This window comes from Dreissena polymorpha, chromosome 4, assembly GCF_020536995.1.
Source record: "Dreissena polymorpha isolate Duluth1 chromosome 4, UMN_Dpol_1.0, whole genome shotgun sequence".
Classification (NCBI taxonomy): Eukaryota; Metazoa; Mollusca; class Bivalvia; order Myida; family Dreissenidae; genus Dreissena; species Dreissena polymorpha.
Window position 1 is genome coordinate 144973732 of NC_068358.1, and position 72089 is coordinate 145045820.

At 35.6% G+C, this 72089-nt stretch overlaps 2 protein-coding genes across 2 annotated transcripts; one reads left to right on the plus strand and one right to left on the minus strand.

Moving 5' to 3' along the window:
- Positions 1–550: 550 nt before the first annotated feature.
- LOC127879064 (L-aminoadipate-semialdehyde dehydrogenase-phosphopantetheinyl transferase-like) lies at positions 551–18868 on the minus strand. The gene is given in 7 exon segments (XM_052425656.1): positions 551–3178; positions 3726–3932; positions 3934–3969; positions 5475–5599; positions 10475–10700; positions 11664–11836; positions 18800–18868. Coding segments are annotated over 6 exon segments (894 nt in total). The 5' UTR covers positions 11829–11836; positions 18800–18868; the 3' UTR covers positions 551–3043.
- A 14731-nt stretch (positions 18869–33599) lies between these two features.
- Positions 33600–47789, plus strand: LOC127877282 (heart- and neural crest derivatives-expressed protein 2-like). Its single transcript, XM_052422971.1, has 2 exons — positions 33600–34333; positions 46789–47789. Exons 1-2 carry the CDS (start codon positions 33782–33784, stop codon positions 46894–46896), a joined length of 660 nt encoding a protein of 219 aa, XP_052278931.1. The 5' UTR covers positions 33600–33781; the 3' UTR covers positions 46897–47789.
- Positions 47790–72089: the final 24300 nt, after the last annotated feature.

The window sequence follows — 72089 nt, forward strand, 5'->3', positions numbered from 1 at the left end:
CGTTATTGCAAATGTTAAAGTTGGCGCAAACAAACCAACAGACAGGGCAAAAACAATATGTCCCCCACTACTATAGTGGGGGACATAACAAAAAATGTGGCCTCTAGAGTATTTACAAGTTTTCTCTATAGCCAAATAAGGAAAACTGCCCCGCCCACTGGTGGCCATGTTTTTCAACAGACCGGAACAACTTTTGAACTCAACCAACATAATTATTATCATTAAGAAAAACATTTTGACAAAGTTACATGAAGATTGGGCATGAAATGTGACTTCTACAGTGTTTACAAGGTTGATCTTTTTTTTACCTAGTGACCTTGTTTTTGACCCAGCATGACCCAGTTTCGATCTTGATCGAGGTATCATTGGGACAAATCTTCTGACCAAGTTTCAAGAAGATCAGACAAAAATGTGGCCTCTAGAGTGTTTACGAACAAATGTGGACGGACAGACGACCGATCACAAAAGCTCACCTGAGCAATCAGGTGAGCTAAAAAGGCTACAAAAACAATTATTATTTTGCTTCATGAATTTCAAATAAAACACAAAATAAAGTTATAATTTTGTTTATTCACCTGTTCTTTAGCAATAACAAATGACTAGAAAATCTTAACAATATCAAATAATAACACTGTTAAGTAAGAACAACCCTAACTTGTAGTTGGAAAGATCTAGTCGCAACATCAAAATTCAATGAAGGATAAATCTCCAGTTGCCAAAAAACAAGAGGGCCAAGATGGCCCTAGATCGCTCACCTTTTTTTACAGGGCCTTGTTCATTGCTTACCGTTAGTTGAAAATTCAGTACTCTAGAGCATATTAGATTGGTTCTCTTCTGTTTACTTTTGCAGTGTCAGCATATGATTAATTATGATTGAGTACTGTCTATTTGCATGGGTTTTTTGCATGCAAACATTTGCAAGTAATGCTAATTCTACATGTGTTTACAAGGTTTTTTTTAGGATTTGGACCTCCTGACCAAGATTTTGACCCCACATGACCCAATGTCAAACTTTGCATAGATATCATCAAGAAAAACATCCTGGTCAAGTATCATTATTATTGGACCAAAACAATGGCCTCAAGTGTGTTTACAAGGTATCATTGGGACAAATCTTCTGACCAAGATTCATAGAGATTGGACAAGAAATGTGCCCTCTAGAGTGTTTACAAGGTTTCTCTTTAGCCAAATAAGGAAAACTGCCCAGCCCACTGGCGACCATGTTTTTCAACGGACTGGATTGGAACCACTTTTGAACTCAACCAAGATATCATTAAGACAACCATTTTTACAAAGTTACATGAAGATTGGGCATGAAATGTGAATTCTCCAGTGTTTATAAATTTTTTTTGTTTTTTTACCTAATGACCTAGTTTTCGACCCAGCATGACCCAGTTTCGAACTAGATCGAGGTATCATTGGGACAAATCTTCTGACTAAGTTTCATGATGATCGGACAAGAAATGTGGCCTCTAAAGTGTTTACAAGCTTTCTCAATAGCCAAATAAGGAAAACTGCTCCCCCCACTGGCCCCATGTTTTTCAACGGACCAGAACCACTTTTGAACTCAACCAAGATATCATTAAGACAAGCATTTTAACAAAGTTACATTAAGATTGGGCATGAAATGTGACTTCTACAGTGTTTACAAGGTTTTTCTTTTTTTTGACCTGGTGACCTAGTTTTTGACCCGTCACCATCCAGTTTCGAACTCGAACGAGATTTCATTGGGACAAAGCTTCTGACCAAGTTTCATGAAGATCGGATTCAGCATTTACAAGGGTTTCCTTTTTTTGACCTAGTGACCTAGTTTTTGACCCGGCATGACCCAGTTTCGAACTCGACTAAGATATCATTGGGAAAAAGCTTCTGACCAAGTTTCATGAAGATCGGACAAAAAAATGTGGCCTCTAGAGTATTTACAAGGTTTCTCAATAGCCAAATAAGGAAAACTGCCCCGCCCACTGGCCGCCATGTTTTTCAACAGACTGGAACCACTTTTGAAATCAACCAAGATATCATAAAGACAACCATTCTGAAAAAGTTACATGAAGATTGGGCATGAAATATGACTTCTACAGTGTTTACAAGGTTTTTCTTTTTTTTGACCTGGTGACCTAGTTTTTGACCCGTCACGATCCAGTTTCGAACTCGAACGAAATTCATTGGGACAAAGCTTCTGACCAAGTTTCATGAAGATCGGACAAGAAATGTGGCCTCTAGAGTGTTAACGAACAAATGTGAACGGACAGACGACGGACAAAGACCGGTCACAAAAGCTCACCTGAGCTAAAAATCAAATGCGAAACTACATATTGTTTAGGAATGATAACTTCAAGTTATCATGATTTTAAGTCACTGACAGTTGATGAAATATTATCAATAACAATAGTGAAAACATCTTCAAAGTATATCAAAATGTTATGCAAAGTTTCGGATGTAAAGTAATTCCGTGAAGTAACTCAAAATGTTTAGAAAATCTGCAATGCTATAAGAACCTATGTTTTGCAAGTCCTATAACTATCTGATCAGTTGTTATCAAGAATGTAACCACTCTTATACAGATGTACAAAGCAATTGTTAGATATAAACTAAACAAAAAAAGTAACACCGTTAGATTATTACAATATTGAATTTTTTCAAGTGCATACCAAGAGAATGTTAGCTAATAGAATTTTTCCTCCATATAAAATTTTCGCTAGCAAATTTATATGCCAAAGATTATTAAGATAATTTAAGGATAAACTTTCTTCAATTCACAGAATTTTCATTTGTGACAGTCTTATCAATATCTCTTTATGTATTATTTAAAGTTTAAAATGATTTTAACCAGTAAATATTGCTTACGCTTGTTTTAAAGCTTTGTGGAAAACAAAATTGCATGATGACACATTAAAAAAAAAAATCACATAGTGTAATTATTGTTTGAAAGTTACGAAGGTGTTTAGGGATTACTGTCCCAACATACTCTTTGATAAAACACCAGTTCATTAACAACAAACAAACTTCAAAAGAGCTTTTTAAATTATAATTGCTCTATTTATCATGTTGACCAAGGATTTTTCTTCTTACTGATGAATATATTGCCATAGAGTTCATCAGGCTCACTTAGGGGTACACTGCCTTCTAGGAGCTCTTCAAATGTCAAGTTTTGAAATGTGCTCACATTATGGAGGCGCTGAAAAATACATTGTACATGGATTTTGTATTAGTATAAGAATATATACCGCCCTCTTTACATTTTGTGCAGAGGAGTTATTTAAATATAACCATCTAACAAAAATATAGTTTCTGAGATAGTTTATACATTGTTAAGTCATTGAATTCAACTCAATTCCATTCAAAGTAATATAAACATGTACATTTTGCTGATGAAAACTTTTATGGTTTCTAGACTTTAAATTTAACCCTTTACCACTTAGATACGTATTTTGATGCATTTGAAGTCCCTCAGACAGTTAAATTTTATTGAAGATCTCTCTGTCTAGATTCAAGTTTTAAAAAGCTTCATTTCCAACCCTTAGATACTGATGAGCAGTAAACAGCATAAAACCTGAACATAATGTGAGTTATTCACAGGCTGTTCTGGTTTTATGCTGTTTGCACATACCGCCATTTTCACTTTGCCTGTGAGTGGAAAAGGGTATAATGGAAGTTTAAACTTTCTGTTAGTATTATTGCCATTTAAGCAACAAATAACGTATACAACAAAAACAATATCTAACCTCCTCTTTAGAAAGAAAAGACTTCACATCCCCGCCTAGTTTCCTAGCGACAGCAATACAATGATCCTCGATCAAGGTTTCAGAGAACTCCCAGCCAAGGGCGGGTGAACCGTCCACTGCTAGTACCGTGCTGTGTACATTGCCCCCCTCTGCAGTTAGGGAATCTCGCAGAGTGAAACTTAGCCTCTTCACCTCAAAGCCGATCCCCCACCCCTAGTGTTTTGACATAGCTCTCTTTTAGGCACTGAAACATGATTTATGTATATGAGCCTCGTTCTGGGAAAACTGGGCTTAATGCATATTTGTTAACCCTTTGCATGCTGGGAAATTTGTCGTCTGCTAAAATGTCTTCTGCTGAATTTTTAAAATTAGCATTTTCTTCGATTTTTTTTCAAAGAATACTATCAGAATAGCAAACAGTTTGGATCCTGATGAGACGCCATGTTCTGTGGCGTCTCATCTGGATCCAAACTGTTTGCAAAGGCCTTAAAAAATCGGTTCCCGCACTGAAAGGGTTAAGTGTCTTCCCAGATTAGCCTGTGCGGACTCTACAGGCTAACCTAGGACGACACTTAACGCACATGCATTAAGCCGTTTTTGCAAGAAAACAACTTATATACATTAAAGTATTTTTTCAGTCAGATCATAGAGGTATCATTGAACAATGGGCAATCATAGATACATGGTTATACTAGAATTAGATTAGTAAACTAACATTTTCACCACAAGTACCCACCTTTGTTCTTTCCATACTTCTTGTATAGAGGACATCAGAGGTGAGAGATTAACAAGAAATTTCACAGGTCATGGGCTACAGCATATTTATTACCCTTTAATAAGTAAATTTATTGGATATTATGAATGTATACATTAATATTGACAAATTTATAACCATGATAGGGCGAAGATGGCCCAATGCCACTTATCTAGAGTGTTAACAAGGTTTTACTATAGCCATATAAGGAAAAATGCCCCACCCCCTGGCAACAATGTTTTTCAACCAACAAGGCCATTTTGAACTCGTCCAAGATATCATTGAGACAAATGTCCTGACCAATTCTCATGAAGATTGGGCAATAAATGTGGCCTCTAGAGTGTTAAAAAGGTGTTACCAAAGCCATTTAAGAAAAAATGACCCGCCCCCTGGGGGCAATGTTTTTCAAGCAACTGGAATCATTTTTTACTCATCCAAGATATCATTGGCACAAATCTTCTGACCAAGCTTCATGAAGATTGGACAATAAATGTTGCCTCTAGAGTGTTAAAAAGGTTTTACCAAAGCCATATAAGGAAAAATGCACCGCCCCTGGCAGCCATGTTTTTCAACAGACCAGAACCATTTTCGAATTCATCCAACATGTCATCAAAAGAAATGTTCTGACCTAGTTTTATGAAGATTGGACAATAAATGTGGCCTCTAGAGTGTTAACAAGGTTTAACCATAGCCATATAAGAAAAAATACTCGGCCCCCATTGCAGCCATATTTTTAACTAACCAGAACTATTTTCTAAACTCGTCCAAGATATAATTGGGACAAATCTTCTGACCAAATTTCATCAATATAATAAATAAATGTGGCCTCTAGAGTGTTAACAAGGCAAATGTTGATGAAGCACACCGCACAAAAGACAAAAGCTGATCACAAAAGCTCACAATTTAGCACGTTGTGCTCAGGTGAGCTAAAAATGGGCAACTAAATAAATTCCCCTCCTAAACCTTTTCTTTTGTAATATTATAAAGAAGATAACCCAGAGTCTGTAGAAGGTATTGAGTTGCTCCCTGTCATCTGTCCCTTGTCGGATACATGCCCACTCTTCTGCTGTAAACTGACGTCGCATAGTGTGGAAAAAGTCCTGCACTGTCTGTGCTCCAACTGGAAGAGAAGTGACAGTTTAGGTTATTTCATACCATCATTAGGCATGCATTGAAGAAGTTAATTATTAAACATTGACAAGCATAATTCATGAAGTAGAATAACGCAAACATGTGTTTAGTAATGAAAATATCTATATAAAAAAATACCAAATCACATGCAATTTGTAGGTTTTGTATTTCTAAATTAACAACTGATCTTTCTGGAACACAAAACCCAAGTATTTTTGATAAATTATCAAACCTTATTAGGTAGAAGAAGTTCAATACAAGTCCAGCTTATTAATAGTTTATTCCTTTTGTTTGTTTGTTTTCCATAAATATTGTATAAATAGATATCAAGTGCTATTAAACTTCTCTATAGTTTATGTATTAAAACATTCAAGTATGCTTATCAGTGCATACCACTTTCTGTTTTCAAGAAAAGAAAGACTTGTTTGTGTACCCAAGTAATTTTGTTCTCAAGAAGGAATGACTTTAGAACTTTCAAGAACTGTGACAAAAATATCATACATGTATATTGTGATAGTCTTCTGATCAGTTGTAAATCTTTGCTAAATATATTACAACACTCTCTAAATACCATCCAAAAAAGGGATAAATGAATTAATACAACTGTGGGAGTTTGTGAAATAAAATGAAAACAAATCTTTCTAACTTTCCGTATTTATATCAATTTTTCTGTGTCTCAGATACAAGAGCATGTTTCCTCTTAATTCAATGTCGCCATACAATGAATGAATGCAACTTTAGAAATTTCTTTTTTTACTTAACATCTGAAATTTTAATGTTGTTGATTGTTGAATATTCCCCTTTAACAAATAACAATATTTTTTCTCTTGACACAAAAAAACACTTAATACCACCACAGCAAGGGATGAATGAATGCAGCTACTAAAACGCAATTAAGCCAATAAGATAGCCAGATTCTCATTGAGTTTTCATCCCTGTTTCCAGAGTTCCCAACCATGCACATGCCACATTAGAATCTGCCCCAGAGGTCAGGCTATATGGGAGGCCCTGGGTTGTAGCAACTGTTAAATGAGCATATAAACCTCTGACTATCTCTGGCAGGCTAATTTACTAATCAGCCAGTGCCATCATTTGAACTGGTATATCCTGTCGAATTTGCCAAATTACAGAATTACCGATAATCTGCTGGTCTTGAATTGTTAAACAAAAGACTTTGTTAAAAAAAATCCGTTGACCTTGAAAATTAGAAGTTTGAATGTGGTATTTGTGCCATTTCAATTCAAGTTATTTGGGGCAATTAATGCAGTGATGTTTGTTTTTTCTCAATGATTTCTTTTAAATCAGAAGACCAAGTCATTAAATGGTCAATTAGTGCTAGGTTAAAAAGATAAATTGACCAACAAGGTGTGTGGCATATTAAGCAGAGTCAAAATATAAGAATTTCACTTAATAAAATGCTTAATTTTTTAGTCTGTTGAGTGCAGCATTTTATATGATTCAGCTAACGTTCATATTTGGAAAAAAAATTGTGGGAGAAGGATTAAATTGCAGTTAGATTTTGTAAGTTTTTTTTAGTTTTTTTATTATTGTCATAACATAGTATCTATTCATATTTGATGAAATAATATAAATATTTTTTAATCTGACAATGAAATGTTCAGTCATTAATTTTGTTCACAACAACACCAACAGACATAAAAGTTAAAATAGATCAATCTTCAGAGGTATCATCTCATACACAAATTTTACTCCTCTCAATAAATTACCCAAAACTGTTCAAAAACTGAAATTTATATGTGCCTCTTTTAAGTGTTGGCACTCACATAATATTTCAAGTCAACTTAGATTTCTCCTTATCTTGGCTGCTATCTAGGTGTACAGACATATCTTTCCTTTACAAATGTATTGTCTTTCTATGTCCAAAGATTTCATATTAAATGCCTAATTTGACATGGGATCCATTAATATTCCACACTTGAGATAATCATCAGTTTTTTAGGAAACTTCAATCAAGCATATCTTTGGGCTCTTGATTTGTGAAACCCATTTCTTCAGGTAATCTTGTTCCTTTTGATATCCGACTGAACTCTGCTCGAGACAGCATAAAAATCGTGTGTTTATGGTCAATCTAGATACACTAATAACTGTAGAACCCAATCAAACTCAATAAGCCATAGCAAAGGGGGAGGATAATTTCCATGGGAAATGTCTAAGAGAACGTGGTTCATTTTGTACTATACAACAATTATATTATAAACACAAGGCAAACTTAAGTATACATTTTTTATAACCCAATCTAGTTGCATACTTACAAAACAATCAGACCAAATTGACGATAACATGATGCAAAATAATAGTCTCAAGAAAAAGCAAGTACCCGCGCGCGGTACACATTTTAAAATCCAGTTCAAGTTATCTCTGATTCAACTTCAATATGTCAACATGTTATACCATCAATTTCTCACTAATTTGGAAATTAAAAATTATATTGCATTTGAAACAGAAAGAAATTGCCGTAGAATATACTTGTATTTCAAGTAATAACTTCAAAATATTTTTGTATTATTTTCTGTAATAAAAATCATAATTACAATTCAGTAAGAAAAAGCATTTTGACAGCAGGTAACCTCAACATTGGTTTTCAATTCTGATTTCTTAAAACTTTTTCTCACACACACATATGTTATTCATGTATTTTTGTAACGGGCAAAAGAATTAGATTAAAAATAATAAATATATATACTCATTGTTTTCAAAAGTCAAATTCTTAGAAAAAATTTAATGGCATACACCATAAATTTGGAGAATGTAACCTTATCTTTAGTTAGGGTGAACCAATGATATTTAAACGTTTGAGAAATAAAGCATTATAAACGTCAAGCTAATCTATCTGCAGCATAGATCGCTAATTTAATACCAGGTGCAGCTAAAACATCGTCATGGTTACTTGACAACCAACAAACCATGCTGGCTGATTATCAATTGTGTCATACATGCACTCAAATTCAGGCAATCTTGGTGTATTTTGTAGCAATCAAGCCTAGAGAAAAACGGGCAAGATAGCCCCAAATTCTGAAATAAGGAAGTGGTTAGTTTCAAACAATAAGCAGTGGTTGTATGGTGTTTGTTACATTGTCTTTAAAAAACTGAAGACCTTCAATTACATCAAATTTAGAATTCTTTGAATAATAAGAGATGTGCCAAGACGACCTGCTCAAAATTAATGTTCTTCTGCTTGGATGTTTTTATGTACATTTTTGTCTGTCACCTGCTATAAATAACCACATAGACATGGTTGAAGTTGAATATCTGCAGTATCTTTACTTTGTATGCAAACATAATTATGTAGAAGCTATATTCTGTATGCAAACATGAAGCTGAAAATGCATCAATTAAAACAAGCAAAATTGCCAAATTGATATCCCACGCCAAAAATAAATTTTGTGACCAATGGACGGATGGACAGATTGACGGACGGACTGACGGAGGGACAACCAAAGTTCAATATTCCTCCGCTTTTGGTGGGGGATAACAAGCAAAATGTGACCATGCCATAAAGGTAGATTTTTAAATTTAGTTTGATTTCAATATCCGTTGTAAATATAGAGATATGGAGTACGGTAGTTGTGGACAAACGTTAACCAGAATTTTTTAAGTACAAAAAAGGCATTTAAGGCAAACATTAACACTTGATCAGCAGTATAGCTCGGACCATTATGTGAATAGTGGAACTTAAACACATTTTCCTGCAAAAAGTAGCTAAAATAGTACCTGATAAAATACCTAAATTGTGTACCTAAATATGCTTATCAATGTTTAATTTGTTATAAGAAATAAAATTCATCTATCACTAAAAAAAACAGACTTAACAAATAATATGTATTAACAAGTAATCGTAAAATAAAAACAGCACTCTAGGATAATCCAACAAACTGAACAAACTAAAAGGTTACCAAAAAGTTGTGTAACCAAGCATCTACAATTGTGTTGATTTATCTGTATAAAATAAAACAAACAAGCAAATTCGTTTAATTGATATCCCCCGCCAAAATTCTTCAAGACACAAACATTTCTGGACGGATGGACAACGCCAACATCATTCTCTTATCCATTTATATTCTCATACTAAGTTTCAATGAAATCCATCAAAGCACTTCCAAGATATGGCTCCGGACACACAAAAAAAGCATTTTTTCAAGATACAAAGGGCCATAACCCCGTTATTATCCAATGGTGTACAATGTCATTTGGCATGCATCATCCTATTATCCATATATATACTCATACCAAGTTTCAACGAAATCCGCTAAAGCACTTCCAAGATATGGCTCCGGACACAAAAAAGCATTTTTTCAAGATACAAAGGGCCATAACTCCGTTATTAACAGATGGTGTACAATGCCATTTGGCGTGCATCATCCTCTTATCTATATATACTCATACCAAGTTTCAATAAAATCCGCCATAGCACTTCCAAGATATGGCTCCGGACACAAAAAAAGCATTTTTTCAAGATACAAAGGGCCATAACTCCGTTATTAACAGATGGTGTACAATGTCATTTGGCGTGCATCATCCTCTTATCCATATATATACTCATACCAAGTTTCAATAAAATCCGCCAAAGCACTTCCAAGATATGGCTCCGGACACACAAAAAATCATTTTTTGAAGATACAAAGGGCCATAACTCCGTTATTAACAGATGGTGTACAATGCCATTTGGTGTGCATCATCCTCTTATCCATATATATACTCATACCAAGTTTTAATGAAATCTGCCAAAGCACTTCCAAGATATGGCTCCGGACACAAAAGTGCCGGACGGACGGAAAGAGGGACGGAAGGAAGGGCGGACAAGGCCAAAACAATATCCCTCCGCCTATGGCGGGGGATAACTAACCTGGTGTCTCCAGTTTCATGACATCTATGCCAACATCGCAGGCCAGTTCTCCAGCAAGCACCACCAGGTCACCGTGGTGACTCACGTTGAAACTCAGACCTACAAGGTCAGGGGGCAATTCGTTTGTCAGATACGGCTTGCCTTTCTCTGTGCGAGCCAATCGAATGTCTGCGTAGGGAATCTTGGTCAGTCTGTGAAGCATTCTCCTAAGCATCAGTCTGCCAATCTTAAACAGAAAATTGGCACATTCAATATATTAAGATTTATATTAAGAGATTAAAACCCATTTATGCCTAGTGAACTCTCCCATCCTAAATTGGATCAATTTATTTCCCAAATTAAGGATGTCTAGTATATTTATTTCTATATTTAGAATATTTCTTACAGAAATTCCTTACAGCAAACAGCGCAGACCCAGATGAGACGCCGCATCATGCAGCGTCTCATCTGGGTCTATGTTGTTTGCCAAGACCTTTTTTCTAGATGCTAAGCATAAATGGGTTAATTTGCATCACACTAAAAAAATCAAATAATAAACCCATCACTATTATTTTTTTTAAGATATGTGTGTGTACATTTTTTATGATAGCACTTGAGGGCTGCTGATTAAATTCATTAGTTTTTGCATTTGTTTTTTAATTGTGGGTTTGGCATCAATTTAAAACATAGAGTTTATGGATGGATGGACAATAAGAAAAACAAGAGCACCGCATAACGGGTGCCACGAAAGCTTGTCAGATTTTTTTTTTTAGAGGTCACAGTGACCTTGACCTTTGACCTAGTGACCCAACAATGGGTGTGGCATGTAGAACTCATCTAAGGTGCATCTACATGTTAAGTTTCAAAGTTGTAGGTGGAAGCACTTTGATTTTAGAGACAAATTTCAAGGTTTTAGCACGACGCGGACGGCGGACGGCAGATGGCGGACGTCAGACGGCGGACATCAGACGGCGGACAGTGGACGACGAGCTGGTTATGACAATACCTCAGGTTTTCTTAAAAAACAGCCGAGCTAAAAATTAGTTTATGGTTGTGTTGAACAAAAAGAGAAAACCTACACTTAAGTTTCTGAATGAATTGAACAATGGTTTATGTAAAGGTTCAGGAATTGGATAAAATCCATGTTTAAAGGCATGCTGGGCATCTCCTGTAATATCCAAAACACAGGTTTAATCAGAACTTTACTCACCATAGAAGATTTTGCATCCTTCTTGAATACAAACTTGCCAATCCTGTCTTTCTCCTCTGGTTGAACCCTTTGTGCTGCCCGGACCCAGTCGGCAGCGCTGGGATTCCACTTGCCACTGTTGAAATACCAACGGATGCTGGTCATAATGTGCTTGGTGACACTCATGCACTTGTCTGAGAAATCAAGTATAAGATTAAAATTATATTTTGAATGACATTTAAAATTGCAGTGACAAAACATCCAATATCTGAAGATGTATCTTTGACAGGAAAGCATGGGTGACAAGAAAACAAGAGCCGTGTTCATGAAACACAATGCCCCCCTGCTGCGCCACTTTCAAGCCATATATTTGACCTTTGATGTTGACGGATAACCTTGACCTTTCACCACTCAAAATGTGCAGCTCTATGAGATACGCATGCATGCCAAATATTGAGTTGCTATCTTCAATTTTGCAAAATTTGACCTTGACCTTTAACCTTGATGGATGACCTTGACCTTTCACCACTCAAAATGTGCAGCTCAATGAGATACGCATGCATGCAAAAAATCGAGTTGCTATCTTCAATATTGCAAAATTTGACCTTTGACGTTGACTTCTAACCTTGAAGGATGGCCTTGATCTTTCACCACTCAATGTTCAGCTCCATGAGATACGCATGCATGCCAAATATCAAGTTGCTATCTTCAATATTGCAAAATTTTACCTTTGACCTTGACCTTTTACATTGTAGGATGACCTTGACCTTTCACCACTCAAAATGTGCAACTCCATGAGATAGGCATGCATGCCAAATATCGAATTGCTATCTTCAATATTGCAAAATTTGACCTTGACCTTGAAGGATGACCTTGACCTTTCAGCACTCAAAATGTGCAGCTCCATGAGATATGCATGCATGCCAAATATCGAGTTGCTATCTTCAATATTGCAAATTTTTATCTTTGGCCTATACCATTGACCTTGATGGATGACCTTGACCGTTCACCACTCAAAATGTGCAGCTCCATGAGATACACATGTATGCCAAATGTCCAGTTGCTATCATCAATATTGCAAAATTTGAACTTGACTTTTGATCTTGAAGGATGAGCTTGACCTTTCACCATTCAAAATGTGCAGCTCCATGAGATACACATGCATGCCAAATATCAAGTTGCTATCTTCAATATTGCAAAGTTATGACCAATGTTAAAGTTTTCGGACAGACGGACAGACGCCATATATTTGACCTTTGACCTTGAAGGACGACCTTGACCTTTCACCACTCAAAATGTGCAGCTCCATGAGATACACATGCATGCCAAATATAAAGTTGCTATCTTCAATCTTGCAAATGTTATGACCAATGTTTAAGTTTTCGGACAGACGCACAGACTGACGGACAGTTCAACTTCTAAGGGAAAAAATATATAAAAATTTGGGGGGGGGGATTCTGGGGTGGGGCGTGGAGAATGGTTTGGGTGGAGTCCATTGTGGTATGTCAGGTAAGTACTGTTTTGTCAAAGTATGAATCAAATCTGATTCTAAATAAAGAAGTTATGGCAATTTAAGCCAAATTTATTTATTTTATTTCTGAGAATCAAGGTCATCAAAGGTCAAGGTCAAATTCAACTATCCAGGTACAGTACCCTCATGATAGTTAGAAAATTTTGAAATTTTAAAGCAATAGCCTTGATACTTTAGAAGTAAAGTGCAAGTAAACACAAAATTTAACAAAATATTTAAAGTCAACAAAGGGCCATTATTCCGTCAAAATGCCAACAAGAATTATGCAACTTGCCCTGTACAGTCCCCTTATGATAGTTAGCGAGCGTTCCAAGTCTGAAAGCGATAGCTATGATACTTTAGGAGTAAAATGGACCCAAACAAAACTTTACCAAATTTTCAATATTCTAAGTATAAAAGGGGCCATAATTCTGTCAAATTGCCAGTCAGTCGAGTTACATAACTTTGCCTGCACAGTCCCCTTATGATAGTTAGTAAGTGCTGCAAGCATGAAAGCAATAGCTTTGATACTTTAGGAATTAAGTGGACCTTAACACACAAAAAATCAATTTTCTTAGTTTAAAGGGGCATAACTCTAAAAATAATGCTGACAGAGTTATGCACCTTGACCTACAAAATTGTCTTGTTGCCATAAAAAAGTATTCCAAGTTTGAGTTAATTATCTTTGATAGTGTTAAAGTTATTTCACTTATTTGACTTAATAAAAAACTTTAACCAACGGCAACGCTGACGCCGGGACGAGTAGTATAGCACTCATTTTTCTTCCAAAAGTTGAGCTAAAAATCACTTCCAATATAACAAAATGCTTGGTTTACCAGATTTTTTAATCTGTTGTATTATCCTTTTTCTCCGCCTCAAAATAACCCTCGCATACTCATTCAATAACACTCTATCTATGGTGCTTGTGTTGTTAAGGTATAGTAGTATTGATTGACACTTTTTTCAACAATTATGTAATTCACATTAACAGTCAGTAACTGCCTCCATCTCTGCAGTCACTTCAAAGACTTTTGTTCATACCAGCATCACAGCAAAAACTTGCAGATTTTTTAGTTAGCAGTTAAATCATGGTATCATGCATTCATCTCATACATGCAGCATGTGCTGTTTTCAATAATTGCGTTGTAACAAATAATATTGTTCATTTATATTGGAAATTTGTTTCCATGGTAATACAAATGTTTTTCATAGAACAATAAAATAGCTGTTTGTAAAACACGCATGCCCCCCCAAATGGGCTGTCAGTTGATGTAGCAGCCATTGTGTGGATAAGTTAGAGTATGATTGGCAATTTTAAATCCAAACCCTAAGCATTCGTGAGTTATCATCTGGAAACAATTTTACTGTTTCAAGTCACTGTGACCTTGACCTTTGACCTGAAGTACTGAAAATCATTATGGGTCATCTGTCGTTCATGACCAATGTCCCTATGAATTTTTCTGATCCCAAGTTTAAGCGTTCTTGAGTTATTATCCTGAAACCATTTTACCGCTTCAAGCCACTGTGACCTTGAACTTTGACCTAGTGACCTGAAAATCAATAGGGGTCATCTGTAAGTCATGACCAATGTCCCTATGAATTTTTCTGATCCCAGGCTTAAGCGTTCTTGAGTTATCATCCAGAAACCATTTTACTGCTTCGAGTCACTGTGACCTTGAACTTTGACCTAGTGACCTGAAAATCAATAGGGGTCATCTGTAAGTCATGACCAATGTCCATATGAACTTTCCGGATCCCAGACTTAAGCCTTCTTGAGGTATCATCTGGAAACCATTTTACTGCTTCAGGCCACTGTGACCTTGAACTTTGACCTAGTGACCTGAAAATCAATAGGGGTCTTCTGCCGGTCATGACCAATGTCCATAAGAACTTTTCTGATACCAGGCCTAAGCATTCTTGAGTTATCATCCGGAAACCATTTTACTGCTTCAGGTCACTGTGACCTTGAACTTTGACCAAGGGTCCATAAAAATCAATAAGGGTCATCTGTTGGTCAAGACCTATGTCCCCATGAACTTTCCTGATCCCAACCCTATGTATTCGTGAGATATCATCCCGAAACAATTTTACTGTTTCAAGTCACTGTGACCTTGACCTTTGACCTAGAGTACTGAAAATCATTAGGGGTCATCTGTCAGTCATGACCAATGTTTCTATGAACTTTCCTGATGCCAGGCTTAAGCGTTTTTGAGTTATCATTTCGAAACCATTTTAATATTTCGAGTCACTGTGACCTTGACCTTTGTTGATTGTTTACAAACAGCAAAAAAATAACAGCTACATGCCTGAAAAGGACTGCTACCCAAGTATACCAATTGTTTATAAAAACAAGTTTAACTGCTTTTAAAAGTTTATATTAAACAAGATGTGTTTGTGAAACACAATGTCCCCCTATATGACGTTTGACCTTGAAGGATGACCTTGACCCTTCACCACTCAAAATGTGCAGCTCCATGAGATAAACATGCATGTCAAATATAAAATTGCTAGCTTCAATATTGCAGAAGTTACATTATATGAGCAATTTTGACCCATATATTTGACCTAGAAGGATGACCTTGACCTTGACCTTTTACCACTCAAAATGTACAGCTCCATGAGATACACATGCATGCCAAATATCAAGTTGCTATCTTCAATATTGCAAAAGTATTCATAAAATGGGCGATTTTGGCCACATATATTTGACCTCTGACCTTGAAGGATGACCTTGACCTTTCACCACTCAAAATGTGCAGCTCCATGAGATACACATGCATGCCAAATATCAAGTTGCTATATTCAATATAGCAAAAGTTTTTGCAAAACGTTAAAGTTGGCGCAAACCCACCAACAGACCAACCAACCAACAGACAGGGCAAAAACAATATGTCCCCCACTACTATAGTGGGGGACAAAAAACGTGCTAGTGAATGAAATTGCTGTATAATAAACTAAATAAACCAATTATTGAGATTATTGGAAAAGTTTGGCATATTTTTTGGTGAAATTTTGGTTAGATTTGGAAAAATTGTACATTTTGCCATTGGGAAACTGTCTGTAAGAGGCTGTAATTTGGGGGAAATCTAACTGATCATGTACTTACTATAAGCTTCTGTAATTTGAATTCAAATGTTTCCCACACAAAAGCAACAAAATTATGCCAAAATACAATGTCATCTTTGACAGTCAAGTCTTGATAGTTATTGTAGTATTTGTCAACAGTAAAATAAGCACCTGTTCAATACTGAGCAAACTTAAAACACATACGAGAATAAAACAGAAGTTTACTGTAAAAGCCCAGTCAGGCCAATATATATACAAAAATGTATACAATATTAATGAGTACATATGTACAGCTCAAAGTTCTTCCTGGAAAAGGCCATAACCATTAAAAAAATAATATGCCTCACGTATGTCGATAAAAACAAGAATATCAGTGAAACTGATGGATGCTCCCCGATGATGCGCTTTGTCAATCTATGTGTTAATAACCACCTAAAAGAATCTATTATCAGCCTCTGTGACCTTGACCTTGACCCCAGTGACCTCAAACCTCATCAAAAGGTAGAGGTTTATGCAAGGTACGTACATGCCATATATGTAAGAATTCGGTAAAATAGTGAAGGCGCTATGAGAAACGGTAGCAAAAGTGTGCCTCGGTGACCTTGACCCCAGTGACCTCAAACCTCATCAAAAGGTAGAGGTCCATGAAAGGTACCTACATGCAAAATATGAAAGCGATTAGTAAAGTATTGAAGGTGCTATGAGAAACGGTAGCAAAAGTGTGACAGGAGGATGTGTATTATTAGCCTCGGTGACCTTGACCCCAGTGACCTCAAACCTCATCAAAAGGTAGAGGGCCATGCAAAGTACCTACATGCCAAATATGAAAGCGATTGGTAAAGTATTGAATGCGCTATGAGAAACGGTAGCAAAAGTGTGACGGAAGTAAGGAAGGAATAACGGAACTACAAACTGGCAACTATATGCTCCACCGAAATATTTTTGGGGAGCATAATAAAGTTAAATCAACTTTTGACAATAATTTGCGTGTCTTTTGCTGAGAAGTGCTCAAATAAAAAACTTGATAAAAAACCATTATCAAACCTAAAGCCAAAGTTTTGAATTGATTATTTGATTTTCTTACAGAAAGTCCAGAGATAAACAAGGTATCACGATTGATTGATTTGATACGAGATCTATCTTACGGGGGATTCCAGAGATAGTGCATTCATAATTTCACATTCTGAATACTCGCGTTGTCAATTGTAGACATTTACACATTTTCATGAACCGTTGACATGTTTGAAAGTCAGATTAATATCTTTCTTCTGCTAGCACACCATATTATGTTAGTTGTTTTAATGTTTGCATTAGAGATTTATTTATGAGCTGTTTGTGTATTTATGTCAGAAAACTGATTATGTTGCTCATATATCCATTTCAAGTGCACATTTTACATGAAAAAGCTTTTTCCAGTCAGCGATATAGATAATTTTTGACCCATGTGGGTAAATACCCCCACTTTCCAAAGCATGGGGGTAAATGGTCAGATTTTGCCTTGCTTGAAGGGTAATTTGCGAAATGTAAAACAAGAATATAGCCGTGGTACAGACACGCTACTTTAATGATGTTAAACAGTGTTTTTTGTTTTTTAACTGTCCTTGGTTTATAGGCTTCCACCACCTTTAGCCACAGAAAACTTTTTTTTCCAACTTTCAACAGTTGTTTTACTAGCGTTTAAGTGTGTCCTTTTTGATTTGAAATCAGGAAATCAAATAATTCAGTATAGGCAGTACAATGTTTTTACTCGATACAACTTTTGACGTATAAAAAGAATCAATTTTACTTTGAGATTAGATATTTGTTTTGGCTTCTAAGAAGCCATGCTGACCTCTTCATGTAATTTAATGAACACAGTAGCGCTTGACTGTCGGTTAAAAAAATTAATACTAAATTTACCATGCGTCTATATGATACAGAGTATACATACCAACTGGCTAACTATTTCTACAATCCAGCACACAAATTAGCTTTAATTTTTACGATAACCAGTCTCATATTTTGGCGAAAGACAATCAGCTGTGTAAATTTTTTGTTAAGTTGTACGCAGAGAATTTACATCATTTGCGTAAGTCCAGATTGGCTTGCTTAAATGTACGCGTGGAAATGATAAATTGGGCGTATCTTGATATTTCTAATGTGTATTTTACGCTGATACGCAGCTTATATAGAACGCTGCCAGTTGCAACTCCCAGCAACCTGTAGGGTAAATAGCTGGGAGTAACAGTTGGATTATTGCAACTAGGGTAAATAATATATGCAACATCAATAAATCTCGGAGTATTTCTATTAGCTTTGTGATTCTAAGTAAGTTATATATGTTTTAAATCAAATTTAAATAAGTTTAAATATATTTTATAATAAATCACTTAAAATTAGAAACACTGAACCTTAACACACCAAAATTAATCGGTTGCATTAACAACATCCGAATACTATGTCCGATTTAACTATTCAAGTGGTCCGAAGGCATTTCACTTACAAAGACAAAATGCCACGAAAAATTGTAAATATGTTTTTACATAGCCTGTTTAACATCAAACAAAATAAATCAAATTATAATAAACCGCTGTACACTTACTTTCTAAATCTAATTTCTAGTTTTGACAGTTTCAGACCATGTTTATACAAAATAACCCTAACGGAAAAATTGCATAAAAGATCGGCTACATTATACCAATATCGCAAATGCCATCATTTTCAAGTCGAATAATTAGATCTAGTCCCGTTCAGATGATATTGTTTATAAGCCATACCCTATAAAATCAAGTCGGTCTGTGGACGTTATGAACAAAATACTATAAACATAAATTTAAAATAATGGTATATTCTTGAAATTAGTTTACAGTGAACTGTGTTATTATTATCATAAGATTATATCGAACGCGTTTCAATTCCAGTAAAGTTGAGTACAAAAACTTGGTACATAATCAAAGCGGCGTTGATCGCATCATGCAACATCTAAACTGTAATTTTATCGACAAAGGGTTTGGTCGACAAAGTTTAGGCTCTCTAGCAGCAATACTTTTAAACATACGCGCGACACAAGTGAAAAAAACATTGGTGTTTTGTTAAAAAGAGGCCATTACTCTTATTCTTCCGATACAGCACTCCTTCTAAATAAAAGATCTTGTGCCGGCGCCATGGGTTAAGGGTTGAAAACTGTACAAAGGTGCCAAGTTGGCTGTTAATTTAAAATTATTTACATAGTAAGTGTTTACATGTGGATAAGGGGGACAATGGCAGCCACATGGGTACGGGTTTTGAAAACGTCTACTGTGGATGCCTCATGTAAATGAGGAGGTAGTGAGTTCCATTAGATAAATGTTCTTTGATAAAATGAGAATTTAAAGCAGTCTTTTGTGGTTTGTATGTCTCGAAAGCAATGGTTACTGCTGAGACTGGGTCGGCGGTCTACAGGAACAAGGAGATTCTCAGGATGAGTGATGGCAACTACATGGTGGATAATTTTATATAGCATGATGAGACATTTGTTATTTCTGCGTGTTTCAAGAGTGGACAAATGCAGGGTGTCTATCCTATTAGTTATAAGCTTGTTTTGTGATATCTGTTTGTTACGAATCTGGCTGCACGTCTTTGTCCATTTTCCAGTTGATTTATTTGAGCTTTGTATGTGGGTTCCAGACAGAGAAAGAGTATTCTAATTTAGGCTATTTTGACAGAGGGGGTAATCACGTGATAGTCAAGATGGCGACGTCAATGCCGAGACAGTTATTTTTTCGCCGTTTTGTACCCTTTATTACTTTCGTTTATTTTTTAAATGACGCTCACTTTCCAGCCATATCAGTAACACGGTTATTAGCGTTTATTTCGTTTTTAAATTCGCTTGATATCTCGACTTTACTCCCCGCAAATTTTCTTAGTTGAGCCCTAAATAGGTCATCCCGCTCAGAAATTTCGCAACGAGTAAAGTCGAGATATAGAGCGAATATTAATGTTCACTAAACTCCAGTAACTTTCTTGCTAATATGGCTGGACAGTGAGCTGAATTAAAAATAATAAAACAAGTAATAAAGGGTACCGTATAAAACGGCGAAAAATACCTGATTCGGCACGGAAGTCGCCATCTTGATAATCACGTGATTACCCCCTCTGATTGTAAGCGTGACCTTTAACTTTTGATGAACTTATTTTAAAGTTGCGGTAGACAAATCCTAGTGCCTGATTTTCATTATTAGTTATTGAGTTCATAATTTAATCCCATTTGAGGTTACTTTGGAGCGTAAAACCTAGATAATTGGCGTGATTTAATTTTTTAAATGATGTGATCATGTAGTTTATATGAGAAGATGAGTTATGCTGGGGATGTTGCATTTTTTCCAGAGTGGAATTTCATTTACCAGTCCTGCTCCCATCGACCAACAGCTTCAATTTCTAGCTGAAGGTTATGGGCGTCGGAAAGTTTGTTGATATTTTTGTAGATGATGCTATCAATCATCTACCAGTATATCAGAAATAAGATGGGCCCCAAGACAGTGCCCCGTTGGACTTCGAAGGTTACAGGTTTCTTGTCTGACATGGTTTCCTCCAGGACAACAGTCTGGGTTCTGTTTGTTAAGAAGAAAGCATTTGAATTAATTCCATAGTATTTTAGTGTGTATAAGATGTGCTGGTGGGGTACTTTATTGAATGATTTAGCGAAAATCCATAATGATGATGTAAGTTTGTATACCTTGATTACTGATTGGGTAAGTTTTTGGATGAATGAAATCAGTTGTGTTTCGCAAGAACGGGAAGGTCTAAACACTTAATTGTCGGTGGTCATATAAAATGTTATTTGTATCCAGGTGAGACTTGATAGAGCTAGCGATGAAATGTTCAAGTATTTTACAGCAAATGCATGTAAGTGATATTTGCATGTAATTTATAGCATTATGTTTGTCTACTTTTTGACGATGCTGGAACAGCAGCGTCCAAGGTTTGATAATCACCTAGAAAATTTTCACAATGGTCATCTATGTAAAAGACCGAGCCAGTCCGATTGAGATAACTCGATTTTTCAGTTACTTCCCTTGGGCATACGCCACTGCCTAGGATCCTAGCATTGATAACATTCTCCTAGCAGAGTTGTCGTTCGTGTTTCAACATATAACACTGGCCGCCTTAATGAGAGTTTCGATTAAAAACTTTCTTACTGCATACATTGGCTTGTTTCGCTATTTAGAAGCTGTCATTTAGGATATATGAATTATTTATTCACTAAATCTCCGCTTATGACAACAATAGTTGGAATTCGAAGGATATATACTCGATGTGAATGAAGGACTTTCTGGTCTCTGGATCGTAACAGCTTGACATGGCAAAACTGGCATACTGATTACTGGTATTTTTAGTTATCAATATAAGTCACATTGTGCTTTATAAGTTGTATTCGAGCATTTTGCGACTTATTGAATGACTATGATACCCGATATCAACATTTCATCGGGGATTTGCAGATCACCAAGCTGTCCTGAGATTCAACATTGATTTCAAACTTTTTACTGGTTAGTACTCTTTCTTAGTGTTAGTACTTTTTATCATTTTAAAGTTAAATGAACTGTGTCACAGTAAAAGAGACATTAACCCTTTCAGTGCGTGACCGAATTTTAAAGGCCTTTGCAAACAGTTTGGTTCCAGATGAGACGCCACAGAACGTGGCGTCTCATCTGGATCCAAACTGTTTGCTATTCTGATAGTATTCTTTGAAAAAAAATGAAGAAAATGCTTATTTTACAAATTCAGCAGACGACATTTTAGCAGACGACAAATTTCCCAGCATGCAAAGGGATAAGGCGATTGTGGCCAGTTTGGATCTAGATCAGCCAGCAGTCGCTTGAAAGCTGTTTGCTTAAAAGCGTTTTTCTGACAATAACAAATAATTTAATTGGATACTGATTTGACTGCGCTTTTCCTGTGACCTGGCTCAAATAACAGAATTGTCATTAATTAAATTATTTATTTCGAACATTAATCAATTGTTTTTCTTGTCCCTCGGGATCAATGACTCCAGCACTTTCCTGTTGAGAATTGAATACTGCTAAAGGCGATGCTAGGGGGCGTGAGAGATGTTGCACCTTCCAGTATCGCTTGATTGTTCATTGTCGGCTCGGGTACTACGTACATGTACCCCGGGTACTCTTAAGTATACTTACATGTATCCCGGGTACGGTAAATATACTAAAATGTACCCGGGAAATTTAACCCTAAATCAGTCGTTGTCGACTATTTTTTGTAATAATTATATATACACATTTATGTCAATTTTCTGAAGAATGGCCTCTATATTATCGGAACACATACTCAAAAAGCATGTTGATGCAGTGTTTTTTGAAGAGAAGTGTGTTTAAGATAATCGGTTGCGCGTTTTACGACATCGGATTTTGGGCGCGAATACAACTCGGGTACAGTCTAATATGGACCGAGTACAATTACGTTTATTTACCGTACCTGGGGTACATGTAAGTATACTTAGAGTACCCAGGGTACATGTAAATATACTTAAGAGTACCCGGGGTACATGTAAGTAGTACCAGAGCCGACAATGGCCAATCAAGCTCCATTATCCGTCATGAACCGACTCAAAAAATCGAGTCGGCAATATTTGACTTCATTTTTGGTTTGGTTGCTCTCGAGGGATCGAAAATTTTAGAATCTTCCTAAAAGCCCTACGGGTTTGATCCCCAGAAGCGACATTGGAAACTAGCGTACTTTGTTATCTAAAAGGTTGCTAAACCTGATATACAATGATAATGTGAATTTTCTCTCACATGATGTTCATCAGTCATATTATATAAAAACTTACAGCAGTAGTAAACAACTGGACATAATTAATGAACGCATCTTTCATTTGTCTTTGACACTTTGATTTTGACATGGCCTAGATTTAAATATGTGACTGGACTTTACCAGCACTCTTGTAACAGAGCTAAAGTTTAAATGTACCATTGAAGATCGCCTAAATCCAGGTTTTGCTATTATAGACGTGTGGAAAGTTTTAAGGGTGTGACAAGTAAGCAAAAATTGGTCATTACCCAGAGGCCACAACTGTTCTATGACTGTATTAAAACAAGAAAAATCAGTGCCTGATTTAGATTTCCTTAGATCTGATTTAGATTTCCTTAGATAGTTCAATAAAAACTAATATCATAAGCCTGGTAACAGTTTAACGGTAATGCTACCAATGTGTCACACCAGGGCCTTGAATTTGAAATCTAGGACATGCATGGTAATTTCTTCATGAAATCAGGACACAAAATTGTATTTTAAGTCCTTAATTGACCTGGCTATAGTTCTCAGATTATTATAAGCTCAATCAGTATATTTATATCATTATTTATGCTTTGTGTATTGTAAACATATACACAATCATGCAGTTACATGATAGCAATAAATAATATCAAAGCTACCCATACTATAAAGGTCACTGACAAAGCCTATGGTCAAAATGTGAACACATTGAGTGTAATCGCCCTCTCGTGCCAGCAAAAACAACACGTTGACAGGTTGTCATTTTTGACAGTTCTACTTTCACTTTCATTTTGTGATATCAAACTATTAACAATTATGTGGCTGAGAAAAATATCGCCATTGCTTTTTATGCTCCCGGTAGGGTGGCCTATATCAGTTGAACTGTCAGTCAGTCAGTCAGTGTGTCAGTCTGTCCGTCCGTCCGAAAACTTTAATGGCCATAACTTTTTTTAATATTGAACATAGCAACTTGATATTTGGCATACATGTGCATCTCATGGAGCTGCACATTTTCAGTTGTAAAAGGTGAAGGTCATCCTTCAAGGTCAAATGTCAAATATAAAGCGTCTGTCTGTCTGTCCGAAAACTTTAACATTGGCCATAACTTTTTCAATATTGGCGTGCATGCGTATCTCATAGAGCTGGACATATTGATTGGTGAAAGGTTAAGGTCATCCTTCAAGGTCAAAGGTCAAATTTTGCAATATTGAAGATAGCAACTCCATATTCGGCATGCATGTGTATGTCATGGAGCTGCACATTTTGAGTGGTGAAAGGTCAAGGTCATTCTTCAAGGTCAAAGGTAAAATATATGGGTTCAAAGCTGCGCAGCAGGGGGCATTGTGTTTCACAAACTTAGCTCTTGTTTAATATATTTTCTGCACATTTCTTAAAAAAAACTTACATCAATACACGATTTTCTTCGTTAATTCAATCATTCCTGACAGACTTGTGTACATATTTCGCTTACATTTCGACGCGCGTAGGTAGGACCGCATTACCGCTTCCGAAATGTGTATTCATACTATTGCCTTCGAGGAACTTATCTGATGTTTGACGGAAAGGGCCAAAAATGTGCGAGTGTGGGTCAAGTTCCCCACAGGTACTACTTTCCCGTTCCCCCAATTATTTTCCGTACCTAAAATTTTTCGTACCCAATTTTTTTTCTTACCCAATTTTTTTTTCGTACCCAATTTTTTTTTCATCCCAAATTTTTTGTTCGTACCCAAAACTTTTTCGGTCCCAATTTTTTGGTTCCCAAATATTTTTTCGTACCCAAATTTGTTTTCATACCCAAATTTTTTTCGCAAATTTTTTGTACCAAATTTTTTTTTCGTACCAACATACACAATTGTGGTAATTGTGGTGATGTAGATAAACTTAACTTGATGCTTTTATATCCATCCTCTCAAAAGCATCGTCACACCAGTACTGTCAGTACTTTGATTTATAGACTGGGCATGCATTTGTATGTTTCCAATCAGAAGGAATTTTTCCAAGAGACAATGGCTTTTTAAAGATTGAAGTCAGAATTGGGGATATTTCTTTACTTTATTCTTTTAGTTCTTTGCAGGGTATTTTATCTGGACATGAGGCTTAATGGATTTTAAGGTTTTGTAATTGTTTAGTTATTCATTGTCTGTGATGTTGATGTCAGACGTGTACAGGATGAGGGCTGGGGCCTTTGTCAGGAATAGCTTCAGATGTGATTGGTGTGAAGGCATCTTGGCTTTGTCTGTTGAGGATATTTGCTTTGTTTTGTGGAAGGATACTATTTTCCCTAAGAGTAGGTTGTGTCAGTTTTTATAGTCTTGTTGTATGAGAATAGTTGTGTGTTTTTTGTTTTTGAATTTTTGAGTGTGCTGTATTATCTTGTTCTGAAATTGGGATATCAAAGATGAGGTTTTCAATCTATTGCAAATATGACTGGCGCTGCTCTTTTTGGATTTGGCTTTTGAGTTTCTTTAGGAAATTGCTTTTATGATTTTGTTGTTTAGATTTAAGATAATTGCGTTTATATGTGTCCATTTTTGTTGTTAATTCTTTAGATACCCAAGGAAGTTTTTTATGAGTGAAGTTGGAATGTATTTCTTGAAAGACCGTTTTAATTTTAAGCAGATCTGCTGTTGAGTTGTGTTTTTTTCTCTTGTTTAGGTTGCATATTTTAAGGGAGGTGGTAATTGCGATACAAAGAATACCATTGGTAAGCTTCACCGATATGTGGTATTGTTTTGAAGTTGTCAATTATGGCAGGATAGTTTGTGAGAAAAAGATCAAGAATTTTATCACAACGGTGGGTTTGTTTATGATTTGTGTGAGAGAATGGTCAGCTACTAAATTAAGAAGTTCTTGGCTTTGTTTTAAATTTGGTTTTCCCTGGGGTCATCTTGAGGTTTTCCAGTCAATGTTAACTATGCTCAAGTCTCCATTTAGAATAATAAAGGATTTGCATTAAAAGTTTGCATTTATTCTGCTATAGGATAAGTTTAGTTGTTCAAGTGACGTGTCATCGTTTGGATGTGGTCTGTAAAATGAGCCAATTACATTTTTCTAGAGTTTTGGATTTTGATTTAAGCCCACACTATCTCGCAATCTGTTTGTAATTCCGTCGCCTCTGAAGACAGAAACTGATTATTCACAGCAACGAGGACCCCGCCATGACAATAACCTTTCCTGTTTGGCTGTCGGTCTTTCCTGTATACTGTGAATCTATCAGCGGAAAATAATTCATATGACGAGACAGTTGGTCAAGCCAGGTTTCCGTAACAATTACTACATCTGGGCAAGTACATTCTATAAGGAGGTCTAGCTCAGCGGTTTTTTGTATTCTTAAGTGATTGTAGAAATAGGCTAATAAATAAAAGGTTTGTTGATGTTTTCAGTTTTATGTTGATGTTCGTGTTGCTTGAGTTTGGGTTTAGGTGAAGGTGTTGCAAAGGGTTTACCTGGGCGATCCGGGTCGCTTAGAACCGAGAAATTATTATATAGAGAGAGGGATACTGTCACTGTAATTGAAGAAAGAAATACAAAAATTTGACAAGCCAGGTTTAAGACGGTGCCAGGAAATATTGCGACTGACGATAATGGCGTACATAGTGTCCGACATGTCTCCCTGGCAAGGAAGGTGATAGCAGGTTTTGCAGGTGTCACATCCCAGCGCTTTGTTCTTATATGTGACACTACTCCGGTATGTATTTTATCAACCTCCGCGAAAAGATTGGACAGGAACCAGGATTTTCTTGTGACGGCGAAGATATTGCCAATCTACACGCAGAGTTGTCGTTCAATGCTTTCACTTTTACATGTATCCCTCCTGCACCGCTCTTTTTTAATTGCACCCCTCTTTTATTTAGTGTTGCACCCTTCTTTTTTCTAGATCGTTCCCTCGACTTAGTAGGTCGTTCCCACGACATAGCTAACTCGTTCCAACGAGTTTGTAAGTCGTTCCCTCGAGTTAGTATGTCGTGGGACGAGATAGAAAAAGAGGAGTGCAATTTAAAATAAAAAAGAGGAGTGAATGTCACCTTTATGCCACATAAGTAACTCTAGTTAGAAAGGGACTTTAAATGCAACAGTAACTGTAATAATCTAACTTTTCGGGATTACTGACAATAATTTGAAAAAATATAAATGCACCAGTATTTGGACAGGACGCTTTATAATTCAAACTTTGGTTGAATAAGGGTATTTAAATATCATGGCAACATCGATCCCTAAGCAACAGCTGGTCTCGGATTCACCATCCCATTCGTAGACTTAAGTGAAAGAAACATACGTAGAACCAAGAAAATATGTCGAGCGCGTGAATACATGTATATTATGGCTACAAATGTTGCTTATACCAGTAACAACGTGTAAATGAATATAGTGTAGTTAGATGCGTTAAATTCTAAAAATGGTGAACTATTAGACAATTACAGATTACAGAATATTCTTAAGTTTAAGAGCTTTGTCTAGGAATTGAATGTTTACTAAGGTCCCGAAATTCGATATGTATAGACAGGAACGTCTTTATGTGGCAGGAATATGCATTCAAACCCCTAAAAAACTGTGCGTTTTAGAAATTATCGAACTACATGTATTCAAAACATGCAAAAGTATAAAGATTATTTACACGAAATCAATTAGCTGCAATAATGTGTACAAATGTGCATCCCATATCCAGGAACTATGTTTTCTTGTGTAGTGTACGTGGAATTCGATAGCCTAGCTAGACAATGTTCACAATACGTTTTTGTCCATGTACTCGTGTTGCATGTTATCATGGACTTCGATATTCTGGCATGAACTTGAAAACTTTGCAAGAAAGTACCCGGAGAGATTGGGCGCCCCGAAATATATCATAAGTTATCCTATAAGAATACCATTTCCAAGCAACAGATTCATACCATTGCCTTGTAACCCAAAAACTTATTTCTGATAGGATTTAAACTTCTTAAGCATACTTATCGCAAGAAACAAAATACAAAGATATAGGATAGACCTTACGAAACCCCTTTATAAGTTATTGATCGTTATTATAATGAGCAGCTACAATTATAAAATAATAAAATTCTTTTACAGGCCTTTTAAAAATTAGGAAAACAAGTTTAAAATTAAAACTGATCGGCCGACACATTGTATTCGTATCTCAACTACTACCTAGGTACAGACCGCGTTTTGCTGTTAATCCCTTTAGTAAAAACAAGAAATATCTTTAAAAAAGATATACGGCGTTGATTGTGGTCGATGTTTATGAACGATCAAAAGTTATCTCTATGAGATAAAAAGTAGCGGATGCCTTTTTTTCTGCGCAGTTCTTAGCTACATCATAAGCAAATCAATTACGGGGTGTTGCGCCAGATTTCGTGGCTTTTTTGCTTTATGTGATATTATTACTCAGATATCTATATTTACAGAATAGAAAAACACAAGAAACATGAAAATAAACGAGTGCATATAGGTCAGCCGGCAATACTCGAATCTTATTTAATTGCATAATTATAGTATAGCGAATTATTGTGCTCATGCTTAATTAACTGGTCTAAATGGATAAATATTTCTAATTAATTTTATCAAAATTGGTCCTTATCATGCAAATGTTGAAACCATATTAAAAATCGATGATTGACATACCACAATAATATCGCCGAATATCTTTATTTAGTTTCTTTCTGATCAAAACAGAATTCAAGTGCACAAAGTTTACGAGACGGCGTTTATATAAAGATTTCTGCAACTGACCGCAAACTGACCTTGATACCTTGCGGATTGGAATGCAATGCATTACAGTCACTACGTTATTGTCAGTAAGACCGGTGTAACACAATGATCGCAACCCCTTCTGCGAACTCCGGTGATGAACTGTATATAAACTCTGACTTTCACAAATGGCCGCGAATTGACCCGAAACCTCGCGGGTTGAAATCAATGCAAGTAAGTACTAAATATGACAACATAGCCTTTAGTATAAACGCTTTTACGCTGGTAATTCTCTGAAAATAAAAGGTGAACGCACAAAGTGTATTTATGTCGAAAATTGATTGTAAAACTGTTTTATCTATTGAGCCTTTTCATTAGAGATAAAATTGTTTCATGCAGTAAAACAGTGTTACAAAGACGCGGATATGTTTCCAATGTTCTGGTGTTATACTCAAATCAGCCAATGGAATAAATGAAGTGTATTCATTCGTACCTAGTCGCGGGAAATTTTATTTGAGTATTATTGGACACTTACAAAGGTCAAGTCAGGGTGAAAAGCTGGCTTAATACAGCTTACGCCGAAAAAAATTCGCATATTGGCAACAGAGGGGGTAATCACGTGACAAACAAGATGGCGACGTCCATGCCGAGGCAGGTATTTTTCGTCGTTTTATACCCGTTATTACGTGTATTATTTTTTATTCCACCCACTTTCCAGCCATATTAGAAAGAAAGATACCGACTTATTTCAAAGTAATATTCGCTCTATATATCGACTTTACTCGGTGCAAAATTTCTTAGCGGGATGACCTAATTAGGGCTCAACTAAGAAAATTTGCACCGAGTAAAGTCGAGATATAAAGCGAATTTAAATACGAAATAAACGCTAATCACCTTTTTACTGATGTGGCTGGAAAGTGAGCGTCATTTAAAAAATAAACAGAAGTAATAAAGGGTATAAAACGGCGAAAAATAACTGTCTCGGTATGGACGTCGCCATCTTGAATATCACTTGATTACCCCCTCTGTTTCAAGCGAATTGAGGAAATTACATTTTTTTCTTATGTCCCCCACCACTATAGTTTTGTATTGTTTTTTCCATGTCTGTTGGTTGAATGGGTTGTGTGTTTGTTCGCTCCAACTTTAACATTTGCTATAACTTTTGCAATATTGAAGATAGCAACTTCATATTTGGCATGCATGTGTATCTCATGGAGCTGCACATTTTGAGTGTTGAAAGGTCAAGGTCATCCTTCACGGTCAAAGATCAAACATATGGGTCAAAATCGCCCATTTAATGTTCCATTTTGCAATATTGAACATAGCAACTTGATATTTGGCATGCACGTGTATCTCATGGAGCTGCACATTTTGAGTGGTGAAAGGTCAAGGTCATCCTTCAAGGTCAAAGGTCAAATATATGGGGACTAAGTGATTCACAAACACATCGCTTGTTAATTTCATATTTCATGTAAATTAACGGAAAACCCGTTTTTCACTGGGATCCGAGTTTCAACTATTTTATGCGTTGGTTACACGTTAAAGAAGTAGTTCACGCATAAAAATGCACCAATACCATCGATGAATGAAATCTGCATGGTAATATAATTTGACTTTAAAGGGACCTTTTCACAGATTTATTCTTGTATTGAAGTGTGTCATTTAATGCTTGAAATTGATACATGTAAAAATTGGAAGTATTACACAAGAATAAAATTAAAGGAAGGAAAAAGGTCTAATACATCCGTGTTCACAACGTGAGTCGTGTATTTTATACTTTAAATAAGCAATCTTCGTAATGTAACAAAATACAATGATAACAACAGAATTCCCAAATTATGTAATTGTTTCGCTTTTGTAACGCTTTATAATGTTCAGGTTTTTAAATCTTCAAAAGATGCCTATTATGGATATTTTAGAGAATTGTAAATGTTCAGTATTACTGTCTCCTCGCAAGTATCATAAATAAAACGAAAATTTGCAAATCTGAAACAATTTGTTCAATGTTGTCAATTTAGCAAAATGTGAAAGGTCCCTTTAAAATGATTTCATACTTAACGGAGTTGTAAATCTGGCAATGAAGGAAGATGTGATTATTAAAACGTCAGAATCAAACAACGCAACAACATATAACACATTGTTGTGCCGTAAATTACTGTCAAAAAATTACATCGTTACATATAATTCCTGGGTATTCAATGCAAGCTAAAAAATATTTTTTACAGATTGGAAATATGTGTTCGTGTTGTCTACAGAAATTTAACGGAGGGAGGTAGATTTATATCGAAGTAGCATAAACACTTAGCGCGTGTATTTCTTTGAGCAATAGGCTTAAAATACGACAATCCCCTTTGGGATTAACAATTATGTATAAACAATAATGCGGCATTATATCGAGTATGGTGCCAGCGTTCTGGGAAACAACATAAATAATGAGATTGTCTGTATACGCCGACCGACCACAGTTCCGAAATTCATCAAGAGTGCCGCGAAGTGCTTAGAAAATAGTTCTTATACTTCTTACATCAATAATCACATGACCATAAAAGCGTTTGTGCGTCTGCGAAAATATAGTTCTCGGGAAAACCAAGAAATTGTTGACACTAACTCCTAAGTTATATGTTTTAGTGTCCGCACTATGTTATTCACAAAGAGGTCGCCTTGAGCGAAGGCATAAACATTGCCAGGCCATAAAACAAGCTCGTCTGAGCGAACTAGCATTTTTAGTTGAAGCTTTATTTATATTTGCAAATTTCCGAAAGAGCTTTTTTCGTCATCCACTCATGAGTGTTTGTTCCTGTAAACATTTGAGGACGTCTCAGAAGCCGAATAATAGCCATGGTTTTAATTCGACATGATTGCCATTAAGACGAACGATATGTTAGACCTGATGAATGGAACCATTTGCGTTTTGATGGGAATGTCTAAAATATATTTGAGAACGTGTATGCAGATTTTTAGCGACCGCTAGCTTACGGCACCGTTGGCATGGCGTAGGAAAACGCTTTTCCTCCTTAAAATTTGCAAAAATAGTCAATTTTGCCATTGAGTCGGAGATTTTTATCTTTGTAGTTTTCAAAGATCAGTTTTGTTTAGCATGATTTGTGACGTTATAACTAACAATTTACCCTTCATACTCAAAATAAATAAAATTTTGAAATAAAATGTTATCACATATTATCTCACGATGAATTTGGATTCGATTAAGTTTTAAGTACTTCTGGTGACGGAAAATTCAGAATTTTCGTTTATCGAATATTTTTATACCATCGGCATTTTGGTCAGATACGTTTCATAGCAGTCACAAATGACTTTATATTGAAAACATATTCTATAATAAATGAAAGGTAATTTTCAGTGGGTTGCTCTATTGTATAGGTATTACAGTAAAAAATGAATTACAACTCAATTAGCCCTTGAGGCGAACGCAATTCGCCCTTATGGCGAACACGAGTTTATGTAATGGCAGAGGCATACGGAAGAGAATTGACCACATATTAATTCCAATTAGCATGACTCGATCTATACAGAATCCCATAGCTCACAAACATCAAGAATCACACAATGTTTTATCTTTTTATGTCTGTACTTTGTTTCACCCCCAGTGCTACAAATGGTTCCGCTGTTGTAAAAGTCGGATAGACACTACAAGTGACCATGTCAATTTTCCTCTTTCTATAACTTATTTTTGTCAACATATTGACAAAAGAATAAACTTATAAAATCAACACATGGCTGTTACTGTGCAATTTGCATTTTATAAATATAGGGAATGGATAACCAAATAAATGCTAAATACAAATCTGTGTCTGTATTAAGGGCGAATGTGTCCGACTCATGGGCTAATTCAGTGGGTATTGTTATTCAACTATTTTTCAATGAAAATAAGCTGGGAATCAAATAATTATTTGTAAAATAGATTCATATGACATGATAGCTAAAGCCTGCAAAAGCTGAGTCCCGGCTTTGATCACAAAGCTTTTTATGATAGACTTATACCGCTAACCCGTCCGACTCAAAGGCGAGTTACCCTATTTTGATTATTTGTAAGTGATTTCTGTGCTTTAAAAACATATGTATTTTAATATTTTGTTGACGTAGTTTTATTTGAAGATAACTTCTCACTTCATTTTTACCAAAGACAAATCAGTTGATTGAAAACACTCTGTCTTTAGATGAAAAATTAAATAAATTTGAGCATGTATTAGCTCTTAAGACATTACAATAAATCTATGAAGAGCTTTAAGTAATATTCAGAAACAAACGGTGAAACTTCCCCCTTAAAAACATATAGAAATGAAACATCGCAGCATCCGCAATTTACAAAAATAGTCATATTTTCACAATAATAACTGAACGAAGTGCCTTATGTCGAAGAGAAACGAACATGTTACATATCATACAAATGAAGACTGTCGTGCAAACTATTTTCAAAATAAACTTAAAAAAGTACACTTATAACACAAGAAGGAAACGCAGAATGAAAATGGACGTGAGTGCTTTAATACAGTTAACCACTAATTATAACAAATAAGATTAATATACATTTTTGGTTAGACAATACGAACTACGACGTAATATTAAACAGATAAAAGATAACGAACACTTCACAATGCATTTTTTTCTCGGAATGAAATCCTATATACCATTTCTTCGACGGCTAGTGTCATTAACCGGTATCTACTGAGTATTTGACACTGACGTATTGCTCCAGCGCGAAACACGCGGTTTCCAGCGGCTCTTTCGCCGTGATGGGAGGGATTATCAACCATTGAGTGGGCGGGGCATGAAATTCCACCAGCAAACTGCTGTGCACGGCATCTGAAAATCGGTAAAGTGAATGAAATTGAGGCGCTTCTTCTTATTAATTTGATTGGACCTCGCGCGATTAGCGATTCCAGAACCGAGATCCACCGTCTCTGGATTGTGTCTTGTCGAACAACCAGGACCTGAAATTTGGTATAAAGACTATAATTTCGATGGGCAACAGAGATTCATGTTTTGATACAAGCATTAGCAGACACATTCGGGGTTCTGTGTTCGGGGAAATGATTTGATACAGGGTTCGAGTTGTGGCTTTTGAGACTAAACACAGATAACATACGCCGATAAAACGCAGGAACAGCCAGAAATGAGTCTCAGTGTCGGCGGATACCATCCCGGGTACGGACATCCGGGACCCATGGGTGTGACAACAGCGCACGAGTTTTACGGGTCACCGTATCAGGCCCAGGCGATGCGGTACCCGGATTATAATGTCAGTGACCGGAACTACTTCCATAACTGGGTGCTCAGTGGAACGCCGGAAGTGGCGATGTCTCCGGACGCTTACGGTCACCACGGAGGTGACATGTTAACGCATATGTCATACGACGCGTTCGGAAACCCGTTCGTTGGTGAGCGTTGCGTGAAACGTAAAGTGAACGCGAGTAAAAAAGAACGACGACGGACGCAGAGTTTAAACAATGCTTTCACAAATCTCCGAGACTGCATTCCAAATGTTCCTTCGGACACAAAACTGTCAAAAATTAAGACGTTACGGCTCGCCATATCATATATCTCGTATCTTATGGACATACTAAAGAAAGACGATCCGAAGTTAACGGAGAAGGGCTTCAAAGCGGAAATATCGCGGAAGAGGGAACGCCATCATATAGATATGGATAAAATACGTAAACTTGACGTAAGTATTTTAAGACAATCACGTAATAACTGTTCGCAACTCCTAAAAATAAAATAATCTGCGTTTACAATAAACAGTTAACAATAATTTATAAAAATAAATGACTACCATAAACACTGCTACTGCTGCTTCTACTACTTATAATTCTTCCACTACCAAACCACCAACAACAACACCACCAACCATCAACTACAACTACCACTACTACTACCACTACTTCTACTTCTACTAGTACTACTACTACTACGACTACTACTACTACTACTACTACTACTACTACTACGACTACGACTACGACTACTACTACTACCACTACTACTACGACTACTACTACTACTACTACTACTACTTCTACTACTACTACTACTACTACTACTCTACTACTACTACTACTACTACTACTACTACTACTACTACTACTACTACTACTACTACTACTACTACTACTACTACCTACTTCTACTACTACTACTACTACTACTACTACTACTACTACTACTACTACTACTACTACTACTACTACTACTACTACTACTACTACTACTACTACTACTACTACTACTACTACTACTACTACTACTACTACTACTACTACTACTACTACTACTACTACTTCTACTACTACTACTACTCTACTACTACTACTACTACTACTACTACTCTACTACTACTACTACTACTACTACTACTACTACTACTACTACTACTACTACTACTACTACTTACTACTACTACTACTACTACTACTACTACTACTACTACTACTACTACTACTACTACTACTACTACTACTACTACTACTACTACTACTACTACTACTTCTACTTACTACTAGCTACTTCTACTACTACTACCACTACTACTACTACTACTACTACTACTACTACTACTACTACTACTACTACTACTACTACTACTTCTACTACTACTACTACTACTACTACTACTACTACTACTACTACTACTACTACTACTACTACTACTACTAACTACTACTACTACTACTACTACTACTACTACTACTACTACTTACTACTACTACTACTACTACTACTACTATCTACTACTACTTCTACTACTACTACTACTACTACTACTACTACTACTACTACTACTACTACTACTACTACTACTACTACTACTACTACTACTACTACTACTACTACTGCTACTTCTACTAATACTAATACTAATACTAATACTACGCTACACAAATAATAAACAATTATAATAATAAATAAAAATGATGATAAAAATAATTATTATTATTAAAATAATAATAATATGTGTAATAAACGTGTTTATATCGAAATGTATATTCGTATTATCTTAAAATGTAATGATGTAAATTCTTTAAACTTCGACTTGCGGCATTTAACTCTCTTTACTTCTACACATGCCGAGCCAACTGCTTCATTTAAAATAGCATAAAATCATAGTTATGATATCAAAGTTATCATAAATTTTCCACGTTAATGTTCCTTATCAAAATGCGTCGCCAAATATACAGATAGCGATTTTTGTGCATCTCGTTTTAGGCCATTTAAAATGACAAAAATTGCGTCCTACGCCATTTCAGCCATAAACCATTACTGTACGTTCACTTGCTACAAACATTTTATTGAGATTTGTTTTGCAAAAAAATCTTCATTAAAATGGTAAATAATCGCACAATTTAAGTGTAACAAACTTGTGTATGTTTTGAAGTTTACTATTCGAAACTTGACATAGAACATACAAGCTCAGGTACAATTATGAGAAAAACTAAATTAAAATAAAGTAAAACACGTTGCTTCAATCGGGATTCGAACCAGGGTCCGCAAGATCAAAAGGAGGGTCCCAATTCATGTTTATCTGGTGATTACTTATGCAAACTGTACCCAGGGTTGCTATTTTTCTCTTCTTAATAAAGTACTAGTATATAATCAAAATCTGGTATACAAGTTATATGCTAGTATACAATAATACATGTATGTTCGAAATCTGTGGGAAAAAAACAACAGAAAAACAACACATTTAATAAATAATATGCCCTTCAACGATTGTATGCTAAATAAATTGCAAACCATCTCTATGTAATTGGCACACACTTTTATATAGTACATAGACAAAATACAAAATAAAACACAAAAATAAACGACGCTCGTTTATTTACTAATGAGAGTTTAAATTGAATGAATCATTTACTTCGCTTATGTTAGGTAATAATATCATATATATATTGACGTATTTGACAAATACGTAAATGAGCACATAAATTATTGTTATATTGGGAAATCTATTGAACATAGTATGGATGCATACTTAGTATATCTATCTATCAGGGATGCTTAGTGTATTATTTCCACAACCATTAATAAAATGCTTAACACCAGAAAATATATAGACAATTAAATAATTATTAAATCTCTTACAGTACTCATGATGAAACGAAAATAATTCAATCGTGTAGTAATTCAGTACAGTCATATAAGGTTTTCTCAATAAGATTTTTACGCATTCACAAGTGGGTTTTCGTACCCGGAAACCATACATACATGCATACGTACATACGAATAATTAAGTTGTGAAAACGTATTTTTTTACCATTGTTATTATCATTTATTCAAATAATATCTTCAAATATATTTTTCACATATACATTATACTCAATACATAAAAAGTTACTCGAAAATAACTGTGTTTTTTTTTCGGTAACTTTTTGCGTTATTAAATATTTATGACTTATAACCATGGTTTCATGTATAATGTTAAGTACTAATATAATCTTCAAAAGGATTTTGATATAACGTATCATATCTTTAATACATGTATACGATGACAATATATTTCAAGTTTATTACAATAACTTAGTAGTAAGATGTAAACCTGGAATGTCTTTGTGGTACATATTATGATTATCTTACACTTTTTACGGAACTAAAACCTTACAAAACATAAATTGAATTAAACGCTGATCGCAAACAATAAGTACAAATAATAAGTTGTCTTCACCATATATATAAATTTCGGATCCGCACGCATCCGCATATTTGCTTCTTTAAAACACGTTAGCTAGACCTTAATAGTTATTTGAACAAAAAATAGAGGTTAGAACATCCATTAGCACGAGCTACGTAAAACTAACTAAAAATGTAAGAATCGCTGCAACCAATTATGTTCTCCAGTATCACTGATAATCCGCCGTATAAGTTGTCGGCGTTAATTTTGACTGCAGCCGCCAGGGTCGGTGAAAAATGATCTTTTTATCAACTTGTATATAAATGTCAAAATTTAATGGTCTTTTTTGCGGTGAGAAAATGTATTTATTCAAGTGCTGCATTTAAAGGAAAAAATGCGCGTATAAAATCGCAGCGGTTGCTCAGGAAGTGTACTCAACAGAGATCCGATGTGTCAAGCAAATTTAGGGCAAATATTTTGAATTTCAGCACCACGAACTATTTAAAAAAATGTTATCACTTAAAACCACTAACATTATTTATTAATTCAATATTAAAAAAATGTTGTTGTTTTTTTAAACGACACGAAGAAGCTTTACAGGTTTACACCTTAACACGAAGAATAATCTGAAAGGAATGTAGATAAATACATATGTATATTGATAATACATATAATGTTGGTTAGCATGCATAAAAACCTACCATTGTGTTGGGAATTTTATCGTTGTAATACAATACCACAATGAGAATTCTTGTTACAAGTGTTGCAAAAAGGTTCAAATCTTGCAACAGATAACGATGAAACCATGTAGCAAAAAACGAAATGATCCCATTGTGCAATCATTTTGTGTATGCAAACAAATTATACGTTCATGTGCATGGTTAATATTATGAACGTGACACGTGCACATTATAAAAATCGAATACCATATTATTCATATAGACACGTGCACGAGCTGCGTCATGCAAAAATGGGTCTTATGCCATATGCCATATGCGACAAGGGTAGCTCCATACCAGGTTTCAAAACCTGACAAAATATACGCGTATATGCATGTGCGTAAAGTGTCGTCCCAGACAAGCCTTGCAGTCCGCACAGGCTAATCAGGGACGACACTTTCCGCCTAAACAAGATTATCGGTAAGGGCCTTCCTTTTAACGAAAAATACCATAAAAGCGGAAAGTGTCGTCCACTGATTAGCTTGTGCGGACTGCACAGGCTAATCTGGGACGACACTTTACGCACATGCATTATGGCCAGTTTTCTCAGAACGCGACTCATATCTTTTCGAAGTAGAGATAATTGAAATATTCACGAGCTATTGATTTGTATGTTAAAATTACGTCTAAAATCAAGTTTGGACTATAACGATCAGTTCTAATATCTGGCGGGCTTAACTTGTACCACTGAGAAAATGGCGAGTTCAGAGATAATCACTTTAATTTTTCAATACTGATTGTTATATATAATTGGGATTTGCGAGAAGTAAATGTACTATTAACATAAATTATAGACTATGACGCACGATGTCAGCACACACTTTACTGAAAATTATATATTGAACAACTATTTACACTCAACTCAGTAAATCATAATAAAACTATTATTTTAATATTTTTAATAATACAGTATTTCCTCACTTAAATTTAAAATAAATAAAAATGCGTCAAAGAACATAAAATATTCTTTTAAAGAAAGTAATAATTAATCTTTTCAGTCTGAAACCTTTTGGCTGAACTGTTACATCTCTTAAAATGTTTAGCAAATTTAGTTACTTTTCTATAAAGGTACTTTTAAGTCCAGTTCAAAATGTTTAATGGGCGAATTTTACGGTACATTCTGCAATGAAAACAATCCACGTTTTTTTTAATTCACGTAAGCAAAGTTTGTAGATTATTTCACGAAGTTGGAGTATTTGGAGATAATTTATCGAAATGTGTACAAGGGTGATTGATTTTTTCTCTCGAATCTAGTCATATCTGATCATTTTGGGCTCAAACATAACGCTAAAATATTGTGTTTAAAAACATTTCAGTTTTTTTGCAGGAATTCTGATTGTCAGTAGCCGTAAACATTTAGTGCAACAGGAAACGTTATTTTTTTTCTGTAAACATTCAATAATTTATAACACGAAAATGAACGGGATGTATTGTTTACATTAAAAAAACAAATCTTATTTATTTTGTAATTAGATAAACAAGAATACCAGAACATGTGAGGATCTTGAATGTAGATACCTCAATATTAATTTAATAGTTGCAATGCGTAAACATGGTGCTTTCTCAGTTCAAATGTTGTCGTATTTGTGCGAAAATTATGTCCATTATAACATTTTGTTAAAATATTAACAACAATAACTTGGTGTGTAAAGAACAATTTAATAAACATCGATTACTGCTTTTGTTGATAAGGACCTATTATTACAATGTATTATTTTGATTTCTGTTCATGTTAAATGCGTGGTATTTGTGTTGACATGTTTAAGTAAGGCAAAAATTAATACTTTTTTCATCGTAAACGGCTAAATACACGATTTTTACGTCGAATTTTAATAAGCATCGTTATGCATTTTAAATTATATTATTAATTTAATGTTGATTTATTATTACTGACATATTGCGTTTTATATTGTTTGCATATTGAAACAAAGTCATTAACCTTCCAAGCACATGTCTCCAATCTTATACACTGAGTTTGTAAAGGTCTTAGTTTGAATATAAATTTAACCGATCATGATGAGAAAAGGAAGTAGGTATACGGGCGATGTCATTGTAAGTAGGTATACGGGCGATGTCATTGTAAGTAGGTATACGGGCGATGTCATTGTAAGTAGGTATACGGGCGATGTCATTGTAAGTACCTAATGCCCCCGAAGTATTTTTTAACACAAAAGTGTGATCATGAAGTTTAAAGTACTTTGGAAAAACAAACCAGTTTTCAATTTATTCACTTAACAAAAAATAACACAAACAAAAATCAACAAACAACAAGTCCAATTGTAATTATAAAATCGGGACATCCATAATTTTTCAGAGTAACATGACATAAATATGCTTCAAAGCTAGGCTTTTTTGAGTGGTCAAACTGAAGCCGATGATTTAAAAACGAAAATGTAATAAAATCTTCTAAATATCGGTAACTTTCACAAACAACGTCTTTAAAGAATAAAATACACATATACTATTTATTGAAAAATTAAAAGACGGACGACAGAATAAAATGTTGAAGGGTCGTAATACTAGTAAGTATAAGGGTAGGTTTGGTAGCATGAAACAAAAATAGTTTAACGAAAGGGAGATCAATATGAAGTTTAGTGAATGGAAATCGCTCGAAAGTTTGGTAAACGAGGATCACTATGAAGGTTGGTTAACGGGGATCACTATGAAGTTTGGTTAAGGGGGGATCACTCTGAAGTTTGGTTAAGGATGAACACTCTGAAGTTTGGTTACGTGGGATCACTCTGAAGTTTGGTAAACGGGGAAAACTCTGAAGTTTGGTAAACGAGGAAGACTCTGAAGTTTGGTTTAGAGGGATCACTCTGAAGTTAAGTTAAAGAGGATCACTTTGAAGTTTGGTCACTCTGAAGTTTGGTTTTAGGGGATCACTCTGAAGTTTGGTTATGGAGGATCACTCTGAAGTTTGGTTAAGGGGGATCACTCTGAAGTTTGGTTAAGGGGGATCACTCTTTAGTTTGGTCAAATGTTAAATAATTTTGAACACAAAATAGGTTTTACTAATAAAATAATATTATTATTGTTTCACAAGAACAATTATTTATTCAATGCGTTTTTCTATATTTGACAAAATGACAACATAATAATAGTGTGAAACATACATTCACAAAACAAATAACCCGCAGAACAAAAGTTCTCAAGGGCGTGGCCAGTTCTTACAACAGGAGCATTTTGGGGGAAACAAAGTGGCCTTGTGGTTTCAGAACATTATATATTATATTGCTATATAAACCTATATCCAAATATAAAACATCTTAATTCAGTGTCAGAGATGCCTATTTTTGCTAATGTTTTGCTTACGTTACAGAAATTGTTCGTTGTAAAAAAGGCATAACTTTTTTAATTTTTAACGGCGGACGACAACAGCACAAATTTACAACTTCATAGCACGAAGAAAATATTCAAGGAAGTTTGAATCTTGTACGTTAAAAAGTATACGAGAACGCCAACAAAATGCGAGCAATGTTATTCACTTCGTTAGTGAATGCATAGCCCTTTTTAGATTGTGTTTCACAACGTTCAGGTGGGCCTTTGCGCTAGAGAAAATTAATAATTGAAATATAATACGAGTGGAGGCAATAAGCTCCCCCAGTTATATATATAAATAATCATATTGTTTCGTTTTAAGTCAACCATAAGCCACTTCGCACATATCATTTAATACGTTTCACAAGTCTTCAAATACTTTCTGTTCTAGAGCAGCAGTTTTAATGCGGACCTAAATCTGTTTTAATGAAAATCCCTCAAAATGTAAGCCCTTCCATTAAAACTGATATGTGGAATTTATTTGATTCCCGGCTCGTTACAAGATATCAGAGATAATGGCTCTATTTCGCCGTTATTAAGGCCGGGAACAATACAGGGGGTCCGGATAGAACAGCGATAAAACGGTGAGCGAATAGTTTAATGTTCTCGGAAATAAATAATGACAGACATTTCTTTCTATTTTATTATGTATATTCGAAGGCCCTAGACATAAGATGTAAAGATTAACTCTTGACACTTGATATTGGTCGAGGTCTCGCTGCGCACGAGATTAGGGGGCTAAATTATTGTAATTGAAAATTGTAAGTTCGTCGACGTTGAAAAAAAATCACTTATCTATATATGCGATATTAAAATGATTCCGATATCGGTTTCAAGAAACTAGATTTTGTAAAGTGATTTTCAGTATCTTAAAATTAGCATATACATTCAAGTGTATTCAATCGTGCAATTTTGTTTTATCACAGGAAAGTTTGTAGAATAATTAAATGAATAATTGTAAAAGTTTTATTACTATGGAAATTACTATTAATTCGGTGTTTCCCTAGAGCCATAGAATAAACTCATTTAGACCTTATTCAATTTTAAAACAATATTCTAAAGATCGTAATACACTTTTTAAAAAGACCAAAATATGTCCTTACATAAGTACTTTTATTTTCCTATTGATTACATTGAATTGTCACCACTAAAAGTAAACAAATCGGATTAACAGACAACTTGCAGAGATCACAAAAAGCATAAAAAACACACACAAAAACAAGGACAAAAAAAACAAATCTCATTCTGAAGATATGTCCATTATCTTAACAAATTAAACGTTAAAAACATATCATCGGAGGTAGATTGGAACGAGTAACTTCCGACTTCCGGTTTGGCTCGTCTGTTGAGTTAATGAAATGGACCGTTATTATTTACCCATTGATCAAAAGCGCTATCGGGCGGCCTGGCACATGGCTGTTCCTTTAATTTCTGATACGCTGCGCCGATAGCCTATCGTTCCTTTGAAACGCGAGACGTGTTTAGTGCCGCACGTGAAACGTGGAGCGCGCGGGTTGCATGTCACTGGGACTCCGGCCAAAATGGCAGATAGATGGATGAATGACCAATGGCAGATGGTGTTTCCACGTCTAAATTACAAAAATTGTTATATTTTTAAGCTTATTGGTACATTTGTATCGTAAGTAAAATGAACATCAGAATTCTACTGCATACAATTTAAGCATCACACGTAAAAAACATCCTCGCTACGATATTCCAACACAGAAACTATATTTTGTATCTTGTATGAAACGTTATCCTGATCGGCCTTATTCCCGGCACAACCCGACATACATGAAAAAGACGACTGTGAGTTCATACCACACCGTTTCCTTTTAACAAGTGCTTAAAAACCAACATCCCTTGGCAAGAAAGGGAAGTCCCCCTTCAACGTCTAGCATTCAGCAAACGAAAACATTAACAGTTACATTATTTGCATATTAATATTAAAGAAAAATATAGATAATTGGCAATGAATGTTAGACTTGAAAAGATAAAGTTGTAAAATTAGGATGCACATACACCATTTACTGATATCGAACAATGGAAAGGAAAACCGAGCTCTACAAGTAAAAGGGTATAGGAAACGGTCCGGGTCGTTATTCTAAAAAGTTTCACCTCTAAAAGGTCTGAACATTATTAGAACAGAGAAACCTGCGTCCCGCCGTTAAAGCACATAAAATTTGAGTCTTGCTGACTTCAAGTGGATGAAGGCGGGCAAACACTTAAGGAAGCCATGAATTTTAATCAAGTGCGCCACTAATATGCTCCACTTTACACGGGGTGTAATCGATTAATCTTCTGCGAGATGCAACTAAGGCAATTGAACTGGTCATTTCTGGCAGTTTTATCCTACGATCGTATGGCAATTCTGCCAATTCATGATAGTCTACATTAAACAATGCCCATGTTCATTTTATATTTGTGGAGTTCTTGAAGCGTTGTAAAAAAACAAAACATTATTCTATAAGTAAGAGAAATAGTTTCCACGAAAATATAACTAGCTGAAATGAATCTGTGTAAGGCTTATGTATGGTTTCATTCTTAAACATAATTTGACATTACACAATTTTTACATTATTATAATGTTAAATATTTGGATACGTCGGCATAATATTCCATTTTAGAAATACACGAATTTCTATATAAGGAGGAAATGTCAACAAGCATATTGCAATAACAATTGCATGCACAATACATTAATACTAACTAGTTGTGTTCGTTTAAATACAAATAAAAGATAGCAAAAATAAGAGACTAGTGATTTACAATCTGTAATGGCCTTACTTGTCAGCTGATTGCGTGTGCGGTTTTGTCTATAAATCTAATGATATAATAACTATCTGCCCGTCGGAGGCATCATTTCTCCTTTTATCAATTATTATCTTTCAATGTACACAATTCCAAAGTGCTAAAATGATGTAAAAGTGGAAGTTACTCAATGTACTAAAAACAAACATAAATGATCTTCGAAACACCACAGCATTCGTAACAACCATCACTACCACCACCGCCACCACCACCATCATCGCCAATAACAGCATACAGGGATGCTCTTTCAACCCGCGAAATTATGTCCCTTACCTGCCAGATGAGCCTAGATTGCTTTACATGCCGTTTAATGCAACATCTATATTATTCATGGAATCACTATCAAAAATGCGAAGATAAGCCTTCATGATTTGACGTGTTATTTTGTGTTTTTATTTCAATTTTGCACTGTTTGACATTGGACCGATCCACGGTTCCCACGAACAATACCCCGTGATTTGATGTATTATACTGTAATCATCTCTTACAAAACTATCGAATACAATAAACAAAGAAACAAATTGCTAATTGAGATTTCAAACAAACAAGAATGATTGCGCACGTGCCTTTTCTTATGGTTTCAACAAAACCAACGTTTTCAAGAGAGAACTTTGTATTCACAAATATATTTATTTCTTTGGAGAAAAAGGAGAAAAAAAAACAGAACGAATAATCAAAAAAGATCTTTTAAGATTATATAATGATACTTCTTCTCCTATATGCTAAAGGCACTTCCTGACTAGACCTGTTCGGCGAAGCTAACCTTGTACTGAAAGACTATCAGAATCGTGACAGCTTTATCTCACGCTATAAATGAACGATTTTGAACGTTATGGCCGAAATCAGTGTGCATACAGATACATCGGTGTTCATCCGTCACATATGGCGTGTTTTGCGAATCAAAATTGTAATAAATGCATCGAATAATACCGGATAATGTCTCTTATCTGCATACGTTGAACATTTGTCTGATCACGTGACGAGAGCTCCATTCGATTTTTTTATAATTGATCTTGACCCAAAAAGGTTGAAAGTCACATGCCCGTAATAAAAAGATTAATATTTAAAAAACTGATTTCGACGATAACTGTTAAATTGTCTAACGAACCAATTATAAAGAGATGGGTTTATACAGTATTTTGTCAAAAATATGTTATTTAGGTGAAGCAGTTATCCATCTGCTGCTATTACTAATTCTTCAACTACTACTACGACAACGTCTACTACTACTACTACTACTACTACTACTACTACTACTACTACTATTATTATTACTTATTATACTACTTCTTCTACTACTACTACTACTACTACTACTACTACTACTACTACTACTACTACTACTACTTTTTATTAGTAGTACATGTATTAGTATTATACAATAATTATATATACTACTACTACCACTACGTCTTCTACAACAACTACAACTACTATTGTCACTACTGCTACTAGTGTTTCTACTACGTATTACTTATACATGCTGATACTACCATTGCTGCTTCATATTATGACGATGATGTTGATAGAGAAAAAGACAAATAGATATTAAGGAATGCAGAAATCATCCTGTCATAACCAAGATTGACGCTCTCGATGTATTCCATTATTTGGAAGTGTTTTTTTGCTTGAACACATATCAATATCTCGTAACAAAGATATATCTTATCTTTATTTTGTAGAGCTAGCAATATGATACGCATAGCCCTTCTTTTAAATTCATCATCATTAAAACTTGGAAACAAAATCCCGCTGTTGTGTCTGCTGAAATACAAGCACGCGCCATGGCCTCGTTTTTGGCACCGGCTATTCGTCATCAATCATCTTCGTAATCTAATATTTTAACCCAAAGATTAATGGGCCGCAAGTTAGCTTCCGACGTGTATTCAACATTAACAATTTAATAATCTCTGAACATTGTCGGAAAGAAACAAACGTATTGCGTCATTTTAAACTGAATAATTACTTGATTTATAGGAACTTCTATAGATTTTAAGTTTTACTAGCCTATTTTCCGGAAGTGCCATTCATTTCGACTCAATGTGTCTTGAGTATATATAATTTGAGAATCGTATATTTGTTTAAACTCCTTCCTTATCAGAGTGACACGTCTAGACAGAATATTGAGATTTTTGCGGTAGATTTCCTATGATACAGCCATCGGATACGATGTAACAGTGCGAAGAAATCTTGCACTTCAAGAAAATGCACCGAATTTAAACTTGCTTAAAACAGTGTGAATATTGATTTGCTGGGATGAAATGAACATGCAGTGCGCTTTTTGAAAGAAGAAAACAGCTTCAAAATGCAATAATAGTTATTTTCTAAAAGTAAGATAACGTGTTTCTATTTTCAGTTGAGGTTAAATCAGTGTAAAACGTTTGCATAACAAAGAACTACAATCAAACGCTGTGTTGATTATTTAGAAAGCTTGTACTTAATTAATGAAAGAATGATTAAATAACTAAATCAATCAATTAATAGATCGATCAAGCAATATATCAATCAAACCGATTATCAAATAATACATAAATATATGAATAAACGGGTCAGAGAGTGACTGCGTGCATTATTGAAGAAAATCAAGGAAGAAAACAAAAAAACAAACAAAGAAAAACACAAATAAATCAAGATAAAAGACGTATTTGTTGCTATCCATTTCAGAAAGCTAAAGAAGAAGATGAAAATACCTCACCTTCGCCTAGTAAGAAGGACAAACGGTCTGGGTGGCCGGAGCACGTTTGGGCATCCGAATTAAAAACTTCCGAATGACTAGGCACTGACCGGAAGTGATGTTTGAAATATTGCACCATGGGAACGTACTGGCTTCTTGTTACAAGATTTGTGTAATACTGAATTACATAAAAATATTGTTTAAAGGCTTCTATGGGACATTAAATCAGAGCTTTCTGATTGTACAGGAACGAAGTCAGGATTACTTCTTATGAAATTTATATAGATCTATGTTCTTTTTGGACCAGTATTATATCTTTTATTTTTTATAATGTGTTTATGTTTTATTTATATGATAGTCTCACTATGTCAAAAGATAAACATATACCCTGTTTCTGATGCAATAAGCAGATTTTGTATTTTTGTTGTCTGCATTTATTATTATTACTAAAGAAAGGAGCCCAAACTAATAATATGTGTTTGCAAATAATGAAATGTTAAAGGGACATGTGCACATATGTTTGGAGTTTTTGACATTTCAGTAAATCATGTGACTTCGCACACTAAAATTATCAAGCTTATAAAATAAAAAGACAAGAAATAAAAGGACCCGGATAAAAATGCCAGCGCCTTGAATTGTAAGTACTAATAAACGAAAATATATTCTTAATATATGAGTATGTGCTTGTAGCGATATTTTTTCTGATGTGTTCACTGTTCTTTTTTTGTAAATCTGTGCCAAATATTTGATAGTTCTACATAGGTCAATGTGTGAATACTGAATAGGTTCTCTTAAAGCTCTAGAGCGTATGTATCATTATTCATAGTAACTATTATTATAACGATGTATGACCACATGATAGAGCATCATTATAAGTTAAAAGTATAAAAAAAAAAAATAACCACCGTAAATTATCAAGCTCTCTTACAAACTAATATAAGGATCAACAAGAATATTGTTTTCTTCGTTTAATGTGTTGTTGATGTTCTGTACGTACTACGTAATTTTATAACACGTATAGTTTATATGTTGATTTTGTTCAATGTTTATAGCAATTGTTCTGAAAATAATAAATTATTGTATATTCCGCTATTTGTATCTACTTGTCGATGGGCTACAAATGTGCGTTTTCACTGCGCCCACATAAAAAAGAAATTTTGAAATGCCACAGCGTTCCAATGAGCCGCGTTCTGTGAAAACTAGACTTAATGCACGTGCGTGAAATGTCGTCACATATGATCTTTTGAAGCCCGCTTTTATGTAATTTTTCGTTTAAGGAAGTGTATTCTTATCAAAAATCCAGCCTAAGCGGATAGTGTTGTTCCTGATAAGCCTGTGCTGACTGGGACGTCGCGTAGCCTGTGCTGACTGGGACGTCGCGTAGCCTGTGCTGACTGGGACGTCGCGTAGCCTGTGCTGACTGGGACGTCGCGTAGCCTGTGCTGACTGGGACGTCGCGTAGCCTGTGCTGACTGGGACGTCGCGTAACGCACATGCATTAGGTGCAGTTTTCCATTAACGCGGTTCTAATAATTGAACGTTTCATGAAAAACAACGTCTTTTTATTAAGGAAATGTTCCCTTTTTCTTTATAAAAAAGAATTTAAGTTTGAAATGAGACAGCTAATTGTGTGAGTCTTAAATACACGTTGATCTGTAAGAATACGAGTATCATCGTTAAGATGGTGCTCCTGATATTCTACTAATGAAAGAAAATACAACAATCTCCTGTTAAGAATCAAAGCAAACGGAGACTGAATCCATACGTTAAAATAGCAAGTTAGGACTTACAATAACACATTTCTGGTGCTAGTTGAATGAAGATAGTACGGTTAACGATGCTTAAAATGTCGAATTAGGCCGCATTGCTCACGATGTCAGATTTCAGATTAATTTCAACTCAAGTTTCTCTTTCAAAAACATATAAGTCATATTCCTCCGTTCCATGGTTGCGTCTTAATGCAAAACTCGTGTGACAAGTCTGATGGATGGATCCTGACAGAAATACTTACAAGCTCTCCAGGGAGCAATTATTACACTCGTAAATATGTTGTCATAGAACATTAATAATTACTGCATTGCCGTCGAGTTTTGATTAGGCCGTTCCCATTCCGCGCGCTTTCCAAATGGATTAGGCGACGCACGCGCTGCGAAAGTAGACCAGCAGACGATTATATGAAGATGCCAATAGTACGATGCATTCCGAAATCTTGGAACTGAAATATGAATGTCAATCAGAGAGGTTTAAACGCACCGGCTAAATGACACGCAGTGAGAAACTACTTAGCGCATTTTAAAAACGAGGTAATTGATATTTGAAATACTTAGTACTACAACTTTGTAGGCCGAAATCTGAAACGAACGAAATAGTGGCAGCGAGGCAATATAATACTGTATAAACAAACTGGTTCCTCTTGAATAGCACGTACGGTAGTTTAATTCGTCAGCTCAACTGTACAAAAAATATTGAAAACATAGGAACAATTCGCAAATATAAAAGTCGAGGAATGTCGTGTGTCGAAGTGGTCTTAAAGCAACGCTCTGACCACAGGTGGTTAGCGTGTGGCTATGCTATTAATTAGTGAAAACATCATTTTGAATGATAAATAATCATATAATAACGAAAAATTAACTTTTCTGAAAAAAAATATTTCACTATCAAATATATATATAACAAGGTATGCAACTCAAAATCAGCCCAAAACGGGGTGCATCGCTTTGAACAGCCATATCTTCATCAATTTTGCAGCGATTTTCACGATCTCGGTCTTATTCAACGCAGAAATGAATTTCCTTTCTGGAAATGTATATGTCTTGCAATATTTTTACAAATGCTGGGTCAACTTTTAAGAAATAACACGATACACAACACGCATGACCCAGTTGACAGTGATCATGTATTCTTTATGAATGCAATCTCCAGTTGTAAAGACACACCTCCGCATTGGACCAATGAAATCACTCGTATGTTTAAAATGTCAGTTAGTTGAAATGTATGTAAACAAAGGTTTCAAACGGCGCTGGACAGTTAGTCTTGATGCAGAATGTAACGACAAGAACGGTAATAATGTTTTTTCATACGTTTTATTGAATTATGGTATCGAACTACATGAACTTTATAGGGAAGTTGCCCTTTACTCCGTGAAGATTTCAGTCTTAAAGACAGCATGATCACTGTCAACTGGGTCATGCGTGTTGTGTATCGTGTTATTTCTTAAAAGTTGACCCAGCATTTGTAAAAATATTGCAAGACATATACATTTCCAGAAAGGAAATTCATTTCTGCGTTGAATAAGACCGAAATCGTGAAAATCGGTGCAAAATTGATGGAGATATTGCTGTTCAAAGCGATGCACCCCGTTTTGGGCTGATTTTGAGTTGCATACCTTGTTATATATATATTTGATAGTGAAATATTTTTTTTCAGAAAAGTTAATTTTTCGTTATAATATGATTATTTATCATTCAAAATGATGTTTTCACTAATTAATATCATAGCCACACGCTAACCACCTGTGGCTCTGACGTCCAAATCTTTCTATCGCATGTTGGAGTGCTAACTTCACCCTATCCTACGAACTTGTTTTTCACATAAGACTTCAAACAAAAGGCGCAGTTATGGTACTATAAGTGATCCATTGTTACAAAGCCTTACGAATAGATCCCGATTATTCTCTTACACTGAACATATCCTATACCTTTCACTATCGTTCGTATCTCAGCCAAAATGCTTAGGGACCACGGGCATTCTCATGACTCTACTGTCTCTTAACCCATTAATGCCTAGTGGACTCTCACATCCTCCTAAAATGGATCAATTTATTTTCAAAATTAGGGATGTCTAGTATATTTATTTCTATATTTAGAATATTTCTCATCTGGGTCTACGCTGGTTGCAAAGGCCTTTTTCTAGACGCTAGGCATACATGGGTAAATGTCGTAGTGCTATCAGGTTGTGAAAAAAAATCAGACGGTTTTAAGTCAACTGTTTACATAGACAGAAAGCAAACACAATGACAATTGTACTATACCTGAAACTTCTGTACCGAGAATTTGCTTCTAATAAACAATGCTATGATACCTATGTAGCAATTTACAAGCCCCACACGAAATGAGCTCGAATAACCGGACTAAAACGTCCGCGTACAACATAAACAGCGTTCAATTTTCATAAAAAAAAATAATTAATATTTGTATACCGAAAACATTGCTATCATAATTAAACAAGCAGACCAAGAAGGCCCTAGATCGCCCAGCTTTGTAATGGGGCGAGGAACCCAGGGCATGATTTGTTAAATCTTATGTCAAGTAACAAATATCAAAGATGTGTGCTTATTGGCTTGAGAGAAGTTGCTATGCTATATAACTTTAAAGGTTACATTACACTAAATCATTGTGTATCCCTCCGTGGTCCATTCGAAAGTAGTGCCTATTCCTAAAGAGTTCCTTTTCTCTTCTTGAATATAAGCCATTTAACAATGTGAGACATGTCTTTTGTGGTTATTTGTAATATCCTGTATGTGTCTGGAGTACTTTGATGCCTTGGATTTGAAGCTAACTTAAAAGATGAACTTTTGAGGGTGTGTTTTCTATTGTGTGGGGCTTTTGTCGAAATTAGGATTCCGAAACACGTTTTTCTACGGTGGGTTCATTCGACAGCGATTTACTTTCTTAGAAGTTGCGAGACGGTATGTTTTTGATTGCAATTATTGGAAGATGACAGATCCATCTTTAAAATGATACCAGGTTCGGAAAAATTGATACGTCGGAAAGGCAAGAAAAATGCTGTGAAAGTTGTCAGTTTTATAATGGGACCCTATGGGAATCGGAATTAGTGTAATATAACCTATAACTCAGTAAAACACATTTTATCCCCACTCAACCAGTCAAGGTATATTTTGATCCCAGTGCCCGATTTGAGCAAACTTAGCAGAGGACCACACATGATGTTAAATGCCAAACATTACGCCTACTTTCGTTGTTGTTATAGAGAAGTCATTTCACTATAAAAGTTTTGATCTTAAGGGCATGATATGAAAACACGTTGTAGAGGTAAACGATGTTGGACACACATATAAAAATAGTGACCTTGTGATTTCTGAGGAGGTTCAGATATATGGCAATATTTTGAGTCATATTGGCATTTTTATTAGGGCAAATTTGCGTTATGTTGAGTCCAGTTTTCATTATGAGCCAGGTTTGTATAATATCGGGTCAAATTTGAACGATGTTTATTCAATTTGACATGAGATTTAGTCAAGTTCACATTATGTTGAGTTTAAAAGTTAGCATCATATTGAGTTAATTCGGCATATGGTTATATTTAACGTAATACTCATTATGTTTTTTACGTATTGTCAATCACTGTTGTGTGACGGAGTGCTTTCAATTGTAAAATCTTCGGTACATAAACATTATTGTAGTGTCATATAGACTCAACTTAATGCCAAATAGACTCAATCATAATGTCATTGGTCTATATAAAACGCAGCGGAAGTTGAAATGCTATTTCATGAAATACAGTATCTCGAACACCGGGACAGAACAAGCTCACCCAAGTCGTCATCATTAATTACCTTCAATTAACATGCGCCCTTTCGTGTAAGCGGTCTGCACGGCCCATTAATGTTATTAGCGAACACCAACGGCTCCCGAAGGTACCGGCAGAAAAATGGAGCCGCAATTGTCACGCTATCGGGATGGTCAAAATTTAGGAAATGTAACATTGCCGGTTTTTTTTTCGATTATTTTTTTTTTCAAACAGTAGAGGTAAGTTTTCCATGCGTTTATATGAATACATTTCTTAATAATGTTTTTTTCTGCTATTATGGTAATCACAAATTCATCAAGATATTCTCACATTATAAACAAGAATCCGAAGTTTTTCTTCACATGATAAGCTGTGAACGAATGACCTTTCTTTTTGTTTTTGCCATTATTACAAAATACCCAAATCATTATCAACCGATAACGTAATTAACGTTTAATAATAGTTGTATTCTTCATTGAATGTCGATGTCCGAATCGGGATTTCGAAAACTGTATTGACATCAAATGGTTTTTAACATAACTACATAGCAAATAAGCGTGTAGAAGTATCCAAACCCTGATATTCGCTTCACACCAGGTCCTATATTAAACCATTGTGGCTGGGGGATAGTAAATGAGACAACAATTTATTGAAATTAATAATCAGTTAAACAAAGGTGCAACTACAAACTACAATGCACGAAACCACGCATGCTTTTAAACAATAATTAATTTCGATGCCTGTCTACAATGTGTCGAGGTCGTTGCCTAGAATGCCATTCAGTTTATACATGTTTAAAAATGACCTATATGTAATTCATTTTACTAATATTTTAATATGACATTTGACAGTGACCTTGACCGTTGATTTAGGGAGACGGAAATTACATGCGATACGACGTCTACACTTGCTGGTTGTTTTCGTAAGTTGTATTACGTTTGCACGGTGAATGCTGAAATTAAAGTCGGAATTATGCATATCGACCATTACCTTTGACCTCTAAGCCTAACATTAACATTTGAACTAAGACACGTATCTTACAGGCGAGGCATTTCAATATGGTGAACAGGTTGGTATGTTATTTTTAAATTGCATGATGGAGGATGAAGTAACAATCCCGAAAAAGCGCGGTTATACTAACCAACGTACGCTTGCACTAACGTGTCAATGCATATACATCAACCATTGTTATAGCTATATCGAGCTCAACATGCGGGCTCAACAAAACTAGACGAAGTTGAATTAAATCCATTGTTAATATATGGTTAGATAAACTGAATATATCATCTTAATACTTAAAAGGTCCGTTGCAAATATGTTAGTTTCGACAGAAGGCCATATGGGCATGCAAAAAGACGGATGATTTTGAGATTTCTTAATGCTTTCTAATAATTCAGACATGATTGGTGCAAATTATTCTTTTCAGTTTCGATTTCCGAGACATTCCCATTTGCCGAAAACAATTGTGTTTTGGTCAGCAATAAAAATGTCCGAAATGCAACGTTCGGACCGTTATGAACAGAATTTTCTAGGAATTGTCATCAATTACTATTGTTTTATATGTCAGTTTTATTTCGGTTTATCTGAGGGCATTTCTGGCCAATTACCCAAATTTTCTCCCGAATCGATCCTAACTTTATAATCGGTTAATCCCGAGTGGCTACAACCAAAACGACCACCACAATAATCGATTAACACACTATATCGGCTCCAGCAAATCGTTTGCAAGCAAGTTTTGCTACTTGCAAAATTCTTAATTGAATCAGTTTGTTATTGAAATTAGCTTTTATACGCTGTCCGGAGTTTAATCACTCTTCAGATGACGAGAAAACGGTATTTTCTTGGCCAACTAGCGCTTTTCTATATCAAATTAGCGGGAGGATGGTTATTGTTAAACGGGAACTTAAGTTAATAAGAAATGACAGAGACAATTTTATTCGGGCGATCAGCGGCCGTCGTCGTCGAGTGAGACAAATAAATACCGCTTTAATGTCACATTTACGCATACATCATCTATAACACATCCGTGGAATTGTTCAACACGGAGGGCGAATTTAAAAGTCAAAATTGTAAAAAAAAAAATTACGTCTTTATACGTTTTGACACGGTCGTCTTTTACTTGAGATGACTCCGCGTTGAAGGTGTATTTGCATTTAGGCTCTTTACCTTTTTGTTCATCGAACAGCGACATTGCTGCGTTCGTCCACAGAAGCGATACCTGTTTGGACAACGCTAGATAGTTTTCAACGATAGGTAACACACACGTGTACATGAAATTATGTTTTAGTTTGCCCTTTTATAAATTGAACTTCGTTTACACGTATACTTATTTGCATGGTTGTTTTTTAAAATCGTTTTTGAGCTACATCGGCTGAGCGTGAACGTATGAAGCTAAATGCAGTGGGTAGCGTCGTAACGTTCCAACTTCATGGGTGGACGAATCAGGATGTCTAAACTAGCGGCTTTAATTTCCAATCGCTGCGTGTTTTTTTTTAAATTTAACACAGCGCATTACAAGCTCGCCAGCTTGACCAGACGAAAATAAACGGTAAAAATGCCGTAACTTTTATTAGAACAAGATATGTGTTTGTCAGAAACACAATGCCCCCTACTGCGCCGCTTTAATTTATTTACAAATGTATTTTTGTTGTCGATTATATCCCTTTAAAAATATTACTTCCCTCGTAAAAATGATCTGTATCTGCCAAATGATAAATATAAAATATCTCCCTTTAAAGCTTGTTACTTCCCTTGAACTTATTTTTTTTACCTTTGACTTTGAAGGATGACCTTGACATTGACCTTTCACCACTCAAAATGTGCAGCTCCATGAGATACACATGCATGCCAAATATCAAGTTGCTATGTTCAATATTGCAAAAGTTATGGCCAATCTTAAAATTTTCGGACGGGCGGACGGACAGACAGTTCAAATGCTATATGCCACCCTACCAGGGGCATAAAAGCACATTTTCCCGTCAACATTAATTTATCGTGAATATTTAATATATTTAATCGTGGTTTTAATTCCTTACTGACAAGCTCGTATATTTCCGTGCCAACAACGGTTTTCTGCGATAACCTTTCACAATGACAAGATTAGAACATTCCGTTAGGGGGCGCAGCGAAGCAAATTGTCAAAGATAAACATTTTACTTTCGCTAATTGCACGTCGAAATGAGGGAAGAAAACAATAAAATAATTGATAATTGTTCGATTATTAGCATACATCAACTCTGACTGGCAGTCATGGCGTTAGTGAGTTTGTTTTTGTGCATTTTGATATTTGGTGGATATCGAGAGCCAGTCCCACTTTTTATCTTGCGCGGGCAACATGCCATTGGTTGGCACGACACATCCCATATAAATTTGCGCGTGCTTGTCATGTTAAACAAAATGCGAATTAAGGGCTAGAGAGAAGTGAAAGTTTTATAACATTTGGAGGCCGCTTGTTTCCAGCCTAAATTTTAGATAAAGAAAAGGTTGTGTAAATTTTGTATAATCATAATATGATTATAGGTGCTACCTAATTTACGGGCAAAAGCTTTTTTGTTTACCATGTATTTTTAATAAATATTAAATTATGGACAGTATTGTGTTCAAAATATTATAGTTGTTTCAATAATAAAGTAATCGATCCGAAAAATCAATCTTCCAACGAGCAACATGTTCCTAACTTTAAGATCTAGCAGCTTATAATTGTGTGTGTTTTCTAGCCGCATGAATTTAACACTTTGCATGCTGGGAAATTTGTCATCTGCTAAAATGTCGTCTGCAGAATTTCTAAAATTACGATTTTCTTCGATTTTTTTCAAAGAATACTATCAGAATAGCAAACAGTTTGGATCCTGATGAGACGCCACGTTCTGTGGCGTCTCATCTGGATCCAAACTGTTTGCAAAGGCCTTCAAAATTCGGTTCCAGCACTGAAAGAGTTAAAGCTGGTTTGATGGCTGCGGTATAGTGGATATGGTGTCTGGTAAGTACCCCTGCTAAGTCACTGGGAGGTCTCTGTATTGATCCCTTAAGTGGAAGCGTTATTTAGATCACCCTAAAGACACTAAGTACTGGTCCTACCAAATGTCTCAATTCAACCTAAGCTTGCTAAAGCAATTGATTTTAGCATACACTGATTTAACGTAATCAAAATAATGTGATGTGTCAAATCAATTTTGATCGACAGGATGTTTTTTATTATCAATGTATAATTATGTGGAACAGAAAGAAAGCATACTTGTTTTGCAATTAAAATAGTTCATAAATACAGGTATCTTGCAGGGTTCTAATTTTCTTTCGCAAACTATTGTCAAATATTTTAAATTTTGTCACCACTAAAAAACTAGCCATTTTGTAGCAATTCATAAATCACAGTCTTAACTGCATACACTTAGTTTGTAGCTGTATAGTTACAATTTCAATGCAAATAAACACAATGTACAATATACAAAAGAAAGGAAATATTATTATTGGCATTATGCATTAACTAAACAAGCTATTTGCTACTGTTTAGAATTACACTATATTACTAAAAATGATCACAACAGGTACTTAGTGCCTTTACATACTTGTGGTAAGTTTTGTATTTCTAGTTTGATATTTATCGGCAGACACTTGTCTATATACAGACTGAATTTGCATGGGAACCTTCATATTTCTTCAGCATAATTGCATTCAAATTGTTAATTTAACAACCCTTTGACAATGTTTTCAGATCTGATCTAAAATGCCATAGCTGATTTTTATTTATAGATAGACAGATATACTTTGTAGACTTTTCAACGTTCTACAAAAGTTCACACATGTTCTATCCAAGTAAACCAACAGAAACAATAAAGATCACAACAGCTTATAACTGTGTGTATAGCTTGGAAACTTTGATAGTTCAGGAATCTCTCTGTTGATGATTTCTGGAAACCAAAACTGTCAATGTTGCTCGATAGAATGGCTTGTGTGATGCCCAGCTCTTGCCTTGGCAGAACATCTTCCAAAAACGGAAAACCAACAAATATCTTAAAATGTGATAAATGATGGACAATTTATAAATGTCCTGTTGTTGTTGTTGATTTCGAATCTGAGAGATTTATTACGAACGATTTTGGTACGAAAATCCAACGGTATTAGATTTTGTGGTTTTAGGCCTAAACTTTATGATAGTGATATGTAACCTTTCGGGATATCGGCTAAGTGCGAGCAGACGCGGTGTTAATGCGTTTAAAATAAGCTAAAATACTAAAAAGTTAAATCGGAATATCATTAAATTTTGTGCATAAATGTGTTTCTAATGGATAACAACCACAACTCACCAGAATATTGCTCATGATCACACGTAAAACTGCTTTCTGAGAGCGAATGGAAATGCGTCACGAATTCTGACAAGTAAACACTGGACGCTGTATGCGCAGTGGTTAGCTCCCCTTAAAAATTTTGAGAGCTCGAAATCAACGCCGATGTTCATAAATTCAGCGAATCATTTTTTAAACAGTTTTATTTATTGATTTGTGAGGATAATAATAACATCAATATATTGAATTAATCGAAATAAAAAAAAATAAAAATAATTAAAAATAAATTCGCAACTATACAAACGGAGGCAGAACATGGACAAGATAAGTATACAAGGGAGGTAATTGCATCGCGAAAACATATGTCGCGTGTCGAAAAAAATTCAGATTCATCCCTTGTCATTTTTTTGTCTAAATTTCCATATGTATGAACGGTCAACGCCCGCTACGCGGGCTTTTGCCCGTATTATATCTCACTGCTTTGTCCAATGGGTAGACGCTCTTTTTCTTTTCTTCATCCGTGATCTGTCATGCATTATGTATCGAAGCACGAAGCAAAACAAACCAGTTTATGATCTCAAGTTATTACTTGTAATTAACTGATAACACAACAGTAAAAAATATTTAAAGGTATAAGAGGACACAATCAGAAAAAAAGGCATCAAAGAAATCATTATTTGAGTGCAATGTTCGCGTTTTTGCTTGCTTTGAAGCCACGTCAACGAATTAAATCATTACAAAAGGCAAAAATAGTCCAATTAATAATATCAAATTCAAATATAAATACCCCGATTGTATGAAATTCTACGCGCATTTTATTCCTTTTACAAAACCTTACCACTGACATCAAATATTTTATTGCGATGCAACCACTCAATCGTGTTTCCATTAAGGCGGTTCCAAGACTTTCCAAGCGCCATTTCCGTTCGCAAGTATCGTGACATAAAACTCTCGGGACCGAAGTATAATAGCGAGTCACGACATTAACTCACTAAGGCGGAAAGAGTTCCCTTTAATCACATTGCAGGCTAATTTAGGCTAATTGGTGTCGATAGTGGGATGCCTCACAGATGTATGCGAATTTCCAAATAACGCCCGTAACCAGTCGCGAAAATATGTTGCATCGATCAAACAATTCGTCCCAGAGGCTAATCGAACCCAACAGTTGGTTAGTTGAATTAAAATGTCTTCGAGCATCGTTCATTGGGCGGAATCCAATTTGGAAATAGCTTTTTGAAAGCTATTAACGTGTCAGCGTGCAATCTATACCAGTTTTAATTTCTATTTCGCATTTCATGATTAAAACAATACTGAGAAAATGAGATCTGTTTCACGACCGATCATGCCATTTGTGATTAGCATAATTTGCAATACCAGACAGTCAAGTTTGAAACTTAAAGAGTAAGTACTCATTTTCTTTGTGATAATAAGTCGCGCTTTGGGAAAACCGGGCTTGTGGCATGTACGTTAAGTGTTGCCCCAGATTAGCATGTGCTGTCCCCATACTTTCCGCTTTAATTGATGCTTTCGTTAAAAGAAAGTCTGTTGTGTTCGAAAATCCGGCCTAGGCATATATCCCTGATAAGCATATGCGGACTGTATTAAGCCCGGTTTTCATAAAATGTGACTCAAATTATCGCAATTGCAAAGCCATTACCAATAGCGATTGAATTCAAAGGGCCGCACGTGCGGTATTGACGAATGTGCGTAATTGAATAAAAGTGATATTATGCGCACCTAACAATATATGCTATGTTTATAGGTGTCTATTACAGCCGTTGTTTATTTTTAGTGTTTTCACTTCATATACACTTATATTTGTTGATGCAGCATCAACATAATAAAACAATATACCGAAAAGAGAAAAATAATGCATTTGAATATCAAGCATACTTTCGTTTTGACAACTGACGACAGAAATGATTCGACGTACGATGTGAATCTAAATTAAGTTTTAGTGCAGATTCGTTCATACGACACAAAGACACAATTTTGTTTCACGGATCATTTCGGCTTAGAGGACTGGACATTCATGTAAAATATCGAATATAATATATATTTTTATAAACAACTGGTAGCAAGATGAGTTGTAGATAATTGGTCAGTTACCACATTTTAATTAACTCTTTTGACCTGTTAATTATTTTCAGCTCAATTCAACAGTGAAAAATGCGCATAATATCACTTTAAAAGACACAAGTTTTGTCAAAATGAAAAGTATGCTAACTACAGAGCTTGCTGTAAACATTCTTTCTTGAGTATTTGTGCACAGAGTCAGACAATGATCCGAGGCAAAAACTATTTCGAATACCGTAAATCGGATATGACGTAGAACTAAAATCGGACGACGATGAAAGTTGCGTTAAAATGTAATTTGTAAACAAAATAAACGCACCCCTTAATCCAATCATTTCGCAAATGCGAGAGGCGACAACGTGGCTGGCGTTGGAATATATTTTGAATGAAGACCTATCAGCGCCCGGGATCTGCTGGGTATCAGTTGCAACCCGATTAGAATTCTTGTTACGTCGCTTCTCGTTCTTGGATATCATACTTGTGATGCTTACCGTATTTGATATAAAAAAGCGCCACTGAATAACGCTGAGTTTCTTTGCTGTTTCAATGACTATTCATTCCGTAATATATATGTATATACAATCAATTTACAAAGACATATAAATGCAAAGACTTAATGGACCATATGTGCTGTGTTTTCACTTAGTTATAACTATCTCTACACAAACTTAGTTTGGGAATATTTTCTAACAAAATCTTACGTTATAATATTTGCAATGTATTAATGTGATAATTATTATTGTGTAACTATGGTGCGCTCACTATCAGTGCGTACATTTGCGATACTCTTTTGGGGAAGTTTCCACAACAATATTATAATTGTTTTTATGTAATCTGAAAAATCAGGCAGTATTTTGTTAGTATATAATATCACCAGCGGAAAGCTGAACTGATCTGAATGAAAGTAGAATTAAATAAAGAAACAAAGAGAAAAAAACAACAAAGCAAACAATACATCATAAATGCAAACGAAGTCATAACTTTAAGAGATAAGTGTGCGTGAATTTCTTACTTGACAATAAAAAAGAAGATATCACACTGAATATTAACAAGATGAATGTTTTAGGAGAAGTGAAAATAACATGACCTAACCACAACATTGGTTTTTGCTGTATTCGTGAATCAAAGCAGATATTTTCGGAACTCTACGTCCCGTCTTTGTATACCAGATATCAATTTATCCTATTAAACTATAAACATCGGCTTCTGGTTGCCCCGTTATGCGATTATCGCGGTTATAGGGGAAATTCCGCCGGCCGTAACTTGCAATTCCCGTTCATTCAACATAAAATATAACGATCTTTTTCGGAAAGTTAATGACGTTATCAATATGCATGGGAATTTTGTTTTGTTTACAAATTTGCAGCGGATTGGAGAACAATAAACGAAACATTTTTGGGGGGAAAAAAAAGAAAAAAAGAGTTTAAGCGTTGATGAACACAAATGTCTACCAAAAAGTAATATGTTAATGCACGTGCGTACTTTACCTGGAACATGAGTCTATTGTTCGGTTGGACACCTGCATACCGTCAGACAACTGGCCGTGATCGAAAGTGCTGCGTTTTCCGCGTTTCTTCAAAAATAATCATTTTCGCATTTGCATTGTAAAATAGTAATAATGTCATATTTTTTGTTAGTCCTGCTGCAAGAATATATGGCCCATGAAAACTGGATCGATAATAAAGGATAGGATTCTTGCGCTCAATCATCATGGCAATGTTTTCATGACTTACGTAGTGTGGTGCCCATAATTTATCACTTGGCGTAATAGTTCTTTCGTAATTATCGCATTTCATATTGAAAGGACGCGTGTTACCGTATACTTTAACGTATAAAACCGTAAGAAACAGACCAACGAACAAGCCGCTTGCATCCGGACGTTCTCAGGCTGTCAGCAACGAATCGAACCTGACAGTTCGCCCGCTGGAAAAGACACCAGCCGCCTTTCGCGCACGCGCAGTTCGCAGGTGGTCTTATTTTAAAATTATACAAATCACTTTATAATACATAATAAATTCTAATGCAAACGAACCGCGATACCTATGTAGAGGCATTCTGGACGGCTGGCGTTCTTTGGCGGATCCAAACAACGGGAAATATTTGATGTCTCGCGTGACTTCACGGGAGAATCATTAAATGGCGGGAACGAAACCACGTGATTCCGGGAAAAGGCCGTCTGGTTTGTCGTCTGCTAATTAATTGCGGCCACGTGCGTTTTACGGCAACGGGACGCGGAATAACATTCTCGCTTGGGGAAATTAAAAACTGCTCTGTTATGTTTTAATCGAAAAGTATACAAAATTAAAAAAATATATTCACAAAAAAATCCAGTACTTAAACTCGAAACAAAGGAAAACGTTCATCACACAAAATAAGATGAATATGTTGTATAAAAACACTTGCGTTCAACTGAGTCATTAAGAATAGGATGCCCGGAAGTGTTCAAATTACACCGTAAACAAAATAAAGTTTCTGTGGCAAAAACTTGAGTGCCAATTTTATGTATTAGTTACTGAACGTTTTGCCCATGGTGCATTGTAGCCTACGTCTAGCGTGAATAAGTAATATGGTTGATTTTGATTCCCGAGACATGCCAACTCACAGTTTCACAATAGAAACATCAGCACCAGTAACATCCATCCATCCAACTTTTGGCTTGCAATTCACCTGCAACCCACCCGAAACTCTTTCGAGCTCGTTTGAGTGACTTTTAACCTGTCTTGTGCAATGACTCCGACGACAAGTTAACATATACCATGTGTCCTTATTATCAAGTCATTAGCGGCGAAAGTTTGACCACTCTTTCATTGGCTCCTTTGAAGTAGCCAGGCTATGAAACAGGGTTTGATAAACTCGGAGATTATTCGGCAATTAAGCTTTGCATAATAAAGAAATCAAAGAAAATATAACCCTTAACACATTTATGCCTAGCGTCTAGAAAAAAATCCCTTGGCAAACAGCGTAGACCTAGATGAGACGCCGCATGATGCGGCGTCTCATCAAGGTCTGCGCTGTTTGCTTAAAGGAATTTATGTAAGAAATATATTAAATATAAAAATAAATATACTAGACATCCCTAATTTTGGAAATAAATTGATCCAATTTAGAAGGATGGGAGAGTCCACTAGGCATAAACGGGTTAAGTATATTCGAAGCCTAACGAATAAGGCGGGAGTTGGACATACCACAGACAACTGGGGCAAATATGACTCAGACTAGGTTTTTTCACACCAGTCAAATTGGTAACGTACATTTTTATCTATAATATGCTCGTATTAATTTAGGTTTTTCGTAGTTGAACGGCATTGGGTTTCATAATCTCAAATATAAAGGTAATTTGAATTTGTCAATGAACAATGATATGCCAATGTTTGGATTATGCAAATGATTGACGAGGATAATAGCGGTTTGTTATTTGTCTATAAGAGAACTAATAGATCGTGAAATAATATGTTTTAATGTTAGATATGTACTGTGAACTTTTAAAATAAAGAATCTCTCGTGTATTGAAAATTAATTGCAATAAAGTAGACAATTTTCATTCAATTGTCAAGTAATTTTATTTTGAAAATGGGAGTTTGCTTTCTTATATGTAAACCGATAGAAACATTATAATGTGAGCCGTGTTGTAGCAAAAACTGGGCAAACTGCATGTGCGTAACGTGTCATCCTATAACAGCCCGTGAAGTCCGCACATGCCACGTGCGTAACGTGTCATCCTATAACAGCCCGTGAAGTCCGCACGGGCTAATCAGGGAAATACTTGCCACTTTCACCGGATTTTCGTTGAGAAGAAACCTCCTATAAAAGAAAAACTCGATAAAAGCGAAAAGTGGTATCCCTGATCAGACGACACTTTATGCCCATACATACAGCGGAGTTTTCCTGCATCGGGCTCGTGTCATTATTTAATGTCTGATCGAAGCAGCGTTAGGAACAACATCTAAAACAATGAAGAAAAAAGCAGAAAACATTTCACTTTTCATTCTGCTGAAATTTAAATTATAATTTATTCAAGGAGCATGGATGTGTTGAGAATTGGTGCGCAAAAACTCGATTTAAGTTTCGTTCGAAACTATGATACATTCGTTTTATGCCCACACATTGCACGGAATGAATCCTTATGGAATATCGGTGGCAGGTTTCCGATGTTTACGTTGGTGATACGGTAACAATTAAGCTGCCCAAGCCTTTTATTTTGACACGCAAATTAGACCGATTCGGTTTTCAGTTAAACAAGCAAACAGTCGGTCCGGTCGGCCTAGCCTAAACAAACGGTCATCATTTTGTTATCGTTCGCGAATTTTTAATGCGTTTTTAATATCATCAACACCCGAGATATTGCTGCTAGATTCGCTGCCATCATTAAACGCCTATCCAGCAAACGTAATTGCTGGTCACGTGACTCGGAACTGGCATCCCAGAATGCACTGCGGGGCTACATTCTGATCCCTCGAGGTGACGTATCGGCGCGCTTGTTTATTATGGAACCAGCGGAGACAAATTAAGGAAAACAAAACAAGTAAAGCACGTGATGTGTCAAATTACTTGTCCATTTTGGTGGTCTGGTCAATTTATTTCGAATTGCTTTCGCGGGAAACCAACATAAAACCGTGCACAGGGTTCCTTCTGTCTGAAACGCTTGTCAAGAAGCTTATTAGTTTATTCAAGTCTCATCCAATACATGTGTTATACAACATATATAAGACAAGTATTCAATGTATAAAATATAACAACTTGTACTGGCACATCTAAATCAGATTTACAGGAGACTATTATACACAAATAACCAGTTATATTAGTCTTTCTACTTACATATCATAAAAGGCAGATTACCATTGTTAACCTTAAATTAAGAACTGCTCTAAAATGAAAGGACTTAAGAAACTGAATTTTATAAAACCCTGGCACTATCGCGCACATACAAATTAAAAGATATCTATATTAAAAAGAAAGCATATATCACCCATACCGGTAATCAGATTGCGAGTGAACTGGTAAACAATGATTATCTTAACAGAGTTAAAACATTATACTAATTAAAACAAAGTATAGTATCAATATATATATACATTAGAATTGCACAAAATACTATTGTTAAAGTAATACACAATTTAACATTGCAACTCAATGAAATTAGAGAGAGAGAGAGGAGTCTGTCAGTAAATAACCATTGTTAAAGGACAACCAATAACCGAAAGAGCATTCTCATCGTTATATTATAAATAGAGAAGACTAAAACTCACAGATTTAACATAAACAACAGAGCAATTCATCGGACAGACCCCCTTCACTCCCTACCAAATACTAGTATTTTTAATCACTTAGTCTAAATCCCTGCAATTTGCAGAGACCCAAACACAGCTTGTGTCAAGAGTGTTATCGGCGCTCCATACAACTTTCCATCAGATTTTTTTGGAAAATAACGGATCGGCATGATAACGCTATATATGTGAAACTGTGTCCATAAAATATTCATAATTGTGTCTTCATGTATGATAGCGGGTAATTCGTCCACGTAGAGAGATATCGGTATTGAGGAACAATAAATATGAACGATACATATCAGCGTTTTACTTTCAACAAACAAAATCCGGGTAGATCACAGAAACGCGAACAATTGGTTTGATTCTAATAAAACTTACTTTTCGTAAATAAAACAAAAACGACGACCAGTAGCACATGCTACTGCCTGTTGCAAAATATTGCATATCATTACGAAATAATGCATGTAATTGTACCGATGCTGTTAAAACAAATAGTTCGTTATCATACTAATTAAGTAGAACTTCTGGCAATAATAGCTAAAGGTGCCGAAAATATACATACGAATTACCGCTAACGTTGATTGTTCGGTCATCTTGTGACGCAACCAGGCAGATTTAAGATTTGATAACGACTCACAATAAAGAAAACATGTTTGCCTTAAGACATACGTAAGTACGAGTCAATCAGATATGAGTCGGGCTCTTTACTTTAATGGCGCATTATTATGATACACAATCTAGTGTTTATCTTACAAGATAGTCATGTATGCATGATATACACCGAGGATACCTGATATTTGTCCACTAAATATCCCATCTGTATTGAAACATCTACTCCTTGTTTTTAATTGTAAAAGTAAAAGCTATCGGTTGCTACCAATCATACACGACGAAACAATCGAGAAAATAACGATTATAATTTGATTATATGAGCCTTGTTCTGACAAAACTGGGCTTAATGCATGTGTGTACAGTGTCATCCCAGATTAGCCTGTGTAGTCCGCACAGGCTAATAAGGGACGACACTTTCCGCCTAAACTTGATTTTCGGTAAGGAGGGACTTCCCTAAAACTAAAAATAACATAAAAGCGGAAAGTGTTGTCCCTGATTAGCCTGTGCGGACTGCATTTTGCCCAATTTCACAGTACAAGACACATATAGATATGATTGTTATTTAAAAGCGGCTTTGCAATTCGCGAATTACTCGCATAACTATAGAATATATAAATTCACTTTATTTTAATTTATATTGAACTATGCATAATAAGTTATTACACATTTTATATAAATTCATAAATATTGCAGAAATAACCATGCTCCATCTACGTCACCAACCTATTTTTCTATTTATCCTGTCACATTAATAACATTCGTTGAAATGTTTCTAAAATATCTAGTTTTCGAGTATTTCGTGTTTAAATATTTAATATGGTAAACATCACGCGCGAAAAAAACATTGTGACGTCACGTCAGGCAAAGCGCTTAGGCTAGCTTCCATCTTGTTAAAACACACAGAAATCGAGTTACTCGTTATTAATTCAATACACAAAGACGAAAGTATGCTGTTTAAATAATAATGTTTAAACAAACAGTTTTTTACATGTATTTAGTATTTTATTAATAGAAAAAAGTATATTTTATTAATAGAAAATAGTAAATGCATGCGCATGCGCGGATAGCAACTGACGGATATTCGAGGTCACGTGGTCATCTAGCCTAATATCTTTTGGGATATTAGGTTACCTGGTTATCGGGTTGATTTAAAGGAATGTGACAGGATAAATTAGGTTACCTGGTTATCGGGCTGATTTAAAGGCATGTGACAGGATAAATATTCATACGGCTAACGAACACTAACACCGATCCTAAAAAAAGACGAATGCTTCGGTTATTGTAGGAAAATATGTACGAAATATCTTCTTCACAATCGGCTCGGGTCGCTAATTTGTCTTTGCTGCAATTTATGAAATTCGTCTTCAATGTATAATGTTACTTGCCTATGTTGTGTTATTGTAACATATTTTTTTCATTATATTACAATTTAACACATATAAAAATCGTATAGTCTCGCTTTAAAGCGGGACTGCACGATTTTGTCAAATATTTATTAATTTATATAAAATGTGAAAAAAAACTTATTGTACATATATTTGTATATAAATTAAAATAAAAGTTAAAAATAACATGTTTTGAAAAATGCAAAATAAGCCACATATTTAATTCTGAAATCGAAAATGTCTGTACAGTCGAATTCGCCATCATGTATATCACGATGTGAATCTAAATTTAGTTTTACGGATCATTTTAATTTCCTGCGACAATATTTATTCATACGACACACGAACACTAACTCCGATCCTAATAAAAAGACGAATGCTTCGGTTATTGTAGGAAATTATGTACGAAATATATTCGTCACAATCGGCTCGGGGCTTTGCTACATTTTATGAAATTCGTCTTCAATGTATAATTTTTCTAGGCTATTTTGTTTGTGTTATTGTAACATATTTTTGTCAATCATGTCGTCTAGCGTCCCGATGTTTTAAGTTCAAAAGCCGCATAATGGATAAATAAACACCATGAAAGGCAACATTGGGCTATCTATTAATTAATTTAATTTGTTTTAAAGCAAAATTATGACTGACGTTTTATAAATTTTCTGAATAAATTTCAAATACGGTATTTAAGAAGCTGAAATCTATACTTCTCCCACATCAACTATGAAAATTCGATTGCTACCCAGACCCATTGTCATTACTATGTATCATACTTAGTTACACCCTTTTCATCACTACCAAATGGACAGTGTTTTTTTTAACAAAATAAGATTATGCATTGGTTATATGAAACTATCTTGTTACAGGTAGCTGGAAATTGGCATCTTTCTGGAACATGTTTGTTCTAATTTATACATACTTCATATGTGTCCGGCATCTTGGCATTTAATAACGATAGCTAATGTCAGATGAGCGTCCTTTAACCGCGCTTCCGCTCGATTTGATTAACAAATGATTAAGAATTATTATACTACGGGACGGATCACTTACCATTACGAGGTTTTTGCGTTCGGATGCCGATAAAATCGTTAAGTGATTATCAAATAACAAGTGACTCCCACAATATTACACGCACAATATAGCTTGACACTTTTTATTAGGGAGATTGAGCGAAACTGGAAGCGATGGTATCTTGCTCATGGTCCGGTACAGGTTGTAAAACATGGGGCTGTTGTCGAATGGTTTTGCGACTTTTACGTAATTATTGATAGTATACTGTGACACCGCATGCATTTGCACCAAAGGTCATGGACGCCGAGTTGGAATGACACTACATGTCGGTAGTTACCGTTACTAATTTTCTAAAATGTCGATGTCATTTTAAATTTGAAGAAACGTTAGAAACAGTGTATGATATGAATAGATAAGTCACTGATGTTTAATTGTGTATTTGTTGTTGTTGTTGTTTTATTCCACCACCTGCCGTTCAAGCGTTGTATTGTAAAAATTTGACCTTTTGCTAAATAACGTCCATTTCACTTTTGTTTTGATATAATTTAGTTCTTAAAACATGATAGGGAATCTCTTTTGTATATCTATGGTAAATATGACCACATTCAACATTCCGGATTCAAGAAAAACGAGCCAGTGGTCGCGTGGCACAATGCCTCAACATACGTGATCACGTAACTATAGCAGCGTTTGTTGTCATAGTTTACAACGATGTTCATTAGCCGACGTGGGTAACAGGTGCGAAAGCTGTCAGTTTGTAAGGCGTCATAAGCTCATCTTCAAGCCCAAAGTGCAGCAATGGCAACAGAAAGTATGAAGTTACACCCCTGTTGTTAACCAATGAATCCATTTTCTCGACATTTGAAGTAAGTTATATTGTTATTTATTACGCGCATTTGAAATTCACAATAATATAATACAATTTAAATAACTGAAAAGGAGCAGTGTGGCAAACTGGGTTGAATGCCTGTCGGTGCAGTGTCCTTCCGGATCAGTCGTGCAATGAACAGATCTTTCTGGGCGGTACTTTGTGTTGTTAACCCTTAAAACAACAAGGTCATGGCAACAACGGTACGTGTTTAATAAGCAGCTAGACCCTTGAAATACTGAGATGAAGAATATTTAGTACCCCTATGTAATACGAAGATGTCGTAATACAGTACATACATAGATTTAAAAGTCCTAGTTTAATAGAAATATTCGTAAGCTTTCATTCATCAACCCTTTAAAGCACGCATTATTTTCTTGGCGAACATGAGTTTTAATGACTTTTTGGGTTTAGTCAGACAGGATCAGAAATCGAACAAGCAACGATGGAAAGTGCACAACGCCTCCCTGTGGACATTGCTCCTTGATCATATACCCACGGAGTTCGTTCTTTAAGATCACCAAGCCCCTATGCTGACTCTGACTGATTTGTCGACCTTTACAAATTATCTGGCATCGCTAATGAACCAACTAATATGATGCATAGTTTTATCTACACGGGTGATTTCGCCATTTGACGGCCCCTCTTACGTCACGCCCATCCTGGTGATTGCCCGATGAGCGGAAAGTTCATTTTTATTCCCAATCGATGACTAGTTATATAGCAATATAGCTGTAACGCGTTTATAAAATACATCAAAATACATCACTATTGTCCTTCGTCGCATGTTCTGCATTAAATGCAATACGGATGTAATAATGCATAATTTCTCGTAGCTATAACCCAGTAATGTTATAATTTTGGAATTCATTTAGACATGGGTTCACTGGAACTCCCTGGGTTTATCGCGCTTTTATCGAAGAGGTCAGCGCTCGTTATCGGGTGAAATTGCTGACCAATGGTCAAGTGGCCGGCCATAGTGGCCAGTCTGTCAGTACGGGTCATTGGAACTCTTTGATGTGTAACCGATTAAAGAGAATTCACGTGCACCGCCTATTTCACCTGACGATTGACACGTTACACGCGCATGTTAATAATAAATTGTTTCTTGATTCGTATCCGAAAAATGGCTAACAGAACTCGTTTATGTCCAGTATAAAATGAGAGTGAACTGTTTAGAACTTTGGAAAATCGGTTTTGTTCCATTACATGCATCCCGCCCGCATAGTCAGCAAGCGCGATATTCGCTGTAAAAAGTGTTTATATTAAATTAAATTTCAGCCATGAACTTAAACATAGGCGAATAGTTCATTCATTAACTTTGGTTATACAATTAAAGTGTGAGGTCGTCTGATGTTTATTTCTGATTTTTCAAAATGCATGTGATTAATAGAACGTACTGCTGGCCTGAGTATTTTGATCCCAAACGAAAAATACAACAACAACAACAACGTTAAGTGTATACATAAAATTGCAAACGAGTTAATTCGCAATAAGAAACGACGTGACAAATCAATCACCAACAGGTAATTCGCGTGACCAAGGAGTCGTAATATATACATGCGAGTATATTGCAATGAAATATCGTGATTTGAAACACAGCAATAAACTAAACAAAGTTTAGTTTATTTAGACACCGACTTGTTCATCTCCAAAGTCTACCAAAATAAAACTGTTGCCAAAAAGGTTCTGTCAAAATATGCCTGAACAATTTCAAATGAAGTACTGGTTCTTCTTCTTGCACTTCCTCGATTGATAAATGAGCCGCGCTGTGATAAAACGGGGCCAAAGCGTTGCAATGCGAAACGATTTAATAATTTGGAGTGTTCTGTTGTTGTCGTTATATTTTTTGTTACTACGAGGATTGCTTATTTAAAGTATAAAATGCATCATTAATTGTATGCGCACGGATGGCCGAGTGGTATAATCAATAGACTCTTACTCCAGGGGTCAGTGGTTCGGACCCAGTTGAGGGTCACTTTTTCTTTATTTAATTGTATTCTTGTTTTTTTACTGTAGCTTTTTAGAACCAATCTTTTCATTTGTCAATATAAAGCATGCAATGACAAACTTCAATACATGTCCAAATCTGTGAAAAGGCCCCTTTAATGCTGGAACCGCTCGTATTTCAGTGAGATAAACATACCTAACTATGAACGCACACGTGTGTTCCCCTGTATATATGTCGATTTCTTTTTCTCGTATAAATACCTCTAAATACAATTTGATCAAAGGGATCAAGCCATAATGTATATACATTCGTAAACAACTTTCGTGTATTATGTAAACAACTCGGATACTCATCTTAAGCAAAGGTCAATTTCATACGCGCGACCCGCCAGTTCAAAGCACGCGATATCGATCGTCCGTCTTCGGCAATGATCGTAAATTAACGGAAAATGATAACAAATTACGGTCCCTCGGGAACGACCCATGATGCTAATGTAAACGATACATCATCGATCGCCCTTTGAACCTGCCTCTTTGGTAAACCGCAGGGTTGCGGACTCCACGAAACGTAGTTTTGCATGAAGTTATATTTTCACTTTAAATGTATTTTAAATACTTTACGAAAACAAAAACGCGCAAATGCGAATGTGACATTGACGCGAACGAACTTATTATGATCGACACATACATTTCAAAGTATATTTTCAGAGTTCCATCCGCGCCAGATGTTGCATTATTTGAGGACCGGAGGGTGTTCGAGCACTCCTAATTAGCTTACTAGACTCGTGAAAGTTAGGACGAATTTTTGAATTACTAGTATACGTGCAATTTCTAGGAAACAGGTATTTAGTTTTCACTAAAATATATTTGTAAAATTGTTGAGTGGCCATAAGCAGTGATGGGAAGCCGTAGTGCACAGAGGGAACCCTACCTGACCGGTATGGTGAGAGTATATGCGCCTGGGGCTGGAATCGAACCCATATGGCATAGGTACGAAGTACGTTAACCAACCACTGCGTTGACATACACATATCGATTGTTCAGAAGCGCTTACCGGTATATATCCTGCGAACAACGCTGCGGATTAATACATAATTAAGATGTCGTCGGTTAGACTGGTACGCTGTTTTTGTCTGTTCACGTTGATTACGATGCCTGCACGAGCCTGCTCTGGTAACCGGTCTAGCGTAACAAAATGGCTTCCGAGCGGCGTTGGGTCAGCGAAAATGCGATAAATTACGCTTTCCTTGTCGAATTTAAACGGTGAAAACTTGCGGTGGAGCCTGACTCGTTAATGGCGCAATTCGGATA

Excerpts from the sequence above, each read along its gene's own strand:
- LOC127877282 (XM_052422971.1), top strand. The coding sequence starts at position 33,782 with ATGAGTCTCAGTGTCGGCGGATACCATCCCGGGTACGGACATCCGGGA. Across the intron at positions 34,334-46,788 it reads ATAAAATACGTAAACTTGAC|AAAGCTAAAGAAGAAGATGA; the intron begins GTAAGTATTTTA and ends TATCCATTTCAG.